Below are 72,089 nucleotides of genomic sequence, written 5' to 3' on the forward strand. Positions count from 1 at the left end.
AGTGCCAGAAAGTCCTTGCAGCTATAGCCGCTAAACAGCCGTTGGAAATAACATGGAGTGAGATGGGTTTCCCTACTGGTCCAAATGCGGGTTATTTCTCCAGTTGGATTGGTACTTGCACAAGACAGTTTGTGCCTATCTATTAAGATGATGTTAGAACTTTGAATCCAAAATTGGCGGAGTTATACTTGGCTCGTGTAAAGGAAGGCTTTATTATACCCGATGAAAGCCATGATAAGTATTTAATGCATAAGGCGGCGGATGTCCACAGCGGTGGAGGTGTGACGTTGCTAGGGATTGGTTGTATGTGGACAAGGCAACGGGGAGATGCGTAAGAGCCCACCGGAAAACAAGTGTCCCACCATCAGATCAGAACAATGGGATCTTTTCAAAAGATGAGAACTACGAGAAGTTTCAGGTTAAATATCCTCGCCTTTTAACGATTTACCTATCATTTTTTTAATTAATGAGTCCTTTATATAATCTTTTTATTATCTCATCTACTTGCGCTTTTATATAATTATTTGAAGGCCGTTAGCAGAAGAAATCGTGCTAACACTTCATGCAAGAAGGGGAAATGGTATGGTTCTCGAGGCGATTCTGAAAAGATAGAAGAGAACCTCGTAAGTAGCATGCATTATTCCCCTGTGAGACTTTATTTTTTTAATCACACTTGGACTTGCATTGATACACATTTACGTGTATAAATGTTACCATGTTAATGTGTAGGTGGCAAAGGGAGTGAAAGAGGTGGATCGGCATGTAACTTATAAAGAAGGGCACACGCCTAAAGGATCCCGGTCGCGTGACAAATATGATGAGGAAGTGTTGGCCAACATAGTAAGCATTATTTTATTAAGACGAGTTCATTACTAACTTTATTATTTTAGTCACAAATATAATTTGAAGTTTATTTAATATATTATAGGACAACGTATTGAAAGAGGTAGAAGAAGGGAAATTCACTCCCAGTGGTCGTAATGACGTTCTTGCTAGAGCGATCAGCCGACCCGAACATCCAGGTCGTTTGAGGGGCGTCCCGTTACAAGTTGGAGTAACGAAATATTATGGGACAACTGTCCCGATAAAGAAGAAAAGGAAGACTAAGTCTGATAAGGCTGACATGTTAACATTTATTCTATTATTTTCATTTAAGTTCAATTCACATGTTATTGTTGGGATAAAAATTGCTGACACATTACATTCTTGGCACGCAGCTTCAGTTAATGGCATCCGTACTACTAAAGCTGAATGCTGGAGGCAAGCTTTCCGAAGAAGAAGTGAAGATGATGGAGGATGTCATTTCTAAAGGGGGTAATAATAAGGTACAATAGATTGGTCAAGAGGCCGCTACTACCTTGGCAATACATGAGAAGGAAGTATCGGTCAACGAGATTCAGAAAGATCGGTACCTAATAATGCTTCAAGTTGTAACAACTAAAGCGATCGGTACCTAATACTTCCTTATTTTTCTTTTCTTTTTTTTTTTTGGGTAAGATCAAGGGTGTGTTCCCCCCACTCTAATGCTATAACTTCTGACATCGTGCCATTGGTTAATTTTATTAGGTAAATAATGGGTCCGAAAAGGAGATGCAACTTGAGAAGACGGTGATGGAAAACAAAGATACATCCCCTTCAAGTCGGTTCCTGTTTTCGATAAGGTATGCATGAAGTGTTTAATTAGTTAAATTTATATGAATTCTATTAAATTTTGGGATATAATAATGTATGTGTATATTCTTCAGGCCGTAAACAAGAGGCCGATTATTCTTGCGACCCTAAAACCGAAAAGCCACATGTGCGTGTTGGCCGGGGTCTCGTAGAAATGCACACCAAATCTGCAGCAGCGGAAACTGTAGTTCATGGCGAAAAAATTTTGCCGAATCATACCAAAGTAGAGATAACTACAGTCTTTCTAGGCCATGAAAACTTTCAACTGCATGTCCCAGTTCGTGACGACATTACCATTCTGGGAGATGCGGTTGGAAGTTTCATCCAATGGCCTGAAACTCACATCTACTTGGCTCGGCCGTCTCCGCCTCAAAGAATGGGAAAGCATTGGGGTTAGAAGAAATACCTTTATATATATGTTAAATTTTTAATTGTTGAATGTTTTTATATGTTAAATTTATATGTTATTTTTTTTTGTAGGGAACAAAAAAGCCGGCTTTGGCGGATAAGCCTAAGTCCACAGACATGTCAACGACCTCGTCGAGACAACAACTTGATGAGATATTTAATTAACTTCTCCATTTTTTTAAAAACATCGCTCCCTTTATTTATATTTTGTCTGTATTCATAAAAAGCATGGTAATTTTGTGTAGGGGACAAAAAAGACTGATAAGCCTAAGTCCCCAGTCTTACCTGCTACTACTACCTCATCATTGAAAGAGCAGGTTGACGAGGTATTTAATTAAGTACGCTTTTATTTTTATTACTCCAACTAGGATATGTTACCTTTGGATTTTGTATTATTTTAATTATCTACTACATGCGTAGGCTGGTGGTAGTAGCACAAAATCAAAGACTCATTCTTTCCCGGACCTGAAAGAAGTTAGGAGTTTAAACGACTCACAATATTCTGGGAAGGATTACATGCAAAAAGTAAGAACGGTGACGATGAGGAAACTGCATGAGGAGGCTGGCCGTCGCATAGCCACCGAGCAATTGATAGTTATTCCGTTCGAGGAGGATATTCTAGGGGTTGAGCGCCAAGCACTTCTATCATGGGATATGCTAGCCATTTAGGTGCCGCCTAGACCGATTGATGTCCAACACCTATTTGTTTGGATGAAGTAAGTTTCTTAATAAATAATTTCATATTCTAATATTCTGACTACTAGATAGTGTTTTAAATACCTGAATTAATACCGTAATAATGTAGGATATTGAAATTGAGAGTGATCCCCGAGAAGAATATTCCATCTGATCAATACGGATTCCTGTGCCCCTATGTTTTATCTTTATTTATTCCGGTTTCTCGTTCAAGAACGGGTAGATTATATTGCTCAAAGAATTGGCGACAATCAAGAAGCTGATTTTTGGCGCTTATAATGAAAAAGGGTAATAAACAAATTAATATTACGTTTCCCCCCTACAATTGCATTTTCATAACTAATATATGTACTTGTTAATAATGATGATGTCTCTTGATGTAGGACTCATTGGGTGCTAGCAGCCATCATGCCGACAAGGAATAAAGTTTTCTGGTTGGACTCTATACATCATCAACCAAGCGAGACTTTTAAGCGCTTGATTAGAAAGTAAGTTTATAATACTGATTTATTTATAATAACATTAAGTTTCAATTTTTATTTATAGAAAAAGCTCATTTTTGCCCCTAAAAAATGAGTTTTACGCCTCCTTTTTTATTTTAAAAAAAAAAGGGCCTTTGAGAAGAGAAGAGCAAACGAGCGGGATCAACCCACGAAAGATTCGATGTTGGCCCCGATTTTATTACGATAACAGGGGTACGTGCTCAAATACAATACATTAAGTGCAAAAATATGTGTTTAATACTAATACAATACCTAAAGTTCAAGATTCTGATGTGAGCCTTCTCTCGTCTGTTTGTTTTTATGTAATAATAGGCCCCTCGCCAGCCATATAGCATACAATGTGGATACTACGTTTGTCGGTTCATGTTGGAGATTATTAGGCGAAGATATATCATTATTCCGAGAAAGGTTAGTAATTTAATAATGTGTTTATTACTTTTTTTTTAAATTAGAGCTAATGTTGTCTTGCTTTGCTCGCTATATATATCATGATGTTGCTATGCGAGAATTGATGTTGTTACAATAATGTCTTCTCTTTGTTTTTTCCGCAATATGTAATCAACTCGTCACAACAGTTGAGCAGTACTCAAGTATAGATATAGACGAGGTAAGGGACATGTTGGGCAAATACGTCTTAGAAAATAGAAATGCGTGATACTCGAGTTTAGATCAACTTATTAGTAAATTTTTTGTTGAAGTTAGGGAATGATTAGTTCATGTAAATTCAACTCCTTGTAAGTATATATATATATATATATATATATATATATATATATATATATATATATATATATATATATATATATATATATATGATGATCTTTGTTGTGGTTGAATTGAATCTATTGAGTTCGATGAACCCACCGTGATTTATCTTTGGGTCTTGGTATATGTTCTTTCTTTGATATATGCAGGTTTTTGAATGGCATGAAACAAATTTAATTTTTCAAAATATTAGGAGTTCGTAATAAAAACGGTTACTAAAAAAAACCGTTGTGAAGACCTTTCACAACGGTTAATAAAAAGAACACCGTTGTGAATGACTTTCACAAATACCGCGCATAATATTCAACAACAGGTTTTAAACGAAGAACCATTGTTAAAAGTCTTCACAATTTTGGAGGTAAAGTTACAACAACGGGTTTTAAACTAAGAACCGTTGTTACTAACAATTTCAACAACGGGTATGTAGCATAAACCCGTTGTCAAAAGACTTCACAATTTTGGAGGAAAAGTTACAACAACGGTTATACATATGACAACCGTTGTTATATTATTCCCTCCAAATTTTTGAAACACTTTCCACAACGGAGAACACCCAACAACAACGGCTTTTAACCGTGGTGAATACTTTCGACAACGGTTTCATTAAATAACCAAACCGTTGTAAATACCTTCTACAACGGCCGCTTTAACAACGTCCGCTTTTTTTTTTTACAACGGTTTTTACCCGTTGTTATAGCATGTATCTGTAGTAGTGACAAGCCAACCACATGACCCATGACCCAACAAAAGAAGGGATGCAGACCCAAAATAAATGAAAACGGAGTCTAGCGTGGATCTTGAGAGCAAAGTGTGCATCTCATTCAAGGAAAAAGAAATCGGGTTGTTACCATCGTGCATTGCTGAAGTGGGGTGTAAGCATCTCATTCAGGGAAGGCCATGCCGTGCGATTCTGGTCGTGCATTCCCCATCTCAACTGCAGATTTCCACGCCTTCTATACGACTTTGTTTTATTCGTTTTACTTGTTTTGTAACCTACTATATAAGCATAAACCTCGGAAATTTTATCTATCTATATTCATATTATATCATTTTAGAGAGAGAAACACAACTTTCTTTTGTGATTTGTGATTTAATTCTTCATCTATTATCAAGTTCAAGCATTTCTATTTCATCTTTGTTCTTCCTTGTTCATTGTTCTTCTAGTTGGTATTGTTTCTTCTATCTTTACTTTCTTGTTGATTTGTTTATATTTTAGTTAACTCAAAGTTTAAATATTTAAGTTAGCTTGTTTCTAAAGGTTCTTCCTTTAACCTTACTAGTTGTTGTTGAATCTTGGTTCTATTAGTTTTCGATCACTTTTAATTTGATAATTGTATGTCAATTAGTAAAAATCCAAACTTTACCATGTTTAATATCAAAGGTCTAAACTTTATCACTTCCATGAGTCTAACAATCATGATTAATGAGTAGTCAATTAAATAAGATGTAATTAGACCCTAACATGAGTAATTAACCTACTAATTACTTTCATTTAAATTAGTTGTTGAGAGGATTAGTTGAGGTTTAATAAAGGGATTAGTTATAGTTTGACATTTAGCTATAAAAGAAGGAGAAAACTATGTAATTGGTATCCTCATATTGAGTGATCAATAAATTTCCTAATGCGACTATAGTGAGGACGTAGCCAAGTTGGTGAACCTCGTAAATATTGTGTCCTTGTTATTTTTTCGATTCTTATCTTTATTATTGTGTCTGTGGTACATACCAAAAATCCCTAAAAACTAGTATCAGAGCCCGGTTGGACGGGTGAGGGAAGACTGGAAGAGCGATCCACTAAAATTTCACAATAATGGAATGAGGCAAAATTTTGTTCGATAAATTCGATGGGAAAGATTTTGTTTATGGAAAATGCAAATAATGGATTATTTGTATTTAAAGAATCTATATGTTCCTTTTGGAAGGCACGAAGCCGGATTCCATGGAAAAGGAATGTTGGGGAAAATTGGATAGACAAGCGCTAGGTGTGGAGGATGAAGGTGATCTTTTGGCAGTGAGTGTCGAAGATCTGATTGAGTCTTGGGTATTAGACTCTGGTGTATCATTTCACGCTTCTCCGGTTAAAAATTCCTTTCATAAATTTATTGGTGGAAGGTGTGGTACTGCTTACTTGGCAAATGGTAAAGCGGTGCCGATTATGGGAAAATGTGATGTTGAGATACGTACCCCAACTGGGGGTAGGTGGGAGCTAACAGATGTCATGTTCATCCCGAACTTGAAAAAGAAATTGATATTTGTTTGAAAGCTCGATGAAGCAGGCTACAAGGTTGTCTTTGAGCAAAGTCGTTCCTAGAAAATAGTCAAGGAAGCTATTGTTGTAGCTCGTGGGACTAAGAGTGGAACTTTGTACACCACTGCAGGGTGTAGTGACATGAGTAGTGTAACTGCGGGAGGGATGAAGAATAAAATTGTTTCAAGAGACTTGTTGCGGGATCCGAAAACTATGCATAGTGGGCCTTACACTAAGTACCGTGGAAGTAAAGTCGGTGGCTTGAAGGCGGAAGGTGGTCCGAGAACGCACAAGGTGAAACTGACACGCTTAAATGTGTGTGAAAATTCAAGAAGTTCTAATAAGGCAAGAAAGGGTGTTTCGTTTAGGTGGGAGTGCACGCCACGGAAAACGATGAGTGAAGCCCAACAAGTATGGTTGTCTTTGGGAATAAAGTTGAATGGTAAATGGTCAAGGATGAGTAGTACCTTGGCTGAGCTCTTGCATTTAGCATGAGCAAAGACATGGTCGCATTAGGTGAAAAGTAAAGTTGGTGTTACCTCCATAATTGTCGGGAGGTGGGAGATTGTTAGAATTAAGTCCCTTCATTATAGAGTTAAATGTTTTTAATTGAGACATAATGAGAAGGAGTTTCTAACTCACTAAAACTTACTTCTACATTGATCAAGGTAATGAATATAGTAAAGTTACATGGAAGTTATAGCTTGACATTTAGCTATAAAAGAAGGAGAAAACTATGTAATTTGTTTCCTCATATTGAGTGATAAGTAAAATTTCTAATGCGACTATAGTGAGGACGTAGCCAAGTTGGTGAACCTCGTAAATATTGTGTCCTTGTTATTTTTTCGATTCTTATCTTTATTATTGTGTCTGTGGTCCATACTAAAAATCCCTACAAGTTTGAACTTCATCTTTGAGAAAAGGGTTGGGAAAATCGAGAATTTATCGTATGCTTAGTGACTCCTAGCAATACTCGAATACTTTGGGGATGGCGCGCGTTCTCGGGTCTTAGAATATCGTAAATGAGAGTCCAACTTACGAACCCGAGAAGAAGGTGGGTCAGGGTTACTAGTGTCCAAGTGTGAACCTAGAAAGGAAGCATTAGGTGACTTAGAGGCGTTTCTCTTAGCTTATTTATCGCAAGATAACTAATTGGCGGAACTAAGACGTTAATTATGAATGTTGGTAGTTTAGTCATGCCTTAGCTCTTTAATTTATTGAGTAAAACCGCATCAATTTAGCTTGTTATTGTTCTGAGCAATTGCATTAGTTAATTTAAATTACTTGCCATTTGGTTTAGTTAAACAGTTAAACAATCGTTCAAAGCTTTATCCGACTTAGCTAAACAATTATAATTAAAACGATTATTAATCACCCTTAATTACTCCTTCTGGTTCGACCCTCAGTTAGTGCGACGAATATCGTTCACTTGTGAGGTATATAAAACTACCATCAACCCATCACAAGCTTGTGATGGATACTGCTCCTCACAAATGAGAATTTTTACATTGTAATATGACAACCAAACATATTTTGAATTGCTTATTTTCTAGCATCAAAGGTAACATATTGACCCCAAATATGTTATTTCACTATGTTATTTATCAAACACTAAAATTGACATATTAATTGGTCAAAAATGATAAACGCCTTATGTAACACCTCGTGTTAATTAAACCAGCTTACTAAGTATTGGCGTCAATTGCATGGGAATAATATAATAAGAACTCCCTTGGGCCTAGCTTAAACGCTAAGGTATTGGCGTCAAACGGAGCTCGGAAGACAATTGTCGCCCGATACTTCGGCCAAGCACACAAAACAGATGAATTGTGGGTGGCCTATGATGACAAATAGTAGCAATCACAGGCGATTCCAATGGGGTGCAGTACATGCATCCGCATCCCTTCTCCAAAATAAATACAAATTTAATCAATAAAGGAGCATATGTTAATTATGTATGTTGATCTAGTGTTCAGTGATAATTTTTCTTACCTTAAAAGGTCATGGGCAGAGACGAAGCGGGCCATGCGGGCCTTAATTATGTTCGGTGATAGTTTTTCTTACCTTAATTATGTTCAGTGATAGCAATCACAGGCCTGGCCATGCGGGCCATGGCCCGGGCAGGTTTTCGGAAAATTTTCTACACAAAAAAAAAAAAAAAAACTAAAAATACAAAAAAAAACGTCCTACCTTTTCTGAATCTTTTCCATATTCATTGTTGCCGTAACAAATAGAAACATAGCTAAATTTGTACAGAAATTAATTGCAGAATAATTACCATAATTAAAAAAAAAAAAAAAACTTTCTATGTTATATATGGTAAAAAAAATTACAAGTACTACTGAAAAACAAAATAAATAAAACACAGAGCCATTAAACAAAAAGTCGAGGAGTCTCCATTGCGTTGATAGGAAGTAGATACTTCGGGATTTGGAGATCAATCACAAGTAATTTCTTATCTAATTTATCTTGTTTTCCTTATGATTAGCAAACTTGGAGTATTAATTTTGAATTAGAGTTGATTGAAACTTTCAATTAAACGGTTGAATCTTTATTTTCATCCCAAAATTCATTAACATAGATTGATTACTTACCTTATTGTAAATAATGAAAGAAGAAATAAAAAATAATTGATTTTGTATTTGTCAGATGATAGAAAATTGAAGATGGAGTTTTTCCGGCTTACTACATAGAAATGGGAGCAATAGTTTGTCTAATTGAATTTAGAAGTATGGTGGGTGGGTAATTTTTATGGACTTGGGTGAATTTAGTTTTGCCCTTTCAATTACTTTTGATTTCTTCTTTTATTAAATAAAATGTTACATCATAACTTTAATGTTATATAAGGAGTATATTTTTTAAAAGTTATAATGGATAAAAACTCCAACTAAACTCCAACAATAACTGAGTTTCTCGAGAGGAAAAATGGTGAAATTTCGACAAATGAATCATCAACCAATTCAATACATTTACGGAGACTCAGAGAGTAATATTTTATTACATAAAACCTTCGTGTAAAAGCCATTTTTTAGTTAACGTAACAAAAAATTTCGGCCCGGGGTGGAATTTGGTCCGAGCTTCGTCCCTGGTCATGGGCTCAATCATTTCATTGAACAATTTTTTTAATGTTTTTTTGTTTTCTCACCATACATTTTGCTAAATTAAATAATATTTTTTATGTATAATTTGATTTTTTTGTTGTAAGAAAATTTTACGCACTCCCGCCCATAGAATCCTTGAAACGCCGTGGTAGGAATATATATTGGGCGAAATAATAAGAGACAAATAGACCACGCTATTCATATGGGCCATGCCCACTTGCTTAAGCCTTGAAACATGGATTCGCCACTTATTTTACAACTAACATGCAAACGTCCTTCTTAGGAGGACCGTCAAAGGACAGGTTCTTTTTTTTTTTTGGTGACTAGGCGTTGAATTCCCCCGAGCACATGCAATACTCTGCAAACCACGTGCGCCATGTAAGACATCATTTAGGATGACAGGTAACCGCAGCACTTCCGTGTAGGGAGTCAAACCCGGGACCTCTCAATTCGTTGCCATTGCAACGCTTTGAAGCACTCCCGCACTCCACTACACTCAAGCCACTTTGGTTACAAAGGACAGGTTCATTCCGTCAGTTTCCAACATTTTTCTCCCGGATTTGTAACAAAATAATTTCGGGTATCAGTAACGCATTATTAGAAAGATAGACGTATGCTTATTTCGACTCATATAATAACGAGTCCATTTTTGAAATAATGGTCAAAAATAAAATATTTGTCGTTTTGGGTCGGTTTTGAAAATATTTGTCAAAATGGTGTCCACGTAGGCTCGGGATTTCTAGACCTGAAACACGCCACTACTAATGGCGTGTTTTGTGAAGGAAACACGCCATTAGTAGTGGCGTGTCTTTACAACAATTTTTTCCCTCAACCGACTGAACTTAAAAAACAAAAAAAACAAAAAAAAAAAATTACATAAGACACGCCATTAGGGGTGGCGTGTTTCCCCTCCGAAACCCGTCATTCCCAATGGCGTGTTTGTTTTAGTCCATTTTTTAATGAAGTTTCTTTCCGTACTCATTATAAACACGCCATTGGTAGTGGCGTGTTTTAGGTCCAGAAATCCCGAGCCTACGTGGACACCATTTTGACAAATATTTTCAAAACCGACCCAAAGCGACAAATATTTTATTTTTGACTATTATTTCAAAAATGGATTCTATAATAACCCAAATAAATTTCCGAGACCGTCTCCTATAACCATTGATCTCCCTTGTGACGGGTTACCATTTGTGGCGGATATTTTGTGAGTAAAAATGGTAACAAAATGGGTTAGTGGAGAAAGGGGACCACATAAATAGTGTTGCAGAGAGAGAAAAAGTGGGTACTTTGTGAGGTAAAATGGTATCCGTCACTCAAGAGTGACGGATATGTGCCGTCACAAACAAGAATTTGTGCTCCTATAATAGGAAACAAATATAAGTGTTGGAGTTTAAGGGCGAATCTAGAGGGACCCGGATGGACAAGTACCCACCATGAAATTCTGAAAATCTATAGTAAGTACTCCCTCCACTTTCCTATTTTCACCCCATTTCCCCCTTTTGGCAAATTATCTATTTTCACCTCATTTCTCTTCTTTCCTTATTTGGACTACCTTTTTCATTCTTTAACTAGTATAATTGCCCGTGAAAATTCACGAGAACATTTATGATACTTCCTCTATTGCAATGATCAATTCTATACATTTGACTAAAATATATTCGAACTATTTATATTATCTTATAATAGGCAAAGTTTTGATAAACGATAATTTATTCGAACTATTTATATTATCTTATGATCGGCAATTCAATCTCGCAATCCCATATATTTGATCTTTAATACAATGTAGATATGAACGTAACAACCTCGATCGCCATGGGCATTAAAACTTAAAAGATCAAATTTTATCACCAACACAAATTTTGATATGATATAGGACTCCAATTAAAGTACTAATACAGCAGTAACAATCGTAATACCATAATGATGTCTAATTGCAACGTTTGGACTGTGCATAACCATACTCTTGTGATTGTACACTAATAATATGATCTGGTACTAAGTGTTAGCACAAATTGATTTACAAAACCACCAAAGACTAAAGATTTGCCAGCCTAATATTACGTGATTACTAACAGGCAACGGCCATAATATTTATGCTAAATAGGTACAGCATAACAGCAATTCAATACCAATTATGTTAACCATGAACAATAGACCACAAATTGCCATTTCCTTTTCTCAGAGTCCTAAAGTAGAATCATGAAATAAATTTTATATATAATTATATAAATGCTTCTGTAATATAACTGAAACAATAAATAACCAAATGAGAACTAAAATGGTGAATTAAGCACGAAACCCCTAAGTACGAAAAGGACCATCTAGGTTGAGGACGGATGAGGCTTCATTCCCACTACCGGATTGTCCGAATAGAGATGCTATTAGATGTTGGACGCTTGAGTTGCATTTAAACGTGACACAAAACAATAATAATAAGGTTATGGACGATTGAGTTGTTCATGAGCATTCACAACGATCGAGAATAATTGCTACAAAACAAAAAACCATTTGTTAGATAGTCATGTTAAAGAATAAAGAATATCTCACCTGTTATATTTAGTAGTAGAACTTATGAAAAACTAATACTCGTATAAAGCAAACGAAAAGTACATAATTTACTCCCTCAAAAAAAATAAAAAATAAAAGTACATAATTTACAATAAGAACAATATAAAGAAATAGATAAAATTAATATGATTGTCATACCATTTTTAGTTAGTGACTCAACCTTTTCGTCGTCACTTTTGTGGCTTATCAAGCTACCTCCACCCTTTATAGTACATTAGTACTCCATAACAGTTAAGTGACCATTATGTGAGGGTAATTAAACTTTGATCCTTCATTAGCCTTGCAAGAAGAAACGTCTCTCAACGATTTCATTTACTCATGTTTAATTATGATATAGTTTTGTGCCTCTTCAGTTTTCCCTATACTATCTACTCCTACTTAGGAAGAATGTATAGTTAATAAGGGTTTAAATGGAGTGAAGTGAAAAGTTAGTGATGAAGACAAAGAGTCGGTCGGTAGTGAGGTTTAGGAGTTAAAGAGCTAACGAAGAGATTAAGTACATAAATACACTATAGTCAAAAGTTTTTTAATTGGGAAAAATGACTACTAAATAAAAGATTAATTTGTAGAGATGCCACGTGTCTTCAAGATAATGCTCAAGTTAGGCTTTTTATGTTATTATATAGATCATTCTTTTCACCCCACTTACATCTCTTTTATTACTTTTTCATTCTTTAATCGTTCTTTTCACCCCACTTACAACTCTTTTATTAATTTTTCATTCTTTAATAATTTTTCTTAATATGCGTGTAAAAAGAAATGGGGTGAACAAAAAAATGTGGAGGGAGTATTAAATATAGGCTATGAAAGCAACAAAGAAACATGGCACAGCGGTAAAAGTGGTGGATAAATTTCAAGGTTGTCCGCAGGGGCGGATTTATAGGGGGTGATGGGGGTGAACCCTCACCCCCATTAATTTGAGAAATAACTGATATATATTTGTTTGTGTGTTAAAATTACATCAAACCTTGGTGGCTCATTGGTAGAAACTATTATCCACAAACAAAACAACCTGGGATCAAGCCCTACAATTGCATTTTTTTTTCCCAAAATAGTGTATTTGGCAAGATGGTAATACTTTCTTGTTTTCTTTTTCTTTTTTTCTAAATTTTTACCTTTTCTCAATAATTTCCTTCTTGAAATTTTTTTCATTAGTTTATGTCCCATAAGTTATTGTAATACCGTCTAACCATAAACATATTGACATTCATATTATTTGTCCAAATAGTTAATTTGGCAAGGTGGTAATACTTTCTCGTTTTCTTTTTCTTTTTTTTCTAAATTTTTACCTTTTCTCAATAATTTCCTTCTTGAAAGAAATTTTTTTTCCTTAGTTTATGTCCCATAACTTATTGTAATACCGTCTAACCATAAACATATTGACATTCATATTATTTGTTAAATGTCGCGCCTGATCGAGTAATTATATTTTGGCGTTCGTGTTCAATTCTCTTTGTCTACAGTACAAAATTAAATATTTATGTGTTTGGTGGGATTTGAACCCCCACCGTCTTAGTTATAGGTTCAAAGTACAATCACTTTGTCAACACTCATTCTTGTTTATATTAGAAATTAAAAATTGTTATAAACCAGAAATGAAGGATATTCATATCATATTTTTAAATGATGATTTCCATTTAAATTTGTACCCTAATATATCTCTATAAGGCTGTTTTTTAAATTACGTTAATTATGTTTTATTTTCGAAAATCCATTCAAAATTTACTAATTTGCATCAAGGATTTTAACAATCGCCGTGAAATTCATTGCTCGGTAATCGTTTTTTTTCCGAGTTTATCGCAACTATATTTTCAAATGCCGCGACGAAAAAAAATTGTGCCCCCTTAAAGGAAAATCCTGCATCCGCCCCTGTTGGAGTTCAACCATAACCGGTTCTGATTGAGATGGTTCATCTATCGTGGTATCTGTGTTCAAATCGTGACAGCCTCCATTCTCCAATAACTCACGAAGTGGATTTTCATTTTCAGCACATGGTATGGGAGAGCATGTACACTAACCACTCTTCGAGCCAATGGGCATTCAAGTGAGGGGCCGTAATAAGAAATAAATATAATTGTTGGACCCAAACCATCTCTTTAATAAATATAAAACGAGAAAAACGGACCCGGATCTATAGTGCTATACATACCTGGATGTGAGATTGAAAACAAGCCCGAAAGCCAGTTCGCTAAGATTAACACAACCACCAACCTTACTCTCCAAAGCAATACCCTCAACAAACCTACAACAAACCTACAGACTTCCTCTTCCCTCATAACTCGAAACGATTGAACCCTTTTAACCGTAAACAACTCAACCGTAGCAATCTTCCTAACTTGTCTCCAATACTCGCCATAAGGCGCAAGCCCAATATCGGAACAACCATAATATATAACTTTTCCAGCCAACAATTCTGGCCTATTTGCAAAATTTGTGTCATGGGTACGTAAAATATCCTTGGCCACCTCGGCCGAGGATATTACTATTGTAGGTACCTCCCCTATACGTAGGTGCATTATCGGTCCGTAAATTTTGGATAGTTCTTGTAGGCGCTGGGGTGGTGTTGTTGTTTTGGATGCGAGTTGGTGTAAATTGCCTATTATGGGTAATTTTAGTGGTCCGTATTAGGATATTAGGCCCATTAGGGTTAGGTTATGAGATATGACGGCTACCGTCTAGGACTTAGAGTAGTGTGGTTTAATATATATATCATCTATGTATTATGATCAGTAACAATTCAATAATACGATTCCCTTATTATGCAATACTCTCCCCCACAATAATCTTATCAGTCCGGGAGGGAGTTGTTTTTGTTTTGAAAATAATGTTTTTGAGATTAGTTTTGTTAGTATAGGGAGTAGTATGATGAGTAGTGGAATTATCCATGGTGAAAAGAGGATTGACATTTTTTTTGTTTGGTTAAGGTTGATATAGGTGTGTAGAGGGTTGGTGAAATAAGGAATTGAGATGGGGGATTGAATTGGTTGAATATTTTGGTGTTTATATATTTGGAACTTCAATTTAATGATCAATATAATAAGTTGTATTATTGGTATTGGTATTGGGACTAGGACAAAGTAGCTTCCTCTATTTGTCAGTATTGAGGTGCTTGACTTGAGTAATTAAATTGGAGTACAGAATAAATCGTTTTAAATAAGTGTTATTGTATACCATTTGGTTGAGAGCATACTATATTATTTTTTGTATGCCATCTGATTTAGTCCGGAATCGGTTCCTGATAGGATCAATAAGGCGATTTCACCCTCATGAGTTTAAACACTACTACATTTCCATGACTTGAACCCAAGATCACTTATTAAAATAAAACAATCCCTTACTAGGGCACACTACATAACAAAAGATGAATAAGGTATAGGAATGATAAGCAAGTCATTTTTCCTCCTCATTGTAATTCCGAACAATTCATCCATGTCGAGATCTTCTGCCTTCATTCCATTTGGCAACTTCCAATCGAAATGGTAGAGCAACATAGCTAACGGGAGCTCGACGTTAGCCACGCCTAGTGTCAAACCCGGACACATTCTCCTACCAGCACCAAACGGAATTAGCTCAAAGTCGTTTCCTTTAAAATCAATTGACGAGTTTTCAAATCTCTCGGGCTTAAATACATTAGAGTCCGGCCAATAATTAGGATCTCGGCCGATGGCATAAGCGTTCATTATAACTCGGGTTTTTGAAGGTATGTCGTAACCCTGGATTTGGCAATCTTCAATGGATTCCCTAGGGACCAAAAGGGGTACAGGAGGGTGTAGTCTAAGACTTTCTTTGATGACTGACTTTAAGTACTTAAGCTCTTCTAGCTTCGTCTCGTCAATTGTTTTGTACCCATTATATACTCGCCTGACCTCCTCTTGTGCCTTCTTCATTGCTTTCGGATTCTTTAGCAACTCTGACATTGCCCATTCTATAGTCGTTGAGGATGTCTCACTTCCAGCACCAAATATTTCCTACATAAATCGAGAAAAATTTACAACATGACATAATCTAGGGGTGGTCATCAGTGCGGGTCGGTCGGGTCTGGGTCCAGGGTGGGTCAGAGGGCGGGTCGGGCCTATCTTGGGAGGCCCAGATATAAGGCGGGCCAGATCAAAGGCGTCCCGTGAGGCGGGCTTAGGTCGGGTCCGGGTTGGGACGGGTCGAGCTTGGCTTTGGGGGAGCCCGGAACCGCCTCGGATATAAGGCGGGTCGGGCTGGGTCCATGCACGAGTTAGGCGGGCCGGGTTCATACACGGCTCATAGGCGGGCCGGGTCCGGGTTAGCATGGCCGACCCGCACTAATGACCAGCCCTAACATGATCTATCACAAAGAGTTCGGTAAAATAGACACGTCATGGTACTCAATTCACCGTCCCCTCAGTCTTCCGGCTCTATGATCTACCGGCATGGGACTACTAGCCCCTCTTTTCAAGTCATTTCCATACAGTTGTTCAAAATTCCTCTCATATAATTTGAACAAACGTATAAAAATGACTTGAAAGGAAGGTGTACCAGTTAACGTGTTCATTTTAACAAAATCGAATCAATAATAGTAAATATTCGAAATAATTACCAATATGATAGCCTTGATGTTGTTCGTCGACAAGGAGAATTCTGAGGAATCAAGTACATTATCTTGGTGAAACTTCATAAGAACATCAACCAAATTTTCCTCTGTTTTTATGTTAGATTTATGCCCATTAACAATTGGATCAAGTAACCGGTTCGATTCTTGGGCCATTTCCTTAAGCATTTTCTTCATACCACCTATTGAATGTAACAATTTCATAGATGGGAAAATGTCCTCTATTGCAAACCCTGAAAATGCCTTTGACATTTTGGTAATCAAGTCTCTAAATGCTGCTTGATCTATCCCCCTTTTGCTGAACACAACTCTACAATAAGGCACGGAATATATATTATCGACCAAATTTTGAAACGAATTCAATACTCTCGTTATTACTGAAGTTTATTATTCCCGTTTTTCTAACATGTGCTCTAGGGCTAATTAAAGAAACATTTGCAAGAATATGTACAAACTAACATTTACCATAATTAATGAAATATTCAAGTAGATATTTCTTTAAATAACTTCTTAACATGTACGGTACATGTTAGAAAAACCCTTATTTTAAATTATACTTTTTGTGCACTCGTTGTATTATAATTACTTCACTTAGGGGTGTACATTGGACCGGGACCACTTAGGGGTGTACATTTCACCGGGACTGGACCGAACCAAATTCTCGACCGAAAACCAAATAAAGGTTAAAAGGTGGACCGGGTACCAAATCATATTAATATTGGTCCGGTCCTGTATGGACCATAAAAATGCATGGACCATACCGAATCGAACTAAATGGACCAAATATGATTTTTATCGACATGTAGTATATAAAATAGGAACTCAAGAAGTCCCCAAATTTCAAAATAAGCAACATTATCTTCTTACAAGAGTTAAGTACATAATTACACATAATACGTGTAAACAAAGTAGAAAAAAAAATCAATAATGTTACGATTTTGAAGATTATTTTGTTAAATACGTTCGGTCTACTATCCGATCAGCGGTCCATTTGGTTTGGTCCAGGACTGGACCGAAGACCAAAGTAGAGTAAATAGGTGGAATGATGAACCCTAAACCGGACCAAATAAAATACAGTCAGTTTGGTTTGGACCAAAAAATCCGAGCCAGTCTGATGAATAGGCCGGACCACTGGGTGAACACCCTAACTTCACTATTCCCACTATTTAGTACCGTTAAATTCATCTATTTCTTTATTCACAAAATCCCATTTTAAATTAGCATTTATAAAGAAAAATAATAAATTATACGGAGTACAAAAATATGTGGCCCACATGAGATAATTGAAATGTCAAAAAGAAAAATGGAATACTCTTACACTAAAACTTGGTCTTTCAATAAGTTATTGAGAGATCAATCTTTTGTACCTTTTTATTTGTATTTCGTGACTCTTTTATTGTTGATCGTGACATAGTAATTTCGACAAATTTACATAATTAATGTACCCATTTTATCTTTAATCCTGATTTATACCTATTTTATTACCTTTAGTACCACTTTTTCTTAAAACTGTAAAATAGTCTCTCAATTAACTTATTGAGAGGCCGTCTCTTAGGAGACCTCCTCATAATCTTAAGGCGGAGCAATTCTCAATTTTTATTTCTAAAATAGGGTTGAAAACCATAAAAAAAATTAAAATGAGTTGAATTTCAAAGTAATTATCCAAAATTGATCTACATCAGCACCGAAGCTAGCTTCGGATTCAAGTCGTTCTCCCCCTAAGCAACTACATCCCGTGCAACAAGTTAATATTAGTGATGTTAAGGCTTGAATGTTTTGACCCAAATCGCTGTGCCGGTGGGCGACTTGGGTTTGTTAACAACTATGGGTAGTGTGGGAGTAAAGTATATTATAAGGACTTAAAGTATACCATAATATAGCGATAAGGATCTAAAGTACACAAGTTAATCACTAAGGACCCGAAAAGTAAACACCGTCAATTGTTTAACAGAGTTTGGATAAAACTACAAAAATAACCCCTACTGTGAGTCCCCATCATTTTGCCGCTGAAATACGATTATCCCCTCCTAACTTTTAAGTTTTACCCGCCCAATTATCCCCACCATTTTGCTCCCCTGCAAACTAGGCCATTCTCCCATATTTTTACCTGTGTTGCTTGTAGAATCTCGCAGGCATAAGGGATGTACTAACCGGCCAGTTATTTTTTGTTCCTTAATTACTCCCTCCATTTAACTTTTATCATCTTACTTTTCCAATATATGTGAGAAGTATTATATTGAAGTGGGGTGATAAAAGTTAAATGGAAGGGGCATTAAATATTTTTACCAAACCTTTAATCGATTATAGCCGATAATGATTACAAGTTTCGCTAATTTATATGGTCTTCGTATCTTTTCAGTAGACTTTTGCTCGCAATCGGAAAAACCAACATTAACTTAGTACAAAAATTGGGACATGTATGTCAATTTATATGCAAATTCATGAGTTTTTTGTGTTGTCTTGAATTACATACATTACATTTAGTTTGTCTATGTAAAAAAATCATTTGTACAAATGTTAGGGGCTTACTATTTGAAAATTTTGGTGGACATTATAATTTTGTGAAGGTTGAAATAATCTTCGTGAAATGATAAAAATATGGGGCAACGAGACGAGGGAACTTCGTGATGCAAAATGACTTTCGATACCAATATACTAATGAGGCTTTTAATTGTTGATGAAGAAACATGTTGGGACATTACTTTTTTTTTTTTTTTTGGGTTGAGTGTTGGTACATTATTCAAATATTACATTTTGATTTTGTATCTGACTAGTTATTTTTATTTTTAATTTAATATGGTTTGCAATAAAGATATTAATGTAAGTTTACGTACTCTCAGGTCCTTAACGTTTACATTTTGATATTTCGGATCCTTAACGAATAACGATTAACTTTTGATACTTCGGATCCTTAACGATTAACTTTTGTACTTCGGGTCCTTAAAGCTACATTTTAGTATACTTTAGGTCCTTAGAGTACACTTTACTCGGTAGTGTGGTTCAGTGTTTAATTAAGGGCTTAAACACTTTTATCACATGTTAAATGCAGCAGTTATATATTTGGAAAGAATAAATATATATACTAGTTTTAAACTCTTGCATAAAAACGCACGGGTTATTTTTAAAATTATTATGGTGATTTTTTTTCCGATTTTCAAAAATTTTAGCAACACAAGTATTTGTTACGGGGTATGATTTGGAATAATTATTAAGGTATTTTTTCAATTTTTAAAAATTTTCATATCAGTAATTTTTTTTCGAAAATTTTTAGACTTATATTTGTTATGTTGTAGTATAATTATTATGGTGAGTTTTATTAAAGATCAAATTTTCATGTACTCACTCATCAATTCTAATTAGTGGTGGAGTCATGGCATTATTTTTCATTAAAAAAGTTTTTAAATCCTTAAATTAAGGAGTCAATGAGAAGGCTTAATAAGTTTTTGCTTTTGTATAATCAATTAGTCTCACTATAGACGGATATATCCGTCTATAGTGAAAGACACGTGAAATATGCTTAAAGTGGTGATATTTTTTGGCTCTATAATGCAACTTGTTGTTTGTTTTATGCTTTAAGTGAGTAGATATTTGGTCCGTCTACAACTATAGACGGATATCTCTTATCTATAATGAGAATTTGTGTTGTATAATAGAGATTTGAGTGCAAATATTAAACATAAATGTTCTGTTGGGTAGTGGAGAAGAGGCAGGAGTTAGTCTTGGTATGATTTAGGTTCGATTTTTTGATTTTTTAAGTAATTTTTTTTAATAAAAATACTACTGAAGTCGCTGGCTCCACCGGGGACTTTGGCTAAAATCGTTGACTTTTAAAAGCAACTATATTTTCATGTCGTTCCGGATGTAGTCGTTTAGGGGGAGAGCGACTTGAACTCGAGGTTAGCTTTAGGCTGACGTGGACCTATTTTGGTTAATTACTTTGAAACTCAACCCATTTTGATAATTTCTTTGCTTTTCAACAATTCAACTCCATTTTAGAAAAAGACTCCAATTCTCAAGTATATCACTCATATATATGGAAAAATAATATATTTGTTTTATATATACAAGTAATATGATACTTGGCTTTATGTTTAAAACTGAAATATCATCTTAAATAAGAATTTGTGATCAAGTAAACGGACCAAAGATAAAACGTTGAAAATTTGATGAAAATGAGAGTATTAACAATGGCTTCAATGGCGGATACAAAAATGTTTCATCGCGGAATCTCTTCTAATATTTTCAAAGTATTAAGTTGTAAGAATCATTAATTGATCGGATTTTCAACCATAAACTTAAACCTTTAATTGAACACAAATTTTCATTTATAATGAGTATATCCGTCACAAACTTGTAAGAGGTTAATGAAAATACTTTCTTCCACATGGTTTTGGAACAAGTTGACCCTCAGGCCTCAACTCCTCAAGTCCCAAATGGCCAAATTCAATCGGGACCATTTTGATTTTTTTGGGTCTACCTAAATGATTATGATTGGGTCTGAGTCTAGATATTTTGGCTCAACTTTTGAGAGGTTCTATTATTTTGAACCGACACTTTTTTAAGTGAATTAAACTTAACTTATAAGAGTATGTTTGGGTGTTCTTCGGAATTAACTCTAATCGTATTTTTTTCAATTATATATTTATTTACGAACATTTTTTTCTGTAAAAAGTGTAATTTTCAAAATACTTTTTCATAAAAAAAAAAAAATATGTTAGTTTTATCTTTTAAAATTTCTTACTTTTTCTACATTTATGGTTAATTTTTACAAAATTATCAGGGGGTAAATTTTAATCGGGTGATAATTATTAGGGAAGTTAATTATTTGGGTAATGAATTTGTTTGACATATAAGAGTAATGATTACTGAGAAGAAGTTTTATTCCTATAATCATTACACAGGGTGGAGGGTGGATAATGTATTACCTTTCAGTACGAGGGTAATAGATTCGAAAGATGAATAATTACTCTAATGTCAAACATAAAAAATACACCTTACATATCACTCCCCTATTCATTTCCCCCTCCCTTTACCCTTAATCCAAGCAAGCCCTAAATAGTAAATTTTACCCATGAATTAGAAGGAAGAGATTAGCTTATAATGGATTATCAAAAGAAAGAATCCAGCATGAAAAAATATGTTATGATTTTATTTTAAACTCGATTTACTATCTAAATTCACACCTCAGTCTTACACAAGATCTAGCTACTTAATACATACCTGGATGTGAGATTGAAAAGGAGCCCAAACAGCAACTCACTAAGATTAACACAACCATCACCAACCTTACTCTCCAAAGCAATACCCTCAACAAACCTACACACTTCCTCTTCCCTCATAACTCGAAACGATTGCACCCTTTTAACCGTAAGCAACTCAACCGTAGCAATCTTCCTAACTTGTCTCCAATACTCGCCATACGGCGCAAGTGCAATATCGGTACAACCATAATACATAACTTTTGCTGCCAACAATTTCGGCCTATTTGCAAAATTTGTGTCATGGGTACGTAAAATGTCCTTGGCCACCTCGGCCGAGGATATTACTATTGTGGGTACCTCCCCTAGACGAAGGTGCATTATCGGTCCGTAAATTTTGGCTAGTTCTTGTAGGCGCTGGGGTGGTGGTGTTGTTTTGGATGCGAGTTGGTGTAAGTTGCCTATTATGGGTAATTTTGATGGTCCAGGAGGGAGTTTTTGTTTTGAAAATGGTCTGAGAAATGTTTTTGAGATTAGTTTTGTTAGTATGGGGAGTAGTATGATGAAAAGTGGAATAATCCATGGTGAAAATGGGATTGACATTTTTTTTTTGTTGAATAGAACACCTATATATGACTATGGAGGTATTTCTAGCCACTAGGTGTGTACAAAATGGGAGAGGAGATGATATAGATTTGATATTTTGATTGAGTGAATTAAGATATGATAAATCACAAAATCTCATAGGCGATATCCGTCACAAGCTTATGACGGATACTGTTTTCTTTCACAAAATAGCCATGAGAGGTGAGTGGAGAAGCACATGAGGGGTGCCCCACCTTGTCCCCTCTCCCTTTTTGTGAGAGGTCACAAGTTTGTGACGGGATTAGCCCGTCACAAGCAAGACTAGCTGATGATAAATTTGATATTTTGATTGAATATATATTTTGAGGATCAATAATTCAATATACTTTCTCGAGCCAATTCTTAATAACATTTCCTATTTTTTTTTCGTCAATTCACAATAATACCTTTCTTATTTTTCTTTTTACATGTGGGGTAGTGTATTTTGTGTACTTCAAATTCAATTGCATGTAGGGTCGTATATTTTGTGTAACCTAAATTGACTTTCTTATTTCATGTGTAAAAAAGAAAAGGTCGAACAATAAAGATGTATTATTGCCTTGGGAATTTAACTTCATCCATTCTTCAATTAGTAGTTCTCATTTCAAAGCGACTATTCTGGCTGAAGGTTTTAGATGGCATTATATTATCATTTTATGGTAAAATATGATCATTTAAAGACAAAATGTTGTAACCAGTGTTTGTTGTTCATGACTTTAGGTAACTTTTTGATAAAAAGTTGTCATATTTTACTGTAAATAAGTCACATATAGACCCATCCGAAACATTCAGATGAAAATGAGTGTGTGAAAGGAGATCTTTTGTTTTTCTATAGAGGTGGTTAACTTGAGTCTAAATTATCACAAAATCTCATTATAGATGGCACATATCCGTCTATAGCTAAAGACGGGCCAAATACAATACCATATTACTAATAGGAGTATAGGACAAACAACAAGTGGGCTGGTGGGGTTAAAAATGTCGCTACTTTCAAGCTATTTGACCCATCTTTAGTTATAAACGAATATATTATTCATCTATAGCAAGACTAGCTGCTAAATTATACCACATGATAGTCAAATCGTTCAACGACAAAGGTGACCACTTTATGAAAATGAACCATTTATATTTAAAAGTTGGAAAGTTACTACTTTTACATAATTTTTATAAAATGAACATTATTTTTATCATAAGATGGTCAATTTTTCTCCGTTGCACCATACAACAGTCACATACAAATATATGATGATTGATGTGCTTAAGCAGTTGAATTACGTAAAACGACAATTTTATGTAAGAATTACGAGTACCATATTGTAAAACACGAGTTAATAAAACAACATATATCATATCATATATTATACTCCCTCCCATTCACAATAAACCTCCCATTTCATTTTGGCACAAATATTAAGGAAACACACTACCCCACCATATAATTAAATTTGAACCACACAAATACACTACCCCACCATACAATTAAATTTGGACCACACAAACACTTACCAAAAAAGGAAATAGGGAGGTTATTGTGAATAGACGGAAAAGGAAATAGGGAGGTTTATTTTGAATGGGAGGGAGTATTAAAACATAAGCCCATTACTTACATGTCAAAACTGAAATGAATTAACCATGTGTCATTTTAATCAGTAAGTCTCCCTTGTGACGGGTTATCCGTCACAAGTTTGTGACGGGTTAAGTATCACCTATATGACTGATAAAACAAAAGAGTGCCTAATGAATCACAAATAGCTTGTCTTTATCTACCCAAGTGAGTTTTATTTGACCCGTCACAAACTTCTGACTGATACTGTCCGTCACTTACAAAGTTAACGTAAGATGAGAAAAACGGATCAAATGTGTGTTACTTTTTCTCCGAATCTATAGTGCTATACATGAATTGTTTTTTTTAAGAATAAGGTTCAAAGGTAAAGAAATTAACTAAATGGGTTGATTTCGAAAGATATTACTTAAAATAGGTCTACGTAGAATAGGTATGCATGAAGCTATGTCACAAAATAAGTCGCTACGCTTAGCGAGTGAGCGACTTGGGGTCAAAAAAAAAAAAAAAAAAACTTTGGATCAAGTTGCTCACGCACTGATGTAGCTGGGGAGGATCAAACAAACGATCGCATTTATTAAGCATACTCTAAGCACTAGGCCTAGTTAACTCTTGTTAATTAAGCACGTAATTAATATATCATAGCCAATTAAAACTGTGCAACAAGTATCAAATAAAGTTTTGATATATACAATTTAGAAGATATGCATTAATTGCATTGGGTTGTGTATAATTTAGTCTTGAATTCCCAACTTAATTTTAAATATGAAAGATATTAAATGTTTAAATACAGCTTAATGGTTATATATATCAAAAATCAAATAAATAAGGTGCTGATGTGAACCTATTTTTTGTGGTTAGAGTACAGGACATACTAATGAAGTGGCGCGGGCTAGCTTTGGTGCTGACGTGAACCTATTTTAGGTAATAAGTTTGAAACTATTCCCATTTAGTAAATTTGTTTTGTGTTCAGCCTCATTTTTTTTAAGAAAAAATTCGCTATACATACCTGGATGTGAGATTGAAAAGAAGCCCAAAAACCAACTCACTAAGATTAACACAACCACCAACCTTAGTCTCCAAAGCAATACCTTTTACAAACCTACACACTTCCTCTTCCCTTATAACTCGAAACGATTGCACCCTTTTAACCGTAAACAACTCAACCGTAGCAATCTTCCTAACTTGTCTCCAATACTCACCATACGGCGCAAGCCCAATATCGGTACAATCATAATACATAACTTTTGCTGCCAACAATTCAGGCCTATTTGCAAAATTTGTGTCATAGGTACGTAGAATATCCTTGGCCACCTCGGCCGAGGATATTACTATTGTAGGTACCTCCCCTATACGTAAGTGCATTATCGGTCCGTAAATTTTGGATAGTTCTTGTAGGCGCTGGGGTGGTGGTGTTGTTTTGGATGCGAGTTGGTGTAAGTTGCCTATTATGGGTAATTTTGGTGGTCCGGGAGGGAGTTGTTTTTGTTTTGAAAATAATGTTTTTGAGATTAGTTTTGTTAGTATGGGGAGTAGTATGATGATTAGTGGAATAATCCATGGTGAAAAGAGGGTTGACATTTTTTTTTGTTTGGTTGGTTAAGGTAGGTGGGTAGAGGATTGGTGAAATATAAGTGAATTGTGAGATGTGATCATGTGATGGATTTGATTGAATTTTTTGGGGTTTATGTTTTGGGAACTTCAAAGATCTATATAATACGTAAGATGTACGAAGTATTATTGGTCTTGGGACTAGGAGTATATAGCTTCTTCTATTTGTCAATATTGAGGTGGTTGATGTGTCATGTGAGTAGTTAAAATTACGACACAAATTCTTACCGGTGAGGTAGTGACGGTCACAAACTTGTGACGATTCTACTTGACTTAAAAAAAATGTTAAAAATGAAATAGGATCGTGTTGTTATGAGGAGTCACAAACTTCTGATTGTTACAAGTAAGATTTGTTGAAATTACAGTAGGACAAACAATGTTATTAATAAGGTATAGTAAAAGTTTCTCTTTGAAAGTTATTATAAAGATTAAAAATAAGAGCACTTGCATAATTAAGCTCGATTCAAGTTTAAGTGACTACATGTCTATAATTTACACTCTACACTGTATCAATCTTCTAAATTGAGTTGCTCAATTTAGAGTCAAGTCAAACATACAAATGATAATGATCTATTAGTATTATTGAATTGTTTAATGACAAACATAGTTTAGGGTAAGATTATTTAGTGAGGACATCTAATAGATGACTCTCATGTGGAAGACTTTTACGAGTATATTTTTTTCCTTTTTATTTAAAATTTTGATAAGAAAAATGTAGAAAATGTAGTATAATATTAGAATCTGAGTTGAGTATGAGAGATAATGTATAAAGTCTTAACAATAAAATAATAATAATAATAATAATAATAATAATAATAATAAAAAGTTATTAAAAAACTGATGTGGTAAAGTCTTAGGACTTAAGTGACTTTGACCTATAATATTACTCTTATTTTTATGTAAGACGGTTTGTAAAACTAATAATTATGCATTGGTCCAAAACCAGATAGGACCGACTCCGATCGAACCGAAAACCGAAAAAACATTTAGGTGGACCGAGGGTCGGACGTAAACATTTCAGTCTTGGACCAGACCGAACCCGTATTTTTCGATTCGGTCCGATGTTGGACCGATATGGATAATTATTCATTTGTAAGTATGTGATAATTAAAATTTAATTTCATTAAATCAAATTAATTAGTTGATTGAAGCATCTTTAACTTAAATAACCACCAATATTAAGTTTATAATAAGGTTTTGAAGATAAAATACTCGATACTTATTTTGGTACAAATAATTTATTACTTTATAAAGTTGCAAAATTAGTCACAAAATATTTGTATTTCGGACCATTTTGTCCGGACTGAAACTAACCAGTCGTAGACTGAATCGGACCAAAACTGTAACTCCCCGACCATAATCAGGGTCGGGAGCGGTCACTCACGGAAGCTCGTCAGGCTGTGTACATGGCCCACAGATCAACACGAGTCATTTCCAACTCATTTTGTCCTCACTCATACGCATTCCGAAAACCTAGGAGTTCACCCATCCTAAGACTACTCCCAGCCAAACATGCTTAACCATTGAGTTCTTTTGCATGGATAACCAGAAAAAAAAATGTGCATTTTGTTGATATGAGTAGTACTTTCAATCTGTTTAAGTATTTGTCGGATTTTAAGCCTATCAATTGGCCTCTTCAAGGGTACCCCAGCCGAATAACCTATTCGATTCAGTGTAGTATTACAAAAACCGAAACTTCAAAAAGTATGTATTGAGGGTCAGGCCTAAATGAATCCGGACCAGGTTTGGTCCATACCAAAATGATTGATCCTTTTTTTCGGTCTGAACCTAAACTCGCTCAACCCTAAACATAGATAATACAAAGATATCGTATAGCCTAATAAGGACAGGGTCGTGCTAAATAGCACAAATGGCCTAATAAAGGACTAAGCCCAACGCATGACGGTAACCCAAGCCTTCATCAAGCATTTTTTTTTTTTTTTTTTTTTGGTACATAAGAGGGCAAAGCCCATAACTAAGGAACTAGACGAGGGGTTGTAACACCCATAATATCCTCGCGTAAAATAGAACGGAGAGCCGCGGGGGGTTCATCGAGATGGATCACTGCTGTAGACGACGAGACTCCTTGGTTCGCTAACCAGTCACTAGCTTTGTTTGCCTCTCGATACACATGCAAAAGCTTGACCTTCCAACCTGGGTCCTGAATTAATTCTCTACATCGAATCACAAGATGGCGAAGGCTGTTGCTAAGAAGTTGTTCTTCCAACACCAAATTCACACAAGTGACATTATCCATGTGGACTAAAAGCTTGTCTATATGAAGCTCCTTCGCACGTTGGAGACCAGTTAATAAAGCGAGCATTTCCGCTCTCATCGAAGTGCAAATTCCACCAGAGAAGAAGAAAGCAGAGATGAAGTTACCTATATCGTCTCTAAAAATACCACCACAACCTGCAGAACCCGGATTCCCCTTAGACGCACCATCCGTATTCAACAGGCACCAGCCGAAGGGGGGTGGATGCCAGCGAATAAAAACCTCATTGCGAATGGAACCGGGTGAAGGTATAAATAGGGAGTGTTTGTCGAAGGAAAGCTTAGAGGATTCGAACTGTTGATGGAGGAGAGCAATTGGGTTAAGAGGGTTCTCATTATGGCGGCCGAAAGCGACATTATTTCGCCACCTCCAAATCCACCAACAAGTAATAGCGAATTTCATCGACCAATCTTGTATATCCACGAGCACTTTATTAGAAGCATTGCACGAAATCCAATCCGAAAACGATGACAAATAAAACGCGGACGATGAGTTCGAGATACCCAATGAGGACCATATATCGCGAGAAATAGGACAATATCTGAGAACATGGTCCATGGTTTCCTCATTAGCTTGGCACTGTGGACAACTTGGATCGTCTGAAAGATTACGCCTGACTCTATTCACATTACACATAGCTCGGCCATGTGCAGCTAACCATATAAAGAATTTAATTCGTTGTTGTACCGGTAGCTTCCATATCACATGCTATTGCACTTGATCAAGCATTCAAGCCTCCTTTTCCATGGTTGATTGATAGATTTGGGCCTTATGCATTTAAACTTGGCTTAAGAGTCATTTCTAGAGTAACGTTTTGGGAGTCATCTCATGATTTAAGACTATAAATTTTAGATTTCGAGTCTATTATCCTGATAAAATTGTGGTTAATATGGTATATGTGGTTCGTAATCTATTACAAACATCCGTTGTTTACCTAAAGCGCACGTGGTAACAAGGTGACAACTCCGAATCGTTAAATTTTTTTTGAGAATAAAAAATTTATACTTAGAAAACGATAAATGAAGTCGTACACTTTTGGATTTGAAATTTTTATATCCTTAAAATAGATATATGTTTTTACACACATCAAAAACATGACAGATGACACAAAGATAAACGAAATTCCTAACTTTATATTATCATCCAATTTAATTTGGATTTGAATCGAAAAAGACCACTAGCGTGATAAAGTTCTCTAGTGCTTTACCAAAACAAGCAATGCAAGTTGCGTAATTGAGCTTTAGCCAAAAAGAATATGGTGTTGTGTAAAGAAACAATGCTGATCCGAGATCAATAAGATTAGATTATTGTCAACTTTGCATCATTCTTACTTTTGTCAAACTCTATTTTTTGGTTAATAATAATAAAACATGATAATTTCTGCTTAATCTGACGTCTCAATTCCCTATGTCACGTGGATAATCATGTGAATTTGATTAAATAATATGTTGATTCAATTTTTATGATCCAAAATTTGCGCCAACTTGGACTGACCCCCTAATCACCTATAGTGGCCTCTATATTGTTCCCTTTTTCTTTGAGGTTTTGATTATCTTATTGCTCTCCTAATCTACTATAGATTTGTATGTTTTTCTATTTTGTGTGAGGATTTAAAGGTGGAAGGAGTTTCGATAAATCGATCACTAATGTTTGAACTTTGGTCATTAGTATTAGAAACGGTGATTATTCACCAGAATCTTAAAGAGAAAAGTTATTTAGCAATAAGGGTTAGACGTCGGTAACTCAAGCATCAAGGAATTGGTAAAGAAGACCAATTTTGGGAACCCCAAGTGTCATTATTGTGCAACGTAAGAACAAATGTAACTAAGTAGTTCTGTTGGATTAGAAATTTTTCTGCTACTCTGTATTTAAAATATTGCTTTAATCCTTAAATTTAAGACATAACCACAAGCTTAAGGGTATACTTAATATCTTCTCCTATTATTAGCATATATAGTCGTTTATTTTCAACATATGTCCTATCTTTCATGAACTTCTTCTCTATTTCATCTTTTATCTGTAACACGTGGCCCAAACTTATATGATAATCGTTTTTTTTCACACAATGTCTATATTATATAGATATAACATACGAAATACTATTTTTGTTGAGTAATTATACATCAACCTAAAATGTCTTCTCTTTTTATAAATTAAATTATACAGAGTAGATGACTATGAAAATAAAAATAGATATATAAATTTGAATATTCCCCTTAAGCAGCACACTTATTTGGAAGAAAATCCTCTCCAGTAGGCAGCTCTCTCCAGTAATGTCCAGTACTTTTCGAGGATTCGGATTTTTTTTTTTCTGAACGATCTAACGGTTGACTATTTTAAAGAGGTAAAAAGGTAATGATGATTTTATATTGTTGTATTAGAGGAAATAGAAGGTAATTGAGAGAAAAATAAAGAAGAAGATCCATCCCCACTTATTAGAGCTAACTTCATGTTTTTTTGGTGACAAAGAATATCCCCGATTGATGGTAAAGACAATCTCTTTCGGGTTGCCAAATGCAATTTAACAAATAAATTTCTTTTATCCTTCAAAAAAAAATTCCTTCTAGGTTGGTTTTTCAATTCGAAATGATCAGGAACCAATTCATATTTAACCACTTATTTAAGAAATAAATGTGCTGTTTGGCCTAATTATGTGAAATAGCTTTTACTTTCTAGAATGAGTTTTTTCATAAACTACTTTTTGAAAAAGTTGTGTTGTTTGGCCTATAACTTTTGTAAAAGTAGTTTCTTAACAAATTGATGTGTTTGGCCTACTACTGCTTTTTAGTTTTTTTTAGTTTCCATAATCCTAAGAGTTTTTGGGAGAAGTAGAAGCAGAAGCATCAATTTGGTGCTTCTGTTTCTAGTAGTTTTTTATTAATTTCTGACTTTTCAAAAGTAGTTTTTTATCTCCCTAAATTATAGTGTTTGGCCCAGCTTCTACTTTTACAATTAGAAAAGCACTTAGAAAGCTTGGCCAAACACCCCCAAAATCTTATACTCCCTCCTATTCCAGATAATCGTCCCATTGTCCATTTCTGTCTAATCGGGTAACTGTCTCATTGTCTATTTTTGGTAAGTGTTGTATGGTCCAAATTCAATTCCATTTCCGTCTATTCACATAACTGTCCCATTGTCCGTTTTATGTGGTCTAAACTCACTTTCTTAATTCTTGTGCCATTTTTACAATGAGACGGTTATGTAGAATAAGAGGGAGTATTACTTTTACACTAAGAGGCTATCATACTTAGTTACAATTATTTATATGTACTAGCCGTTGTTTGTTAGACACAATAAAATTAAATTAATTGTATTTCCAGGCAAGTCTGGTACCTAATTGTTTCAAGTCATTCCTATGGGCTATGACTCAGCAAGTGTGGATTATGAATGTAGTAACTGTCACCATTATTCAAGATAGAATCACAAGTGATACTATACTTGATTGATTGAGAGTTCTTTATTAAGCTAATCACATGTAGCCTTACCAAAGTCCTCCCCTATAATTGAAGTATAAACCTAGTAACTTATTACGCAAATTCTCGTTTAAAACGACACTCATCGTCCTAAAACTCCTAACTTAAGCCAGGTTAGAAAGCTTCTATAATTTATGTATATAAGATAAATATTTTTGTTTTTCCCTATGTAATCTTAAGGAGCAAACTAAACTCTCTAATTAGTCTCTCCTTACTCCCAAAATCTACATGAAAATATTAAATTCACACGATACAATATCGTGTTTTAGTTATATGAAATAAGGCTATCTTACGTTATTATAAGATCATCCTTAATTGGTTAATATCTCATTTATTATTATTGCAGAGTATTAATAAATGAGGTATATATTTAACATAAAGAAAAAACATATAACGATCTTGAACCATAATTACTGATTTTGTTCTATATTGTTCCTTTATTTAAAGGTTAAATTGAGTGCCAAATAAAACCATAAAAATTTCTTAAAACCATATTACTTCACACCATCACACAATAATGTGGACATCACTTTTTCCACAAAACACATCTCAATTCCCACACCGCCAAAAATCCTCTACCTTCTCTCTACCTTTCCTAACCCCTAGGTTTCTGGTAAACTACCGCCGCCTCATCCCCTCCTTTCACCGCTGCTCCACCTCCGATTCCGCCGGAGATTTGGCCCTTGTGGCTGATCTCCGGCGGTTTCCCTTACCTTGATCATGGGTAGAGTTGGTTCTGTCCTTTAATCTCACATGTTTCCTTCAATCTCCGACTTGTCTTAGTATCCGAGGTGCGTTTTTGTCCAAATCTGCCTTCCATCATATCTTATGCCTCTGTCTTTGTTTTGATTAATTTGCTTTTGATCTTACTCAAGCTCTTACCTTCCCCAATTTGGTTCGATTTTTTTTTCCTTTTAATACCATGGAGTTTTTCTTTAATCTGAGACTTCTATCTCTTTTCTATGTTTGTGCTGAGCATCATGTTTAAGTAGTTTTTACAAAATGACGAGGAGGAAGTTCAAGAAATAGTGCTCTTAATTGGGGGTTTTTTTTTAGTCATCGAAAAAGAAAAGACTTTTAGGAGTCGGTTCTGGATTTATGGGTTTGGCCGTTTGGATAAGCAAACAACTGTCCCTTTGTTGTTCTTTTTTCTTTACACTGCATTTTCTTGCTTCCAAGCCGGTCTCTGGTTCTATGTGCGAGGCTCTTTTCGCGGCCTTTGGTCGGAGATTGATAGGTTCCTGTGTTTGGTGGTTCCCTTTTCTTTTGGGTTCCTTCTCCCATGGTCAATTTCTTTCGAAGGTGGTTGCTGGTCGGTTGTTGAGGCGGGTGGGGTTGGTTGTAGTTTAGTTTCTTTCTCATTTCTTCGTTGTTAATCACCCTGCTTTTCTCTTGTTTCTTCGTCTTTAAGGTTTCTAATAATGGATTATCAATTTTTCCTTCTCAATCTTTGCGATTTAGTTGTTTTTACTAATCATGCTTTTGAGGATGATGCTCTTGCCAAGTGGATTTTAGAGATGGGAAATCCGTCAATCTCAAACATTAGCTTGTTAAAGGATAGGGGTAATACTCTTGTTAAGGAAGCTAATTTCCCTTTAGCTGTCCTTCATTACAATTTAGGCCTTCAGTTTTTGTGTTTCCTTGGTCTACCACCCTTATCCGATCAACCCTTGGCATCCTCTCTTGCATTTTCTCTTATCCTAAACTTAGCCTTTTGTGAATTACGGCTTTCTAATTTCTCTAAGGCTCGTCTTCTCTGCAATTTTGTTTTACATTTTGAACCCTGCAATGTTAAAGCGTTGTATCGTAGAGGCTTAGCTTTCAAGCAGATGAATTTACTCACCGAGGCTCTACATGATTTTGAGTCTGCTACAAAAATTGACCCAAGCAACAAAGATATCACTCGTGAGCTCTTTTCAGTTGTTGACGATTTAGCGTTAAATATTAACGGAAAGCGTGTTGCTTATCCCTTTGACCCTCTGGCTTCAACCAAAAAAGGTAAGAAACCAGCTCAGAGTGTTGCTGGTGTTGCTGATAAAGGTATATCTCCTTCTGAAGCACAAATAGTTTCTAGCTCTGCCGAAGCGTCTTTGACCACTGATGTTCCTTGTGTTCAAGACGAGATTGGTACTAGCTCAGACGTGATGGACTTTCTTACACTACTACAAATTTAGGCAACTACAACGCCCCTTTAACAACGATTATTCACGAAAATCACAATAGACGTTGTAGAATGTATGGCGCGAATTTTACTAAAATAAATTACAACGGGTATGGTTATAAAAACCGTTGTTATTAGTTTTAACAACGGGTCACACATGCAAAACCGTTGTTAATAATTTGGCGCAAAATTGGCGCAAAGTTAGTGAAAAGTAATCACAACGGTTACTTTTGAAACCCGTTGTTAAAACATATTTGACAACGGGTATTTTTTACAACCGTTGTTAAAACATATTTCACAACGGTTGTTGTTTAATAACCGTTGTCAATACCTTCCATATCGTATAAACCACACAAACGAAGTCTGCTGCGACCACAAAACACAACCCTTAATACACAAACACAAACACAGCAGACAAACAAACACAAAACACACACTCTCTTTCTCTCTTTCTCACTTTCTCATCGTCGCTTCTTCTCGCCAATCACTTTGTTGATTTCATCGTCTATTACGTTCGTATTTATCAGGTAAATCTCGCCACAATCATTTTTTTTCATCGTCATTATTTTCTTTTTCTATTTATTTCTTTTGCATATATGTGTTTTTATCGACCATTATGTTATTTGTTTAAGTATTGTTCGCATAATTAGTTACTAAAACAATGAAGAAGCAAGATGAAGAAGTAAGATAAACATAATTAATATATATATATATATATTTATAAATACATAAATTAAAAAAAAAAAATTACATATGTAAAAATGCAATTCTTATATTTTCATGGAGGATCTTATTGTGCTCTATCGTATCCATCCTCTCCTCCTTGGCTATTTGGAGGTTCCGTTCCGTTCAGCAGCTTGCTATATCGTCATATAGCCGCAATCGCTCTTTGCTCCGTCAAGCCATCTTCTTTGGCGTGCTTCAGTGCGGTTCGAGCTTCCACAAGGTAGCTCCTGAAACTTTCCTCAATATGGAGGAACCGGCGGATGAAGTTGTTGTTGTTCTCGATCATGGTAAGAGTCTTTAGGATGAAATCATTCATTTTGTTAGAGTTTTTTGAGTTTGATTTGAAAGATTAAGTAGAGTTTGTTTTAACAGTTAGAGTTTGGAGATGAATATATGAGATAATAATGGAAATGTTAGTTGAGATATGCAATGTATTTATACTAAGCAATGTGTGTGGGTTGAGTTAATTGCTTTTTAATTAATAAATATGTTAGGAAGTTGTGCCATAATCATCATCATATATCTCTCAATAATGCTCCTTCAAATCCGTTTACTAACCCTTCTAATTCCATATTATCCGTTCATATGTACAAAGATGTCGGTAATAATGCATGCATCGAATTCTAACAGCCGTAATTATGCATGCATCTAGTAATATTTAATTTAATTTTTTTTTAATTTTTTAAGAACAAACAACAACGGTTATTTTATAACACCCCGTTGTCTTTAGTTATAACAACGGTTTTGTATATTAAAACCCGTTGTTATAACTTTCCCCCCAAAATTGTGTCACACTTTCCACAACGGGTTTTTATACATAAAACCGTTGTTAATAGTTTTAACAACGGTTTCCTTAAGTAAGCCAACCGTTGTTAAAACCTTCTACAACGGACGCATTAACAACGTCCGCTTTTTTATATAACAACGGTTTTTGACCGTTGTTATAGCCTGTATCTGTAGTAGTGTTATTGAATCATCTATGTCAGTTCAGAGTGATGAGCATTCTGACCTTGCTTCATCTACAATCACTAACTCAGAACCTACCCAAGTCCTCTTTGAGTCCATGGAGGCTGCTACTCCGTCCTCTGCCTGTACCCCGAAACAAGCCAAATTTGGTTTCACCAACAAAAAGCAAGCCCATAAGAAATTACATCTTTCTGCTGAAGCCTACAATAACTTGTTACTTGGAAAGAATTTCGAGTTTTTTCACCCCAGATCTGGGGCAGTTTTGAGGGTTCGCCCCCTCACTCCAAAAACTATCCAAATGTAGGAACTCTCCATGGCGATAAGTCATGGGATGCAGGCTTCCTATGTCCGATCCTTTGCGGATATATGTCCGCCAACGGATGCACCTTTGCAAACTGATTGTGGTTCAACGGATGCAGCATCGGTTCAAGATGAATGCCTCGTCCAAACGAATAAAAAGAAACGCCTTTCTTGTGACACTTCTTGTGCTAGTAAGGTCTCCATAATCCAATTTAAATTTGAAGCAGCTAGAACGCATTCAAATGAGCAAGTCCGCACAAAAAGGCTCCGTTCCTCTCCTCGTGGACAACTAGCCCGTGCCAATGATGGTTTGAAAAAGAGAGTTTTGGTTTTACATCACGTGTTTATCTTCTTGTTGCGGGTACATCACTACTAGTGTTGCGATAAGAAGACAAAGAGGCGAGATGACTACCCGATTCGATTCGATGATTACTACCCACCATTCAAGAAAAGTCGTCTTGGTGTTTCACTTTGTTCTACCTTAGAGTTTAGTTCGGTTAATTGGATGTCGAGTCGTCTAGCAGTTTTCGGTACCCGCCCATTTGACAATGGGTAATATGTAACTGATTGTTATGTACACTTTTCTTTTATTTATATCAGTTTACTATTGTCGAAAAAAAAATCACACAATAATGTGTAAAAAAATAGTCAAACATGGGTAACTCCAATTCAAAGCAACCCCAAAGAAAAAGAACATACCCCAACACTAGTAAATGTTTTAACACAAATTCTCATGGTAGACATGATATATCCGTCACTCTGGAGTGACGGATACCATTTTATCTCACAAAGTACCCACTTTTTCTCTTTCTGTAACACTATTTATGTGGTCCCCTTTCTCCACTAACCCCATTTTGTTACCATTTTAACTCACAAAATATTCGCCATAAATAATGACCCGTCACAAGGGAGACCAATTGATATTTTAAAGTGCTACATCTATTTTTTTTTAATCCATTCACATTGACAATGAATCTCCCCACCTCTACCTATATAAACCAATGTCACATTCACTTAATCTACTCCTATTTTTCCCCCAATAATCTCTCATTATTATCACTTTATTTGCTTCATTACTTCAACTCCTTCCTTACCAAAGATTCATTCCAAACTCTTACAAAAAAATTAAAAAATCGCGTCAGCATCAAAATCGCTGGCTTCCACTACACCAAACATCAAAAAATTTTGGAAAATCATAATCAATTTTGGCCATGGAGATGAAAAGAAGTTTTTGTTGTTCCACATCGACCGTAGATATAATTCGTCTTGGTCGTTCGAATAATAATATTAACCGTCCATCAGGATGGAAATCGTTATGGAGGAAAATAATGAGAAAACGAAAAAATATAAGAATTTTCGATTGTTATACGTCCCAAGGTGGTAAAATGCACCTTACTAGCTACGACCCCGACTCATACGCACAAAATTTTGATCACGGGTCGAGGTGGGACGACGATGAGGTCGATAGTTTGTCACGTTCTTTTTCTATGCGATTTGCTGCTCCTACTAAGTTAGTTCAATTTAATAACGATGGTTATGTAAATGATGATAATAATGTTCTTAATAGGAGTTTTTCTGATATGGGTGAAAATCATGATGTATTGATTTGTGTTTTTCGATGAAAATAGTTTCATTATTTCATGATTTTGATCTTGTTTGTACAAAAATTTGGTGATTATTTTTCTAATATAAAGAGTTTAAGTTAATGGAATTTGAGTTTTGTATGGTGTATACGGTTAGGAAACACATGAATTGTAGATTAAGACGGTCTTATGTAATGAGACGGTTCTTTTCTAGAAAAAAATCATTTGTTTATTACGGAGTACTATTTATTATTAACGAGTGATTTTTATACAAATGAATTGTTTTACCTTATGAGTCCGTCTTAATAATTACTGTACGGAATAATATATCATATGGTATTTTATTTCTTGTTTTATTTCCAAACATATGCTACGTATGTGTTGGATCAGTTGACAAAATGACAAGTCATAAACTATCTTATTTTATCTTTATTAATACAAGAACATTTAGAGCATTCTCATGAAGCTACACCATTATTATATGCAAGTTTTATTTATTTGTTTTTTCCCAAAAAATAAGCAATGGTGGGCCATGTTGACGTTGAAGGAATTAATTGCTTTGTTTACATAAAGTAAATGTTTTGTACACATAATTTTCAATTTTACATTAATTTTAAATTTTCAATTTAACAATGACAAAAAAATAACAATTTTAAAAATTATTAGAGGATTAGAATTAATTAACAAATAGTTGAATAAACAAATCATATAAAAATAATATCTACTTTTAATATTATGTAGAAATAATATATCAAACAAATTTATTTTTTCATGACTAAAGTGGTAAAGGGCATTTGTAACTTTTCTCAGATGTTACATTTACAATTCATATATTTGTTGATCATTTTCTTTAATTTGTACATACCAAACATATAAAATATTTATCTAAAATGGTACTTCGTATATATTATTGCGAAATGTAAAAAGACATTAAAAGATTTGTAGATACCTCGTTTCTGCACCTCCCGCAAACCACCCGGTGATGATTGGGCCGCATGTATGATTCGCGGAGCGATTTGTGACAGTTCGTAAGATTATCGTCAAGTGTTTGCTCAAATATTAATGTCAACCTCTTAGTTGTCATCTACGTCCTGATACGGTCGTTTTGGCGATAATTAGAGTACATTCGAGTCCGGTCAAAAACCGTCTCCATTTTCTGATAACTGTTAAATCCCGAGTCGGAATGTTCTGGAATGTTCCGGATATTTCTATTCCATATTTTATAAATTTTATCTTTTGGCAAATAATATCCCGTAATATTCATAAGATAATCGAATTATTTCCGTCCTACCATAACTCAAACACGGAAATCTTTCTTCAAAGAGAGAAACCTCCGGGAATAGACGCAAGGCGCCGCGCCTCTTCCAAGAGACGCAGATCGCTGCGCCTCTTCCCAGGCCCTTCTTTGCATGATTTACGTATCTTTTTCATATCTTTCCGAGATTCACTTCCAAAGAGTCTCCGAAACCCTATTCCTTCACGTGATTAGTATAAATAGGAGCCTTCGTTCCTCATATTTCTCACGCGAGTGTCCGCCCTTCTCTTCTCCCTTTGCATTCTAGACTTCGTTCTTACTAATTGGCGCCTACGTGCTTGGACTTCCGACCACGTAAGCTCGGATCCTTCCGGGTACCAGCCTCTCCGTTGCATGACCGGCCAATTTGACCAACTACACTCAATCAACCTTAATTAATCAATCGTTTTCCTCTTACGAGGGCACTCTCTTTGCATTCGCGTCGAGCATCACTAGTCGATATCTTAGTTCGTCTCGTTTCGTCAACATGTAAGTCTGAGGGTGTATAATCCTTATTTATTTATTGTATTTACTTTATCGTATCACCATTGTAAGGTTTATGTCGAAAACACCATTAAAACCGATTTCTAAAACCGTGCTTTAAAACTCTATTTTTGCGGATCTCCAGTAGACAGACGTCGAGAAAAGACGCAGCAACTGCTGCGCCTCTTCGAAGGAGCGCAGTTCCTGCTGCGTCTCTTCGTGAGGCTGCCGCAGTTCCTGCTTCTTTTCTTCTTCCTCGTCCTCTGTAATTCGCCTTCTTTTTATTTGTTATTTGTTCGTCCGTTAATTCTTTGATATAATCGCCATTGATAATTCACATGTATATTTTAATCATCATTCATTAATATGTTTTGTTTATCATAAATCCGACTTAAATCCCTTATAATTCATATTTGCGGGTTTTCGTCATTAAATTCAAAACCCGGATTTCAGAGATTCAATTTGTTCATATTGGGTTTCTGGGATTCGTCATTGATATAGTTTTCGTTTGTTTATTCACATGTTTGTCGTATATTCGTTGTATATCCGTCATATTTAGCCTAATTGGTTTATTTCAACAGAGGATTCATTAATTAATCATTATTCCTTGTAATTAATTCATCTTAATTCCGTCTCATCCATGTTTATCGCTTTCACGACCACCCTTCATATGTAAATAATACATTAAATCACTTTCATCCGAGTAAATAATTTAATCAATCCTTAAAATTACCGATTAACATTAACGATCTGTAGTTCCGGCTTCACAGCCAGAACTCACCCTTGGAACAGACGCAGCAACTGCTGCGCCTCTTCCAGAGGGCGCAGTCTCTGCTGCGCCTGTTCCAGGATGAGTTCTGTCCCTGAACTCCGTTTCTGCCTTGACCTAGTTTGTTTAGTTTATGTATTAATTAACTATTATCCGTAATATCACTAACTTCTGTTCGTTTACTTCATTAATTTTATTCTTTTATTCTTTTATTCCTTTTTCTCAAATCATCCGTTTTAAAGGTATTTTCGACATAAATCGCCTATCCCAATGTAATTAATGTAATTTCCATTATTGTAATTTATAGTTATTGTATTTCTTTCATTGCTTGTATGCTTTCACATGTAAATCAACATTAAATCCAACTTCGACCCAATTGTTTGCAAATTACGTGTCAACCGACTTAGTATTAATCTTCACATGCTAGGATTAAAACTTGGATGTTGCATTGCATGCATATAGCCGACGATATATCAAGTACGAATAACTTCCCTAATCATTAGTAGAGGCCGCTATTGAGGCGGGCGGGATTAGGTGTTCGATCAAAAGAGCTTCCTAATACGTACCCTCACCCCTTACTCCAGATCTCCGTGAGCACCCGTGTTCATTGGCATCTACGAGAGTCATTCTAGACATAGAATGCTAAGGGTAACGATTGCTTAGTGTTCATGTCACTACTTTGTGTCTTGACATGACATGAGGTATTCGAACGGTTCCAATTTCCCATAAAAATTGGTGGCGACTCCATACAAAATGCAAACGCTTGTCCCGTTTCTCACCAAGCGCCCCGTGGGCGCCCACTCATCCCACGTTTGGCGACTCACTGGGATAATACACTTACGTGTAGCAAGGGTGAAACTTGAACAAGGTTAGGGAATAAGTTTGTACAAGACAATTGTCGGTTTTCATAACTCGGTCTTCCTAGATCGTTTATTCGGCCTTCCTAGGCCCAACCCAACCCATTCGACCAATCGTCCTGTCTAAACGGTCCTAATTCTTATTTGGGCCTAAGGATGGATAGCGATTGACGTCATCCATACCATGATGCTTACTCTTGTTTGTATCAAGGGCCTTCACTACTTGAGGAAATGGACTAGGAATCGGCCTTACTCTTGTTTGGCACGAGCCTCTCCACAGACTTCGGGTTTGATGGTTCGGTATGGCAACCCACCCTTTAAACCAAAACCCTTTTAAATGCACTCAAAGATCCCGTTATAATGCTTGTATAAATGTGTAAACCTTACGTGATCACCACTTCTAAACAAAACCATGACGAATTTTCAAAAAATCAAAATCCTTATTTTCAAACAAGAATTTCGAAATAGGCCTTTAATTAGCGCAAAATCCGGTCAAAACTCTGTCCGTTTGTCGCGTCAAAATTCGGGCCACAAGCCCATTTCAAAACCTCACTTCGAGTCCACTCCTACAACTACACTACAGTTGACTAGGACACACATTTTCAAAGACCTTGTCTTTCTTCAAAACTCACTCAACACAAGTGGCACACACCCACTTCACGAGTCAAGACTTTTCCTCTTTTAGCAAGTGTGATAGAATGGTCGATCGTGTTTTGATTCGTCGCCGATCTCTTATCCAGTTTCCAAGATGCCTGGGTCAAGTGATGAAACAAACCTCCAGCAAATTCAAGAGAGTAATGATCGAATCCTAGCCGCGCTAGCCCAAATGCAAATCACTCAAGAACAAACCTATGACCGCCTTGAACTTATCGAAGGCCGTATCTTTGATGTAGAGGGAAGGTTGCCTCCCCTTAAAGGTGAAGTACTACAATTTTCCGATGACGAGTCTAAAGATGAGAATCCCATCATAGGGACAAACCGCAAATGAGAAAAGACTCCAATACCTAGAGGAGCAATTGATGTACCTTAAGGGGGATGACATTTATAGGGAAAACAATCGCAAGTATGAAGCCGTCAATTCCAAATTACCAACTAACTTTAGCATGACGGATATCCCTAAGTTTAAAGGACATGAGAACCCTTTGAACCACATCCGTGCCTTCAAAGATTACATGTCTATCAAAGGCATCAAACCCGAGATGTTCTTAAGGATCTTTCCTTCATCTCTTGACACCATCCCAAAGCAATGGTTCTACACTTTAGATCACAAAAAGGTCGCTACTTGGGAGGACGCCGCAATCGAGTTCTCGAAACAATATGCGGATAATGCCGAGATCCAAGTCAACATGCGTACTCTAGAGGTTCTTACCCAAAATGACAAAGAGGGATTCACCGACTTCCTAAGTAGGTGGAGGAAGACTAGTACTCAACTAGTTGAACGCCCGGATGAGGCTACTCTCGTGGAAAAGTTCGTGGATAATCTCAAACCCATATATGCCAGTCACTTGAGATATCAAAACATCAAGACTTTCAAGGACTTAACCGTACTAGGGACACGAATTGAAGATGACATCCGTAAATGACTCTTGTCCAAAACGGTAGGTCGAGGATATAAAGGGTCCACAAGTCGTTTATACGGCTCTACTAGCAAGACCGATGAGGTTAACCTTCTCGAGACATCCAAGAAAACTACCCTACCAAGGAAGTTCACAAACCTTGGGGATACGTACTCCAACGCTCTAAAAAGGCTAATGAAACAAGGTAAACTCCAACCCATTGGACCCACTCCCGAACCCGAAAAGAAATCCAAGTTCGGGATGAAAATTCCTCCGTGAATACCATAGGGGCAAAGGGCACGACACAGAAAAATGCTACAAGTTGAAACACGTGCTTCAAGATATGATTGAAGATGGTCGACTTCCAATTCCACCAGGAGGTAAGCCCAACAACACTCAGAATCCTCTTGGAGTTCTAGTGATTACAAGTGACGAATCTACCTTAGATTGCTCACACCTCATTTTTCCCACCGAAAATGAAATTCATGCAATTGAGAAAGAAAGGCTCTACTCTACTATCTCCCCTACCATTTCCGACTTCATCGCATGGGCAAGGAGTGTAGATAGACAAGTGTGGGAACTAGAAAACATGGTAACGACCTTACGCAATCCTAATGCAATACCTAAAGAACGCATACCATTGATCTTCTCTCAAAATGCCACTATGCAAGAAGTAGTCGCCGTGGTTGATAAACTAGTCGATCAAATCATACAACTAGAAAGTGATATCATGAGAATGAAGGAACTAGCTGCAATCAATGGGGTTTGGGCCGATGATGATGAAGACGAATACCTCATTGAAAACTCCTTAGTCAAGGAAATAGTCCAAAATGGTGAAGACCAAGATGTGGATCACCTAACTCGTTCGGGTCGTCCATATCAAAGCACTACTCAAAACGGTCCAACCAACGTCATCACACCAAATGACAACGAAGATGACCCCACTGATCATTTGCTCAAGCAATTACAGAAGACCAAGGCTGATCTTTCAGTCTGGCAACTAGTGGCAAGCTCATTTCCGCATCGCCAAGCTTTGGCAAAATTGAATGTAGCACATAACTCCACTCCTGAAGATGTAGTCAACTTGGTCTTCCAAGAATCACCGAGGCTAAGTAATCCTATTACTTTCTCTGATGAAGACTTGCCACCTTTTGGCGCTAGTCACAACCTTGCTCTATACATCACTGTCATTTGTCTAAAGAAGAACGTGCCAATGACGTTGGTAGATGATGGCTCCGCGGTCAACGTCATACCCCTCAAAACGGCATACAAACTAGGCATGAAAGAGTCGGATTGGACTCCTACCAACCAAGGTGTACGTGCATATGATGGCACACGACGAAAAGTGGTTGGACTCGCTAGCCTAACCATAGCCACGGGACCAATCGAACGGAAGGTTAACTTCCAAATAGTGGACATCGAAGCTTCATTCAACATACTTCTGGGAAGGCCTTGGATTCACGCTTCCAAAGCGGTAACATCCACCCTTCATCAAAAGATCAAGATCCCACTAAATGGCAAAGTTGTGACGATCACTTCGTCACCCATCAAGGCAATAATCGGGAAGCAATCAAACAATCAAGTCCTTGCGGATCCCATATACGAACTTGGGGGCTTCCAAAGTGTGAATGTCATAGAAAGTGAGTTGGCACCCTTATACTATAATCCCTACTCCAACTTGGTGGTCAACCACATACTCAAATCTCAGGGATACTTCCCTGGAATGCCTTTGAACCCAATTCGGAAGAACACCTTCGCACCATACAAGGAAGGTAACTCGACAAGGATACCACTTGGACTAGGGTACAAACCCACAAAAGAAGAAGTCCTCGAAATGCTCGCTCAAGTCCAAAATCGCAAGTACGTGGGAGTCCAAATGAGACCATATCTCCCCACTCTAAATGGGTACTTCGTTCAAGAAGGGAGTTCAGAACTCTTCCACGGGTTTCCCGAACCTTAGCATTATCTTGAGAGGAAGTTAGCCGGAATCGAGATCTTTCACGATTGCTACTTCATTCCTCCCGAAACGGTTCCTACCGTCAAAACCCGTCAAGCACCTTGCTTCGACGAACAAGCTGTGAGCCTATTGTTTGGAGAAGACCGATCCATTAGGGCCGCGCAGGATGAGATCATTACCATGATACTTCAGGACGATCGCTTCAACCCCACCGCGTTGATCACAGAAATCGACACAAAGCAGCAGAAAGGATGGAGAAAATCTATCAAATGGACCAACAACCAAGGAAGGCTCTTCAAGCTCACCACTGGAGAAGGAGAGATGTTCAAAGGAGAACCAGAAGACGACGAGTTCGAGTCGGAGTCGGAGTCGGAGTCGAGTCGAGTCGAGTCTAGAGGAGTCATTAGAGAATCTACTCCCGTTGTCATCCCCACTCCCTTCGTTTCTCCTAGCTTAGCCTCGAGTAGTCACGGTAGTTCGGAAATGTCCCAACTCATCGTCCTTTGCCGCCACTGACCATGGATCAGTTGGCTTCTTTGTTTCAACTTTACTCAAATCTTAATATGAATAAATCAGGTTCTGCTTACTCTCTGTGTTCTTTCGAGTGCAATTCTGTTTACGATGATACTGAGGATGACCAAGACCCAGACTTGACCGAAATACCTCCCTACGTAGCCAAAGAAATATTACAGGAAGGGGAAGGGGGACCAGTAATAGAAGATACCGAACCTATCAACGTAGGAACCGAATTAGAACCCAAAGAACTTAGGATAGGGACTACCTTGAGCTCTACCGAAAGGGCCGATTTCATAGACCTCCTAAATGAATTCAAAGACGTTTTCGCTTGGTCCTACAAAGACATGCCAGGGATCGACAGGGATATCGCCGAACATAGGATTCCGATTAAGCCAGGTTTCAAACCTGTAAAACAGAAGCTTCGACGAATGAGATCAGAATGGGCTCTAAAGATTAAGGAAGAAGTTGACAAGCAATTCAAAGCCGGGTTCATCAAAGTCTCCGAGTATTCTGACTGGGTAGCTAACATAGTACCTGTACCCAAAAAGGATGGGAGAATCCGTGTTTGTGTTGACTTTAGGGACTTGAACAAAGCGAGTCCAAAAGATGACTTCCCTCTACCTCACATTGACATATTGGTAGACAATACTGCAGACCACGCATTACTATCCTTCATGGATGGATATGCGGGTTATAACCAAATCAAGATGGCCGTGGAAGATATGCATAAGACCGCGTTTGTCACCCAATGGGGAACCTATTGTTATACACTAATGCCGTTCGGATTGATCAACGCCGGAGCTACATACCAACGCACCGCAACTACACTCCTACATGACATGATGCACAAAGAAGTTGAGGTATATGTAGATGACATGATCGTCAAATCCAAGGAAAGAGAGGGACATATTGCAAACCTTCGCAAGTTCTTCGCGAGGCTACGAAAGTACAACATGAGACTCAATCCTCAGAAATGCACATTCGGGGTAACATCCGGAAAACTCCTGGGATATGTCGTTAGCCAACGCGGTATAGAAATAGATCCCTCAAAAATCAAAGCTCTGATCGAAATGCCACAACCTCAAACAGAAAAAGAAGTTAGAGGATTCCTGGGAAAGGTACAATATATAAGTCGATTCATATCGAAACTTACCATGATTTGCGAGCCTATCTTCAAGAAACTCAAGAAAACAGACCACACCATGTGGGATGATGATTGTCAAAAGGCGTTTGACCGAATCAAGGAGATATTGGCTAAACCACCAGTGCTCATGCCGCCACAACGAGATCAACCTCTTGGTTTATATCTCACAAGAATCGAAATCGCGCCATGGGTGCTATCTTTGGCTCAAATCAGGAAGTGAAGAAAGAGCTATTTACTATCTAAGTAAGAAGTTCATGGAATATGAGTGCAAATACTCGCAACTCGGAAAGACATGCCTCGCTCTTGTGTGGGCAACGAAGAAGCTACGTCACTACATGCTTAGCTACTCCGTCAAAATATATTCCAAAATGGATCCAGTCAAATACCTCTTCGAGAAACCCGTCCTCAACGGACGTCTTGCAAGGTGGACTCTGATGCTCTCAGAATTCGACCTCAAATATGTGCCACTAAAAGTCATAAAAGGTCGCGCCGTCGCCGAATTCTTCGCAGAAAATCCTATCAACGACGCACAAACCATAGATACTTGGTCATTTCCCGACGAGGATATACTTCAAACAGATGTAGACTCCTGGGATCTATACTTTGATGGGGCATCAAATTTAAGAGGATTCGGAATAGGAGTGTTGCTCATTTCTCCTGAAGGTGAGCATACACCGATTCTTTGTCAAAACTCGACTTCGAGGTGACAAACAACGCTATGAGTATGAAGCTTGTCTCATTGGACTACAAGCGGCAGTAAGCTTAGGTATCAAAAACCTCCGAGTACATGGGGATTCATCACTGATCATCAACCAAGTTACAGGATCCTGGAAAATCCGAAGCGAAAGCCTCGCACCCTATCAGGCTAGGATAGACCAAGTGGCTCAATTCTTTGACCACGTAACCTACTTACACCTACCTCGAGAGGAAAATCAATTTGCAAACTCTCTTGCGAAACTTGCATCTTTGATAAATATGCCAGACCACATGATGGAAATGCCTTTGTGTATCGAACGACGGTCAGAACCGGCTTATGTCCACCAAATCACCGATAAAGAAGAAATCGCACAGGAACCCTGGTTCCAAACAATCCTGAATTTCAAGCTTAATGGTACCTATCCACCGGATATGGACAAGAGGGGACAACGTGCTATACGCCTATTAGCTTCCCAATACGTCCTGATGCAAGGAGAGTTATACAAAAGAACACCTCTTGGTGTAGTCCTACGTTGCCTTGATCATTCACAGGCACGAAAGGTGATGGAAGAAGTCCACGACGGAGAATGCGGTCCCCACATGAGTGAGCCTATGATGGCAAAGAAAATCACACGTTTAGGGTATTATTGGACCACCATGGAATCTGATTGCATCAAATACGTGAGACATTGCCACAATTGCCAAATCTTCGGGAATGTACAACATGTCCCTCCTTCGTTGCTATACACGATGACATCTCCTTGGCCATTCTCTGCATGGGGAATTGACATAATCGGGAAAATAACCCCAGCCGGAACAGGAGGTCACTGTTTCATTCTAGTAGCAATCGACTATTTCACCAAGTGGGTAGAAGCGGCTTCCTACACTGGTCTTACGGCTAAAAATGTGGCAAAGTTCATACAAAACAACATCATCTGTCGATATGGTTGCCCACATGAGATCATCAGCGATAATGGGTCACACTTCCAAGCTGAAACCGAGCAATTGCTAGCCAAATATAAGATTAAACATCACCACTCTTCGCCCTATAGACCACAGACTAACGGCGCGGTAGAAGCGGCAAACAAGAACGTTGTCACAATTCTCAAGAAAATGACTGACAACTATAGAGATTGGCCAAGCAAGATACCCTTTGCTTTGTGGGGGTACCGTACATCTGTTAGAACGCCCACTGGGGCTACTCCTTTCTATTTAACCTACGGCATGGAAGCCGTACAACCAATCGAGCTGGAAATACCATCCTTACGTATTCTACTCGAAAGTCAAATCCCTGAAGCCGATTGGAAGAGGGATAGATATGAAGAACTCATCCTCCTGGATGAACGTAGGCTACGCGCCTTACATAATGTCCAAACATATCAAGCACGTATCAAACGAGCTTTCAACAAAAGAGTTAGGCCAAGAAACATCAAAGAAGGAGACTTAGTACTCAAATCGGTTAGAGCTCTTTTACCTGTCGACCCAAGAGGAAAATTCAAACCTAATTGGGCCGGACCATATCTAGTCAAATCCATACTCCCAGGGGGTGCGGTTAGAATCACAGACCTAGATGGGAATGAGTTTTCAAACCCCACAAACCTTGACCAACTGAAACGATACTATGCCTAGAATAGGACAAAAACGCGCCTCGCGTAAACCCATGTGTCGCTCTTGTGGCACTAAATAAACGGCCCCTGGCCAAGCTGAAATAAGCTAAGTGTCACTATGCTCTTGCATTCTGACAAATTTGTCATCCTCATATCATCAAATAAACTAAATTCGCACCTTGAGAACAAGCAAAAGCTCATGCTTATTTTCTATGTTCATTACAAGCTCTTGCTTAGAACAATTATTCTTTTACATTTACTCGAACTACGCGCAAGGGTTTGATTTCGCTTTTTTAAGTGAATACGTAGGCAATCCTTCACGGGATTCAACCCGTTATACCTAAAATGTAAATAGAAGGACATTTGCATTGCATTTGAAATTCGACAAGAATAATAAGTGGAAAATCTCAACGGTTTCATAACCATTTAACCTTTTTTATTTCATTCACTTTCTAATAATAGTAGTACGTTACATAATAAAAATAGAATAGGCTAGGATTCTAAAAATCCCTCCTTTTTATTACATCAATAATAATAATAATTAAATAATAAATAAGGACTCGGGCTATTCCTCCATCTTCCCCTTGCCCTTGTCATTCTTGTCATATTTCTTGTCACGACCTCGAGCCGGACGCTCTTGCACCACTTCAGACCTAATCACCAACGGTCTTTCTCGAGGCCTGACTCTTCCATTCTTGCCAACCACCATTTCCGCAACAGGAGTAGTCTTTGATTTCTTCGAAGGATGAATGACCTGAAATCCAGCTTCTTCTTCTCCTTCACGATGCTTCTCCTTCTCTTTCTCTCCCTCGTGTACCTTGTAGTCAACTGCTCGCGTTTCCTCGCTTTTCGCGTTCTTCCGAAGTTGCAGCCTTTCTCCACCTCAGATAGGAATCCGACACCCACAAAGCATTGGCGGAGAAGCTCAAGAACCACATGTTCCTTTGGGCCCATTTGATAGCCCACTCTCTTCGGCTCTCTGTAGTAAGCGCCATAGCAGATCTGGGACGGTGTCAAGCCTCGGGATCGTCTGCTTCAGCCCAACTTGCCTCATCAATCTTTCCGGAAAGATGCATACCATGAACTCCAGTCCTGGAATGCGCACGGACCTAGTGGGATCCAAAGAAGACACTCCAGTGACGGACTTGAGGTGCCACCACGGTACAACCCACCTAATCAACGGGCCATCATCATTCTTCAGCTTGTTCTTCCAATAGTCACAGACCCGGGTGAAGTCCACCACGTACAGTCGCGTCCTCATCGCAATCATACGGGAATGATAGGAAAGTGCATGAACTGGGGGCTCGAGCAGTCGGAGCCGTTCCATAAGCCAAACCTACCAAAAGCAGGTATTAGACACCGAAAAAAAAAAAAAAAAAAAAAAAAAAAAAAAAAAAAAAAAAAAAAAAAAAAACGAAAAAAAAAACGAAAAAAAAAAAAAAAAAAAAAAAAAAAAAAAAAAAACATAAAAAAAAAGGTGTCTTTACCTGTAGGATGACGGGACTCCCCGAAAATGGCAGATCACGGTTGGATTTCCTATTATCCAAGCCCAAAATAATCTCTCCTAAGCATAAGCAAGCTGGGCTCCTACGCAGCTCCATTTGCTCAATAAGACCCAAAAGACGGGGATCACCTCTCAAGTCTTCATCAACATGCCCTTGGAAGACATACATATGCAACAAACAAAAGCCAAATGCTCTCCTCCTAGCAACATAAGAGACAGTGGGGTCAGCCCTGTTGATGAATCGATCAATAAAATCCAACATTCTCACGCCTTTCGGGGTAACTAGACGATCCACCTCAAGTCGGGTCAGTCCAAGCAAGTCTCTGAATTTGCTCTTATACCCTTGTGAAGTGGAAGGAATGGCAGGTAAATGCTTGGGGTCCCACCCACCAATAGCAACAATTTCTTCCTAAAAGGACAAATATCACCACCTGGGAACGCGAAAACATGATAATTTGGGTCCCAATAGTCAAGGCAAGCATCCAAGAACGGTTTTACAACCTTAATGAGTTTCAAACTCAATAGAGACCCAAGGTTATGAGCACCCATGTCGTGCTTCTCAATATTCGAGAATTCATTAGTCCATTCCTTCAAGCGGATCTCCAAAGTATTCATGATGACAATTTTCTCTTGAAAATTTATTTTGGGAGTTTTTATGTGGATTAACGGAGAAGAGACGGAAAAATTATATGATTTAAGGCTTCGTCGACGCTTCTATTTATACTAATTGCTGTTTCCAAAAATCCGCCAGAAAAGACCGGCTTGGGAACAGGCGCAGGCCCTCTTTGCGCCTATTCAAAGGGACGCACTCATGCTCGCGCCTCTTCCCCAGGCTCACTTTCTGCGATTTCCGCGTTTGGATCTTTCCTAATTCTATAACGAATAATTTCCTATTCCTACGGGATTTTATTTTGGTAAATACGAGTTTACCATGTTTCAAGTTTCCTAAATTCGCGGGCACGCATTTCGAGGCAACGTCGACACCTTCGCCATTTTCATCGCACTTAATTCTTCTTTTTATTATTATTTTAATTCATTTATTTATTCTTAGGAAATAAATTTCTTTTTTTTTTTCATTTTTAGGAAGTAAATTTCATTTTTAGGAAATAATTTTCTTTTGTTTTCATTTTTTAACAAATTTTAACATTTTCATTTCTACACTTGTAGATTTCTCTTTTTTCTTTTTTTTAGGGGGTAACCCTCCCTACCGTCCGATCATTTCCGGCAAATTTTTTGCATTTTTGTGTCCTTTTGAGTCTCATTTGTGCGCTAATTAAGACCACATGTGTATAAAATGTATGTTTTGGTGAGATTTCCATGTAAATTTCGGCAGCATGACGGCGTAAACCGTTATCTACCAAACCTGTTCAAGAACTAACCTGCAGGTACAAGCAACACAACCCGGCAAAAGAAAGGCACTCGTGGCCATCATATATACAAATGTACAAGCAAACCGGGGGCTTGCGCCCAACCAAGTCCAAAGTCCAAAACAAAGGGGGGCTTGCGCCCAAACAAGTCCAAAAACGTTCAAAATCAGATGTCCAAATGTACAAAACTACACAAAACTACTGCTGGACACCCTCCAACTCAGCAACCCTCGCCGTAAGAGCAGCAATCTCGGCGTCCCGAAACTCGAGCTCCCTCGACAAGCGAGCTGTCTCCTCCCGAGATCAAGGCCCAGGTCAACTCTCGCTCCAGCTCACGACCAGCCTATAAACAGCAACAAATTGGCTCATGTCAATCAACTCAAACAAAACTGAAAAACCAAAAATCAAAAGAAATCAAATGAGGTTCATACCTGACGACATCGACCGCCGACGAGTGCCTCGATGGCGGTAGCTCGTAGCCGGTTGGCCACCCTCCATAGTGCCACGAACCGAGATGGCGCGACCTGCATTTCGAAAGAAATTCTCAGTAAAGTGAACAAGTTCAATCAAATGTGTTCTTACACGAAAGGTATATAAGCTGGAGGCTCACCCTCCGAATCGATGCTTGCCGATCGTCTAGGCCAAAGCATCCGTCACAGCTACGTCAAAGTCACGCAACTCGGAGATCGTCGTCCTCCCAGTCGCGTCGGTGTACTCAAGGGTCTCGGGGTACACTGGGGGCTCGATGCCCGCCGCCTCGACCTCCTGCAAAGGACAAATAGCTCTCGTTAATCGACGATCTTTCGTCGTAATTCTCAAAATCAAATCAAAGAAAAGTAAAAGATACTCACCACTACTGGCCAGTACACCAACCTCCCATAAAGAAACGCCGAGTAGTCCTCGCCAGGCAGAAGAAGGTCGTCGCCACTGGCATCGCCCAGTCCGCCTCCCTCTCGGCCTCGGTGGGCTCCCCGAACATCGTCCTCGGAGGATCAATGGGAACCGTCAACACGCCCGAGAGCACCGACGAGCCAAACGCTCGCCCGGATACCACACAGACCCATCGACGTCCACAACAAAGAAATGACTCGGGCTCCTAGGTCGAAGGACCTCGGCGACAAAAGGAGGCGCTCCAGCGTACTCCGCCCAAGGTCTGGGCACCCACTGCGACAAGATAAAGCAAAGATCATTCCTATGATCAAGTGAAAGCAAAGGATACGAAATATAAATACAAGTGGGATACTCACGCTGCTCAGCTGAAGGGCGTTCACATCCCGCCGGTAGACATTGTGAGAAGAGCGCTTGCTCTTCGTCCGACACATCACCCAATCCCTCACCACGGGATAGGCCTTCTCCAGCGGCTCTGTCCTCTTGGGCGCGAGACTCGGGAAGTAAGAGTACACCCATGCCTGTAAAACAGAATAATCAATGACGATCTTTCGTGATTCGATAAAGAAAGGAACTTAGTTTGGTCTAAAGGAAGGTTCATACCTCTAACAGTAGTCCAGGTCCGACAGCGCCAGGAGAAGTCCCCTTCTCCATCAACTCCGGACGAACCATGGCCCTCATAAAGCGGATGAGGACCGCAAAACCAGCAGATGACCCGGTCCCAGCGCCCTAGGGAACTCGGTCGAAAGAAAGGGAAGAAGCTTCGTCGATAGCCTCTCGCCCTTGTCTCCGAGGTAAATCGAAGACAAGAACCCCCAAAGCCACAAAGCGAGCCCTCCGCTCACCAGACAGGAGGAGGAGCGCTCCCTCCCATCGATCGTCACCGGCGCCGGGGTCTTCCCCGCAAAGTAGTCTCGAACGTAGGTACTGGGTACCAAACCCGCATCGCAACAGACCTTCGGCGACAAGTTCCAACCGATCAATCTCCTCGCCTCGGCCGAATCCGCCCTCATAGCGCCTCCGGCCACACCATCTCCTCGGTCCCACACGGCAGACCAGAAATCATGCCGTAGTCCTCCAGAGTAACTCCCACCTCACCGAAAGGCAGGTGAAACGTGGAAGTCGTATCCCAGAATCGATCCAAGAAAGCACGGACCAGGCTAAGGTTGGCCCGCAACTTCCTCTTCACGATATCCCTCCAGACCTGAACCAGAGGACCAAACGCTGCACGCTCGATCATGTCCCTCTCCTCCGCCGACAGCCGCTCGTAGTGCTCCATCGCTGTCGTGTAACCCGAGAACGACCTGATGTTCCCGGCCTCCTATTATGATTTGAAACAGAGCTATCTTTAGTTTTGAATGGAATTTGCAAGAAGTTTGGACAAAAAGAATGAAAGAGGATAGGTAATGAGTAGTGAATTCTTATTTACCAAGCTCTTCACCGTCCTGTAGGACAGGTGACCCTCTGCAGCCCACACGAGGTGCCTACTCTCCCGTGTCTCGGCCACGCAGAGCTCCCCTCGGCCGACGACTCCTCGCCGACGTTGGCCCGTCTCGCGGCCTCCTCCTCGACGGCCTCCTCCTCGTGAGCCTCGTCTCCAGTGGCCATCACCGCAGCGGTGAAGGCCTGCTCTAAAGCCTCCTCAACAGTACTGGCGTCTATCTCCATGGGAGTCCTCCCAGAAGTAGAAGCCTCATCACCTGCAACATTAAAGTAAATTTAGGCCGCGTCACATGACGACAAGCCTTTGTTAAGGAGCTTTCGAGCCCTCAGGGCCCTGAAAACTGTCCTTTCCATGCCATCTTTGGCCATATTCCCACCAACCCAATCACTCATGTGATAAATTGGGTCAAGTCAAGTCCAAGTCAAAGCCTAGTTCCAGGTTCAAGTCGAAAATTCGGCAGCATTTCGTTATAACGGCGATTATGCCCTAGAAAGGTGTCCTGAAAAAGTTGTCACAAACCAAAATTCCGAGATGGTAGAAAGTTTACCCATCATCCAAGGATCCCAAATATCAAATTTCATCGCCAATGGGCAATCCTAAGGCTATTTTCGAAGCAATTTACGGTTCAGCTGTAAAACCGTCTCAAAATGCGTTCAAGGGCTCAAAACTCGATGAAAATTCAAAGCAAATACATGGTTATGTTCCTAACATTGCCTACTATCCATTTCTAACATCAATTTGGCAAAGCAAATCCATTTGGGGGAAAAGCCCCAAATTTTCGATCAAAAGGGTCGAAAACCCTAGTTTTCGCGGCTCAAAATTCAACAAATGTAGATGATTAATGCAAGATTAAGACACATACCTCGATTAGTCATGTTTAATGCAAGCTTTTCGATCAAACCTCGACGGAAATGGTGAAGATTTGAGAGAGAAATTGAAAGAATTGAGTTTCGAAATAATGAAATATAATCCTTCTGAGTTCGCGTTTTTACGCAGAAATAGCCAGATTGGGGAAAAGACGCAGCAGGCGCTGCGCCTCTTCCAAGAGACGCAGCTCTTGCTGCGCCTCTTCCTTGTGTTCCCTCCATACGAATTTTCAAAAATTCGTTATGAGTTCGTTATTTGTGGGCCCATCTTTGGTGCGCCTCTTCTTCAACGCTATTATATTCTTTTGCAGTATTTTGCAGTATTGGTCAAGACCAGTATATCCGGCGCAGCAGTATTTTGCGGTATTGCTCATATCCTTTTATCCAGCGCAGTAGTATTTTGCAGTACTGCTCATTCGAGATTTCTTCCACGACGATCAAGATGTTCCTAGTCGTCAAAATATTCCCCAGCAAGAGTTTGTTTGAGACCGACGCAAGCAGATTCAACCTCAAGTTTTGCCAGAGTTCGCTTGAGACTAACGCAAGCGGATTCCCCAGCAGTTTCTACCGACGTCCTGCTGCTTTCAATATTTCTTGTTTCCCCGCGAAGTTCGATCAAGTCTCAGGTATGGTCTCTTCTTATGGCTGGCGAGCTTCCTCACGTAGTCTAATGGACTTTAAACGACCCTCCCCGATAGTCGACAGACTCTAAAATGTTCCCGACGATAGGTCCTTGGCTCAGACCCCTTGAGCCGCCTCGCGTCGCCATAGTCGTCAGGTTGTAATCTTCGATTGACCTGATGGCTATACTTTGACTTTCGCCTTGTCCAAGCCTCAGTCAAAGTAGGGGCTCTGTAGATACCTCGTTTCTGCACCTCCCGCAAACCACCCGGTGATGATTGGGTCGCATGTTTGATTCGCGGAGCGATTTGTGACAGTTCGTAAGATTATCGTCAAGTGTTTGCTCAAATATTAATGTCAACCTCTTAGTTGTCATCTACGTCCTGATACGGTCGTTTTGGCAGAATTAGAGTACATTCGAGTCCGGTCAAAAACCGTCTCCATTTTCTCGATAATCTGTTAAATCCCGAGTCGGAATGTTCTGGAATGTTCCGGATATTTCTATTCCATATTTTATAAATTTTATCTTTTGGCAAATAATATCCCGTAATATTCATAAGATAATCGAATTATTTCCGTCCTACCATAACTCAAACACGGAAATCTTTCTTCAAATAGAGGAAACCTCCGGGAATAGACGCAAAGAAGGCGCCGCACCTCTTCCAAGAGACGCAGTGATCGCCTGCGCCTCTTCCCAAGCCCTTCTTTGCATGATTTACGTATCTTTTTCATATCTTTCCGAGATTCACTTCCAAAGAGTCTCCGAAACCCTATTCCTTCACGTGATTAGTATAAATAGGAGCCTTCGTTCCTCATATTTCTCACGCGAGTGTCCGCCCTTCTCTTCTCCCTTTGCATTCTAGACTTCGTTCTTACTAATTGGCGCCTACGTGCTTGGACTTCCGACCACGTAAGCTCGGATCCTTCCGGGTACCAGCCTCTCCGTTGCATGACCGACCAATTTGACCAACTACACTCAATCAACCTTAATTAATCAATCGTTTTCCTCTTACGAGGGCACTCTCTTTGCATTCGCGTCGAGCATCACTAGTCGATATCTTAGTTCGTCTCGTTTCACAACATGTAAGTCCGAGGGTGTATAATCCTTATTTATTTATTGTATTTACTTTATCGTATCACCATTGTAAGGTTTATGTCGAAAACACCATTAAAACCGATTTCTAAAACCGTGCTTTAAAACTCTGTTTTTGCGGATCTCCAGTAGACAGACGTCGAGAAAAGACGCAAAGAATCGCCGCGCCTCTTCGAAGGAGCGCAGCTTCTCGCCGCACCTCTTCGTGAGGCTGCCGCAGTTCCTGCTTCTTTTCTTCTTCCTCGTCCTCTGTAATTCGCCTTCTTTTTATTTGTTATTTGTTCGTCCGTTAATTCTTTGATATAATCGCCATTGATAATTCACATGTATATTTTAATCATCATTCATTAATATGTTTTGTTTATCATAAATCCGACTTAAATCCCTTATAATTCATATTTGCGGGTTTTCGTAATTAAATTCAAAACCCGGATTTCAGAGATTCAATTTGTTCATATTGGGTTTCTGGGATTCGTCATTGATATAGTTTTCGTTTGTTTATTCACATGTTTGTCGTATATTCGTTGTATATCCGTCATATTTAGCCTAATTGGTTTATTTCAACAGAGGATTCATTAATTAATCATTATTCCTTGTAATTAATTCATCTTAATTCCGTCTCATCCATGTTTATCGCTTTCACGACCACCCTTCATATGTAAATAATACATTAAATCACTTTCATCCGAGTAAATAATTTAATCAATCCTTAAAATTACCGATTAACATTAACGATCTGCAGTTCCGGCTTCACAGCCAGAACTCACCCTTGGAACAGACGCAGCAACTGCTGCGCCTCTTCCAGAGGGCGCAGTCTCTGCTGCGCCTGTTCCAGGATGAGTTCTGTCCCTGAACTCCGTTTCTGCCTTGACCTAGTTTGTTTAGTTTATGTATTAATTAACTATTATCCGTAATATCACTAACTTCTGTTCGTTTACTTCATTAATTTTATTCTTTTATTCTTTTATTCCTTTTTCTCAAATCATCCGTTTTAAAGGTATTTTCGACATAAATCGCCTATCTCAATGTAATTAATGTAATTTTGTAGACACCTCGTTTCTGCACCCCTCGCAAACCACCCGGTGATGATTGGGCCGCATGTTTGGTACGCGGAACGATTTGTGACAGTTCGTAAGTTTATCGTCAAGTGATTGCTCAAACATTAATGTCTACCTCTTAGTTGTCATCTACATGCCGATACGGTCGTTTTGGCAGTAATTAGAGTACATTTGGAGTCCGGGTCAAAAACCGTCTTCATTTCTTAAAACCGTCAAATCCCGAGTCAAAGCAACGTGCTTGTCTACCTAAGGTTAGGATGTCATAAAATGTTGAGATTATATCTCATTTTGAGTCCCATGTCATTTCATTAGGCTAAACTAAAAGTTTACATTACAAAATGTGCATTTCATTTAGTTAAAATGACAACCCGACCTTTAGGCCCGCTTTTCGAGGTGATAACGACTTTTTTGGGTCGGGCCTATTTCACAGAAAGTTCTAGATCTTTCTTTTAGCTTTCCAACGCCACCGAAATCACCTTAATCCGAGTCTTGTAGAGAAAGTTATGCCTAAAATACGACAGGCTGTCAAACGCGTTTTCTACGCGCAGAGAAACCTACCCGGGAAAGAACGCAGACAAGTCTTTGCGCTCTCTTCCAAGGGACGCAGCACCTGCTGCGCCTTTTCCCAGGGCTTTCTTTTTGTCCAAGTTTCCGTGTTTAACCTAAGTCGGTTATTTCCGGATCTTTCCTTCCGTATCCTAGTCTTACCATAATTCCGTCGCGTGATTAGTATAAATAGGAGCTTTCGTTCCTCATATTTCTCGCGCGAGTGTCCGCCCTTCTCTTCTCCCTTTGCATTCTAGACTTCGTTCTTACTAATTGGCGCCTACGTGCTTGGACTTCCGACCACGTAAGCTCGGATCTTTCCGGGTACCAGCCTCTCCGTTGCATGACCGACCAATTTGACCAACTACACTCAATCAACCTTAATTAATCAATCGTTTTCCTCTTACGAGGGCACTCTTTCCTTGCATTCGCGTCGAGCATTCACTAGTCGATTATCTTAGTTCATCTCGTTCCGTCAACATGTAAGTCTGAGGGTGTATAATCCTCTTTTATTTATTGTACAATCATTATTGTAAGATTTATGTCGAAAACACCATTAAAATCGATTTCTAAAACCGTGCTTTAAAACCTGTTTTTGCGGATTTCCGAGTGAGATGACGACGTCGAGAAAAGACGCAAGAATCGCTGCGCCTCTTCGAAGGAGCGCAGCTCTGCCGCGCCTCTTCGTGAGGCCGCCAGCTTCTCGCTTCTTTTCTTCTTCCTCGTCCTCTGTAATTCGTGTGTTTTCTTATTTGTTTTAATATGTTTGTTCTTTAATTCGTTCACAATAAGTTTAATATTCACATGTATATTGTATCTTATTTATCATCATTCATTAACATGTTTTAATCATCATTAAATCCAACTTAAATCCCAAGTAATCTCATATTTGCGGGTTTTCGTCATTAATATTCAAATCCGGGTTTTAGAAGTTCAATTCTTTCATATTGGGTTTCTGGGGTTCGTCATTGATATATTTGCATCCATATTCATTGTTAATTCGTCATCATATCTAATGTTAGTTAATTAATTTTAATAGAGGACTCATTCATTAACATCGTTCCTTCATGTATTTAATCCGTTTAATTCCGTTTCATCCATGTTTTACTGTTTTCATGACTAATTCATATGCTAAATAATATATTAAATCACTTCTATCCGAGTCAAATAATCTAATCAATCCTTAAAATTCATCAATTAACATTAACGATTTGCGCTTCGCCATTAGCCCGAGAACTCACCCTTGAATGACGCAAAGAATCGTTGCGCCTCTTCCAGAGGGCGCATCTCGCTGCGCTGTTCCAGATGATGATTCTCGTCCCGAACTCCGTTTCTGCCTTGACGTAGTTTAATTAGTTTACGTATTAACTGACTATTATCCGTATTATCGCCCTAATTCCTGTTCGTTATTTATTTCTTTTATTCTTTTGTTTCTTTTTCTCAAATTATCCGTTTTAAAGGTATTTTCGACATAAATCGCCTATCTCAATGTAATTAATGTAATTTCCATTATTGTAATTTATCATTATTGTACTTCCTTTTATCACTTGTATGTTTTCACATGTAAATCAACGTTAAATCCTACTTCGACCCAATTGTATGCTAATTACGTGTCAACCGACTTAGTTAAATCTTCACATGTTAGGATTAAAACTTGGATGTTGCATTGCATGCATATAGCCGACGATATATCAAGTACGAATAACTTCCCTAATCATTAGTAGAGGCCGCTATCGAGGCGGGCGGGATTAGGTGTTCGATCAAAAGAGCTTCCTAATACGTACCCTCACCCCTTACTCCAGATCTCCGTGAGCACCCGTGTTCATTGGCATCCACGAGAGTCATTCTAGACATAGAATGCTAAGGGTAACGATTGCTTAGTGTTCATGTCACTACTTTGTGTCTTGACATGACACGAGGTATTCGAACGGTTCCAATTTCCCATAAAAATTGGTGGCGACTCCTTACAAAATGCAAACGCTTGTCCCTCGTTTCTCACCACGCCCCCGTGGGCGGCCCGTCCCACGGTTTGGCGACTCACTGGGGAATATACACTTACGTGTAGCTAAGGGTGAAACTTGAACAAGGTTAGGGAATAGTTTGTACGAGACAATTGTCTGTTTTCATAACTCGGTCTTCCTAGACCGTTTTATTCGGCCTTCCTAGGCCCAACCCAACCCATTCGACCAATCGTCCCGTCTAAACGGTCCTAATTCTTATTTGGGCCTAAGGATGGATAGCGATTGACGTCATCCATACCATGATGCTTACTCTTGTTTGTATCAAGGGCCTTCACTACTTGAGGAAATGGACTAGGAATCGACCTTACTCTTGTTTGGCACGAGCCTCTCCACAGACTTCGGGTTTGATGGTTCGGTATGGCAACCCACCCTTTAAACCAAAACCCTTTAAAATGCACTCAGCATCCCGTTATAATGCTTGTATAAATGTGTAAACCTTACGTGATCACCATTTCTAAACAAAACCATGACGAATTTTCAAAAAAAAAAATCAAAACCCTTTTTTCAAACGAGAATTTCGAAATAGGGCTTGATTAGCGCAAAACCCAGTCAAAACTCTGTCGAGTCAAACTTCGGGCCTCAAACCCATTTCAAAATCCGTGTAAAAAAACAAAAAAAAATCCAAAAAAAAAAAAACAAAAAAAAAAACGTTTTTTTAAAAAAATTAAAAAAAAAAAAAACCAAAATACTTTCCAACATGTAAATGTAAATATGTAAATTCAATTGGGCTAAGTTAGAGTCAAAGTTCAAACCAACTATGTCCTAGTCCGAACTCTGTCGAGTCATAAACCCGTCTTCCTTTACATTTTGGGTCTTTTCAAATTTCAAGTCAAGTCCTAAGGCGTCACGCCGTCATTTTGGACCCCCTACCCCAATTCAGTTAGGAGCTAAACATTTCCACACCTAGTCTCACACACTCGAGGCTAACGCATCGAGTCATTCCAAAATCCGTTTTTTTGAATTCTCCTAGTACACGTTCGGGACACACATACCCGAATCTCGAGTCAAGTCTGTCTTAAACACACAAATGGGAATCAACATGTGTCATCAATCCCGTCAATAAGGTCAATCACATAAATGTCACTCCGTCAAATTCAACACTCGAGTCTAAAGGTCAAGGTCAAAACACCATGAGTCCAAACACAAGATGTTGCACGAGTCAAGATGTGTCATCTTATCCCTTCCTTTATTTGTTGCCTTAGTATGCGTGACCCCACGTCGAATCGAGTTGTAATGCGCGTCATTTCTGTCGAGTAGGAATCCAGCAAGTTCTGTCAATCAACAAGGTCACGAAGCAGATCAAGCCACAATCACCATGTCTCTCCAGGACGTTTATGCCATGGTCCTACGAGTTCAAGCTACAGTGGAAAATTTGAGCATTCGCGTCCTCACCCTCGAGAATGGAATGGTGGAAAAGAACACACCACCTAGAGAAACCTCTAGTCTAGGTCGTCCAAAGCTTACCTCTTGCAATAACCATCATCCTAGAAAGCCGAAAACAGCTGAAAGGAAACCTGGGAGGCATCAAAGGGTGCTTACCAATTTAGGCATGTCTTATGCCGATGCTTTGAAGAGACTTTCTGCCCAAGGCAAGCTACATCCAATAGGTCCGACTCCGGATCCACCTTTGGAGAAACAGGTGAACCTCTCGGAAGGGCAACAAATCACGCTTATATCACCAAGGTAGAGGTCATGATATCGAAGAGTGTTTTCTCTTGAAACACACCATCCAAGATATGATCGAAGAGGGCAAGCTTCCTAAGCCACCTTCTGTCGGCCAATCCAAGAAGACCGACCCTCTTGGGTCCAATATCACCAAACATGACGAAGAATCATTCCTAGACTGTTCTCACCTCCTCGATCCTCGTGACAACGGAGAGATCAACGTGCTTGAAGACGACAATATCCAAAACGGAATGCTCATGCTTTCCATTGCCTTCAACAACAAATTCTCCAAAATAGAAGGAGCTATTGATAGTCTAAACTCTCGGCTTTCCAACATAGAGAACCAGTTTGCTGAAATGGGTAAGAAGCTTGATGCCCAACCTTTCAAGATAAAGAATGTCCAGACAAACCCTCAACCTCATGGTCTCGAGGAGAAAGCAATAAGTGAGCGACCTGTTCCTGGTTCTTCTCATCCAAGAATCGGAATCTACAAAGGCAACCTCATGGAGCCTTCATCAAAGAAACCTAACAACCCTCCAAGGGCATTTACAAAGGCTTCCGAAATAAGGGCACACCTCCTAGGAAATTTACCAACTTTAGTATTACATACGCCGATGCCTTTCAGAGACTCATAGAGCGACGAATGTTGGAAGCCTATAGGACCTACTCCCGAACCCGAAAGGAAATCCAAATTCTGGGACGAGAACTCGTACTGTGAATACCATAGAGGCAAAGGGCATGATACAGAGAAATGTTACAAATTAAAACATGTCATTCAGGATATGATCGAAAGCGGAAGGTTGTCCCTCTCAACCTTTAACCCACAAGGTAGCTTAGGCGATCCTCATGGATATACCACTTATCAAGAAACTCTTCTTGACTGTTATCCTTCCAATGTTCCCAATGATGAGGATGAGGTGCTCAAATGGGTGGATGCTCAAAGTCAGATGCCAAAGCCAGTTGCTGGAAGAGAAAATGTTCAAGCATGGGCCGATGACTACGAGTCTGGATCTAAGATCACGTCAAAATCCGAGTCCGAGTCTTAGGCTTTCTATCCCATAATTTTATCATAGTATCTTTCTCCATTTCCATTCCTAGTGACAACCTGGGGGCTGTCCCATGAGTCACATGTCTTCTCATATCTATGTTAAATACATTCATCATTCATTTCAATAAAAGCACACTTTTCAATCCACATATTCTATCCTATCTCATCCTTTATCCTTTTTTCTGTGACAACAAGAATCGATTTGAGACATTATTTAAAATGAACAACAACAACACATGACAGTCAATGTGAGTGCACTTATATGATGTTCCGTTCAAAGTTGTAGAGGACCTGAAACTCCGTGTTCTTTCTTACCTATTCCATGTCTGGCAATAGAAACCACAATATAACCCTAGTTTAGGACGAGCATATCTCAAGAGATTCTAGGACGAATCCAGACCGTCTCCCTGGTTAACGATCCATGACGGAAGGCAAGCCCATTCCCCACAATAAACAACCCGTGTTACTAAAAGATCAACCCTGTTTCACACTAAAGGTGCTAGTCTGACCCAAATCCATGGTAGCAAGAAGATCCAAGACAATACGAGGCATGACTAAAGACAAGGCTCAATCAAGAGAAACTGAGGTCAATATCCAAGACCGCAATTATGCCCATAATCCCACACAAAAGAGTCAAAAGAAGAAGGCTCAATCAAGCAAGTCAAGTCAATATCCAAAGACAACGTTATCCTTCAAAACCTGATAAAAAAAAAAATCTGAGCAAAATCCAAGATATACCCTAGACCAAGAATCCAAATCTGAATCAAGAACAAGCCTGAAATCAAATACGCAATACTACTGAAGTCTATATAGAATCAAGACATCAATGAAGAAGGTCAGCTAGCACCCTCTCTTAGCCTTTCATACATTTCATACACCCTAAGTCCTTCTCGAGACCGTTATGGGGAGATAGTTAGGAATTTTGAGAATCCTCACAAGCTTGTCAAATATACCCATCCTTTAGGGCCAAGACATGGAAACTTGAACCCACGTCATTTTAACCTACCTTTACGTGCTCAGGCTACATCAAGCCAAGAGACTCCATTTCCAAGCCATATTACAAGCCATAACCCGATTAAGCCTTAACTCCACAAAATCAAAGCTCCAGAGATTTGTTCATCAAAGCCTCTTATTACCGAGCTCCACATTCCAAATATCCAATCCAGTTTCACCTAGACCCAAACACGGAGTCTTCAAATACTTTGCTACCAGAACGGGACATACCCATATTCATCCTTAGGGTCCACTTTCGAGTGTGCTCACACGACAAGGAAATTTTTACAAAATTAGTTACACCTCTTTGGTCTATGATCAGAGGGAGTTATCTCAAATCGATTCTTTGAGTCACCAAAGGAATATTACCCTTGTGACCCCTGCACTTTAAGGCCCTAACAACATAGCTTAGGCACACACCTGAACTACAATCTGGTTTGATTTCACCTCTTCAGGTGGATACGTAGGCAGTCCTTTCTTACACAAGAAGGATACAACCACAACACCCAAACAAAATTAACCAAACCTCAGAACTACGATCTGGTTTGATTTCACTTCACGTGAATACGTAGGAAGTCCTCAAGGACACAACCATCCCAACTTTCAACCTCTATTTCAACCTTCCAACCTCAATTAACATCTCTTCCACGACCAACACCTCTATACTGGGGGCTCCTTATTGTCGCCCAGCCTTTTTTTTTACCAAAGTCCAGAATCATCCTCTCATCCTGGGGGCTTCTCTTCCAAGATGCCACCCTTCCTTTATTCCTCTGAGTCTAGCTAGTACTCAGTCCAGGCGATGATAAGGTCTTAGATCGATTCTCCAAGTCATCGTGCCTCAAGAGGGGTCTCTTTTACAGCAAACGGTGGCAGAAAACATCCAAGTAGACAGCTGATCCATGGCTCATGCCTTGCCCTTATATGACGTCATCATTCTCTCAATTATTCTACCTTTGAAACTGATACGCATTGTCATCCACACTTGGCTAGGGGTTGCGTATACTTAAGCGAAGTCTGTCAAAGTCATCCCTGTGTCGCGTCAAACCTAAGTTAATGTCGCGTCAGTCAAGCCTAAGTCTACATTTCGCGTCGCGTCCATATGAGGTCTGCGTCATGTCAAGTCCTATGTCTTAAGCCCATTGAATATGCATAACACATTACAAACGACAAATTTCCTTTACACAAGTTTTAAACGACTTTTATAAAGAAACAACTTTTGCAAAACCTATGTGTTTCCTCATTCGAGGTCCATGTGATAACCGCTTACGTGCATATACTAGATTGCATTCTTGTGTGGCTACTATCCATGCAGGTAAGTATCAGAAGCAGTGCTCGCTCCGACTAGGGGCCTCACTCAAGATTTCTTCCATGACGATCAAGATGTTCCTAGTCGTCAAAATATTTGTCCCAGTAAGTGATATTTTGCAAAGATTGCTCACTCAAGATTTCTTCCATGGCGATCAAGATGTTCCTAATCGTCAGTATATTCCCCAACAAGAGTTCGCTTGAGACCGACGCAAGCAGATTCAACCTCAAGTTTTTGCCAGAGTTCGCTTGAGACCGACGCAAGCAGATTCCCCAGCAGTTTCTACCGACGTCCTGCTATCCTCAATATTATTGTTTCCTCATAGAGTTCGGCAAAGGTGTCGTTCTCCGAAAGTTCCCAAACCAAAGCCTCATTCCTTAGGTTCGTAAACCCAAAGTTAGGATTTTTACCCCTAGATTCTTAGATCCCAAAATGGCTTCCTTTAGGTTCATAAACCTTTAAGCTCCCACACCAACATCCTTAGGTTCATAAACCCATAAATCCTTTTGGAGTTCTCATACCTCAGAAAGCTTAAGCGCACGCGTTTAAAACAAGAATTAGTAACCCATCAGTTCCTTAACTTAACCTTAGGATCCCAATTCCATTAGGTTCACAAGCCTTTAGGTTCCTATACCAGCCGTCCTTTTAGGTTCATATACCCAGGTTCACACACCTAGCTTCTTTTAGGTTCCCAAACTCCCTAAGCTAGAGTTCACATACTTACACCCCTTAGGATCCTTTTCCTTTTAGGATCATATTCCTTTAGGATCACCATTTCCTTTTAGGATCATATTCCTTTAGGATCACCTTTTCTTAGAGTTCCTACACCCAAACCTTGGTTACCCCTTAAGTTGAACTTATATTTGGCCTCCTTCCCGTAGATGCTTTCCTTTAGGGCCCCACACCCTAGCACCAATCCTTATATATCTTCTAGGTCTTACCCTTAGCTCCTACGCTTAACCTTAGCTCCTATGCACCTCCGGAAGCATCTCGAGAAAGAAGTCTCAGGTATGGTCTCTTCTTATGGTCAAGAGCCTCCTTACGTAGTCTAATGGACTTTAAACGACCCTCCCCGATAGTCGACGGACTCTAAAATGTTCCCGACGACAGTCCTTGGTTCGAGACCCCTTGAGCGCCTCGCGTCGCCATAGTCGTCAGGTTGTAATCTTCGATTGAACTGATGGCTATACTTTGACTTTCGCCTTGTCCAAGCCTCGGTCAAAGTGGGGGCTCAGAGACACCTCGTTTCTGCACCCCTCGCAAACCACCCGGTGATGATTGGGCCGCATGTTTGGTACGCGGAACGATTTGTGACAGTTCGTAAGTTTATCGTCAAGTGATTGCTCAAACATTAATGTCTACCTCTTAGTTGTCATCTACATGCCGATACGGTCGTTTTGGCAGTAATTAGAGTACATTTGGAGTCCGGGTCAAAAACCGTCTTCATTTCTTAAAACCGTCAAATCCCGAGTCAAAGCAACGTGCTTGTCTACCTAAGGTTAGGATGTCATAAAATGTTGAGATTATATCTCATTTTGAGTCCCATGTCATTTCATTAGGCTAAACTAAAAGTTTACATTACAAAATGTGCATTTCATTTAGTTAAAATGACAACCCGACCTTTAGGCCCGCTTTTCGAGGTGATAACGACTTTTTTGGGTCGGGCCTATTTCACAGAAAGTTCTAGATCTTTCTTTTAGCTTTCCAACGCCACCGAAATCACCTTAATCCGAGTCTTGTAGAGAAAGTTATGCCTAAAATACGACAGGCTGTCAAACGCGTTTTCTACGCGCAGAAAACCTACCGGGAAAGAACGCGCAAGTCTTTGCGCCTCTTCCAAGGGACGCAGCACCTGCTGCGCCTTTTCCCAGGGCTTTCTTTTTGTCCAAGTTTCCGTGTTTAACCTAAGTCGGTTATTTCCGGATCTTTCCTTCCGTATCCTAGTCTTACCATAATTCCGTCGCGTGATTAGTATAAATAGGAGCTTTCGTTCCTCATATTTCTCGCGCGAGTGTCCGCCCTTCTCTTCTCCCTTTGCATTCTAGACTTCGTTCTTACTAATTGGCGCCTACGTGCTTGGACTTCCGACCACGTAAGCTCGGATCTTCCGGTACCACCTCTCCGTTGCATGACCGACCAATTTGACCAACTACACTCAATCAACCTTAATTAATCAATCGTTTTCCTCTTACGAGGGCACTCTTTCCTTGCATTCGCGTCGAGCATTCACTAGTCGATTATCTTAGTTCATCTCGTTCCGTCAACATGTAAGTCTGAGGGTGTATAATCCTCTTTTATTTATTGTACAATCATTATTGTAAGATTTATGTCGAAAACACCATTAAAATCGATTTCTAAAACCGTGCTTTAAAACCTATTTTTGCGGATTTCCAGTAGACAGACGTCGAGAAAAGACGCAGCAACTGCTGCGCCTCTTCGAAGGAGCGCAGTTCCTGCTGCGCCTCTTCGTGAGGCTGCCGCAGTTCCTGCTTCTTTTCTTCTTCCTCGTCCTCTGTAATTCGTGTGTTTTCTTATTTGTTTTAATATGTTTGTTCTTTAATTCGTTCACAATAAGTTTAATATTCACATGTATCTTATTTATCATCATTCATTAACATGTTTTAATCATCATTAAATCCAACTTAAATCCCAAGTAATCTCATATTTGCGGGTTTTCGTCATTAATATTCAAATCCGGGTTTTAGAAGTTCAATTCTTTCATATTGGGTTTCTGGGGTTCGTCATTGATATATTTGCATCCATATTCATTGTTAATTCGTCATCATATCTAATGTTAGTTAATTAATTTTAATAGAGGACTCATTCATTAACATCGTTCCTTCATGTATTTAATCCGTTTAATTCCGTTTCATCCATGTTTTACTGTTTTCATGACTAATTCATATGCTAAATAATATATTAAATCACTTCTATCCGAGTCAAATAATCTAATCAATCCTTAAAATTCATCAATTAACATTAACGATTTGCAGTTCCGGCTTCACAGCCAGAACTCACCCTTGAATGACAGGCAACGCAAAGAATCGCTGCGCCTCTTCCGAGGGCGCGATCTGCTGCGCTGTTCGAGATGATTTACGTCCCCGAACTCCGTTTACGCGCTTGACGTAGTTTAATTAGTTTACGTATTAACCGACTATTATCCGTATTATCGCCTAATTCCCGTTCGTTATTTATTTCTTTTATTCTTTTGTTTCTTTTTCTCAAATTATCCGTTTTAAAGGTATTTTCGACATAAATCGCCTATCTCAATGTAATTAATGTAATTTCCATTATTGTAATTTATCATTATTGTACTTCCTTTTATCACTTGTATGTTTTCACATGTAAATCAACGTTAAATCCTACTTCGACCCAATTGTATGCTAATTACGTGTCAACCGACTTAGTTAAATCTTCACATGTTAGGATTAAAACTTGGATGTTGCATTGCATGCATATAGCCGACGATATATCAAGTACGAATAACTTCCCTAATCATTAGTAGAGGCCGCTATCGAGGCGGGCGGGATTAGGTGTTCGATCAAAAGAGCTTCCTAATACGTACCCTCACCCCTTACTCTAGATCTCCGTGAGCACCCGTGTTCATTGGCATCCACGAGAGTCATTCTAGACATAGAATGCTAAGGGTAACGATTGCTTAGTGTTCATGTCACTACTTTGTGTCTTGACATGACAGGAGGTATTCGAACGGTTCCAATTTCCCATAAAAATTGGTGGCGACTCCTTACAAAATGCAAACGCTTGTCCCTCGTTTCTCACCAAGCGCCCCCGTGGGCGGCCCGCTGTCCACAAATTTCCATTATTGTAATTTATAGTTATTGTATTTCTTTCATTGCTTGTATGCTTTCACATGTAAATCAACATTAAATCCAACTTCGACCCAATTGTTTGCAAATTACGTGTCAACCGACTTAGTATTAATCTTCACATGCTAGGATTAAAACTTGGATGTTGCATTGCATGCATATAGCCGACGATATATCAAGTACGAATAACTTCCCTAATTATTAGTAGAGGCCGCTATCGAGGCGGGCGGGATTAGGTGTTCGATCAAAAGAGCTTCCTAATACGTACCCTCACCCCTTACTCCAGATCTCCGTGAGCACCCGTGTTCATTGGCATCTACGAGAGTCATTCTAGACATAGAATGCTAAGGGTAACGATTGCTTAGTGTTCATGTCACTACTTTGTGTCTTGACATGACATGAGGTATTCGAACGGTTCCAATTTCCCATAAAAATTGGTGGCGACTCCATACAAAATGCAAACGCTTGTCCCGTTTCTCACCAAGCGCCCCCGTGGGCGGCCCGCTGTCCACAAGATTAATAATCCACAATATTAAAGAAAAACTGCAACTGACTACTTTAATTTGTTTAGCTTTGATTATTTGTTTATCTAAGATTGTTGTATCATTGCAATTCATCACATAGTATTAATTACTCTCTTTATTTTATTTATTTGTTTATCTTTGATTAAAATATTCAACGCCAAATAAAAAGTTAAAAAAATAATTTGTACAAATTAAAGGAAGTACGAAATAATACTTTCAATTATATTTGTGTAGAATATTGTTTTCCATATTTACGAATTTAGTCAATTTTGTCCTTTTATCAGTATCTAAATCATAATTATTAATTTTTTTTCCGGAAAATTCATGTAGTATCCCTAAACTTTGTCATTTTACACGTAATACCCAACCTTTTAAGTTTGTGCACATAATAGTCTCGAGGTTTGACTCTCAGGTACAACATGTTATTTTTATCGTTCTTAAATTTTCAATTAAGTATAAATTATAGACCATAAATTCGAATTGACCAATTTTTGTTTTAGATTGATTATCTTTCCGATATCTATAATTTTATAAAACGAAAAATGGTCATTTGAGAATTTAAGATCGAAATTACGGTTGATTTGAGGTTATGAGACAAAAAGAACTAGAAAATACAGTCGACAATTTTTTTCTCAAGTCATAGATTATGACAAGACAATCATTTTGTTCGATTCCAGTGTAGGTGTTATAGTCAATTGAATTTTCTTATATCGACAAAAAAAGGCATGTTATCCAGGAAAATCAAACGTGGAGAGTATCATGTACACTATCTTATCACAAAAACTCTAGAGAAACGGTTTCTCAATAGCGTTGTTGATAGACCTCTCACATGATGGGGATAAGGGACCCACTTAATTTCTTTTTTCCTTATTATGTCTTCCACTAAATTAGCGGGAGACGGACTCTCATGAGACATACTACTTAAAATATTAGGTTTCATGTGCAAAGTGACAAAGTTCAAAATAACACGTGAGTTTTTCGCTGTCAAAAGATTTAGCTTTCAGTTTTAGTTGTTGAACTTTAGTAGCAGTACTTTAGTTTTCGGATTTTGGAACATGCAAACTCTTTCATTAATTATACTTTAACAATAGTGTTCTGGATTGGCAACTTTGATATACTAACCCCGTGCAACCGAGATGGTGACGGTCTTTCATGTTAGGGTGGTCCTGGTAAGGCACCTTGGTATTTGGGGGTGTCACATTGCCCTTCTTGTGGCCCGACCGGTTGCCATTCTCATTCTCTGCCTTTCTCTTCTCAGTATTCCTTTCCTTAGCCTAGTTGGCTAAGTCCACTAACCTCTCAGCGTGCCCAGCTCATGCATATAATTCTTTCATATCTATGAGTACCCCGCCTGGTAGTCTATCCATGATCTTTGGTGCTAACCGTTTTTCAAAGCGAAGAGCTAAGCCTCGTTGACTGATCTGCATATCCTCCGCGTATCGTGACAACTCAAGGAACCGGTGATAGTACTCCGTGACGGTCATATCATCTGTGATGGTGAAATAATCGAATTCAGCCCTCAGCTTGTGACAGATGTGTTCCGGCACAAAATGATCCCTCATAGTGCTTTTGAAGCACGCCCACAGTATAACATCATATCCATGGTCCTTGTAGTATGCTCTATAATCCTCTTTCACGTTCTGCCACCAGACCCCCGCCTCACTCCTTAGGTAGAATGCAACCTGTTCTACCGCCATCTCTGTCGAACACTTCACGACCTACAGAAGACTCTATATCCCGCAGTGCCAATTATTGAGTAGGTTAGGCTCATTGATGCCCTCATAAGTAGAGGGGTGGAAGCGAGAAATGATGGTGCTTAGCTGGGATGCGTCCACGGGTTTTTCACCTCTCCTACCCACATTCTTGAGTGCCTCCATGAGCTTATCTTGCTGCTCAATCATACCGGCAATCTCATCCACAGACATCTCGGTGGCTTGGATTTATGCAACTTACCTCTATGGTGGCATTTTGAGCTGATATAACCAAGGAAACGTAAGCACATAGCATACGGCTCAAAATAAATAAAATCCTCTGCCAAAGAAGTACTCGGTCTAGTGTAGTAAAGCCAAAAATGGCCGATGCCGAGTATGGTAAAATACGCGGTCGAGTATGGACTACTCGGTCGAGTAATGAGACTACTCGGCCAAGTATTCCACTCCAGTAGCCAACCTCGAAAACACATAAAACATACTCGGTTGAGTATACGCTTTACTTGGTCAAGTATGCCTCACTTTGTCGAGTACGCCCAATACTCGGTCGATCGTAACCAGTAGCTACTGCCTCATACACAAAACGAACACTATGTCGAGTGCTTGGTTATTCAACCGAGTATGTCCTACTCGGTCGAGTACCCGTCCTGCACGACCGAGCCATGCCAAAAACGAGCTATATCTAGTTACGGGAAACATACTTAAACATGCAATACGATACTCCAATACTTTACTACCTTTCAAAAGCCACATAATAAATCATACATCATGTTCAATTACTACCATATTCCAGATACGCAATTCACTTTCACATTCCATCCAACAACTTTACAAAAATCAAAGCTATGAGTGCAACACACATTACTTCAAACATACAACGATTCCCAAGACACCCCATGTTGACCAACTCGAAATTGTAAGGGCCTCAATGCGACATCGGGACGTCTCCCAAGACTTTGCGGTAGCTCCATAAAACTCCTACTAAGGTTTATTTTATTTAGAGTCCCTATGTTCGTTAGGTTCATTTGTTTTTAAGTTCCAAAATCGTCGCTCTGACACCACTTTGTAACACCCCACATACTAAGGTGCATTACCAAGGACTACCCTAACATGAGAAGATGTTACCATCTTGGTTGCCCGAGACTAGTATATCAAAAGAAACTATTCCACAACATTTATTAAAGTATAAAGTTTAAGCGATCACATTCTCTCAAAACAAAACCAAAAGAAAGTGTATATGAATATCAAAACAACTGAAATCAAAACAGTTAAACTCGTAACAGCGGAAGCTAGACTCGAAGTGATGACATCCCATCTCGTCCCCATAGCTAAAGACAACCATCACCTGTCACAATCTGCTCACCATCTCCAAATGGATCACCACAGTTTTAAAAAACAACGATGGGGTCAATTTACTGTATAATTAAGATAAGCAAATTACAATAAAAGCAATGACAACAATTCTAGAATCACTCTCTGTTTTGGCAGAGATTTTGGTAACTGAGAACGCCCTGCCAGGGGATTTAAAGTAGGGTGATCTAACTCAAATAACTTGCCTGACTAGTTTTGTTAACTAAATAAACAAACGATAAATAAAGACACAAAGATTTTATACGTGGAAAAACCCTGGGAATAAGAGAAAAAACCACGGGCACCAAGCCAGGAGTGATTGTTATTATGATCTTAGATAGCCTGACAGAGTAT

General features: G+C 38.6%; 1 protein-coding gene across 2 annotated transcripts; it reads right to left on the reverse strand.

Annotated features, from left to right (window-relative positions):
• Positions 1–15,099: 15,099 nt before the first annotated feature.
• Positions 15,100–25,622, reverse strand: LOC141597321 (desmethyl-deoxy-podophyllotoxin synthase-like). Of its 2 annotated transcripts, none has more exons than XM_074417737.1 (3): positions 24,941–25,622; positions 16,537–16,858; positions 15,100–15,934 (listed from the first exon to the last, which is right to left on the reverse strand). In XM_074417737.1, the coding sequence occupies exons 1-3, from the start codon at positions 25,510–25,512 to the stop codon at positions 15,314–15,316; spliced, it is 1,515 nt and encodes a 504-aa protein (XP_074273838.1). In that variant the 5' UTR covers positions 25,513–25,622; the 3' UTR covers positions 15,100–15,313. The 2 variants fall into 2 exon arrangements, with proteins under 2 accessions (XP_074273838.1, XP_074273836.1); XM_074417735.1 differs by lacking the exon at positions 24,941–25,622 and adding an exon at positions 21,769–22,659.
• Positions 25,623–72,089: the final 46,467 nt, after the last annotated feature.

Source organism: Silene latifolia, chromosome 8, assembly GCF_048544455.1.
Source record: "Silene latifolia isolate original U9 population chromosome 8, ASM4854445v1, whole genome shotgun sequence".
Lineage (NCBI taxonomy): Eukaryota > Viridiplantae > Streptophyta > Magnoliopsida > Caryophyllales > Caryophyllaceae > Silene > Silene latifolia.

Coding starts and splice junctions, on each gene's coding strand:
- LOC141597321 (XM_074417735.1), bottom strand. CDS start 22,349: ATGTCAATCCCATTTTCACCATGGATTATTCCACTTTTCATCATACTA. Junction 16,859..21,768: donor CTTTTCAATCTCACATCCAG/GTATGTATTAAG, acceptor GCCTTATTGTAG/AGTTGTGTTCAGCAAAAGGG. Junction 15,935..16,536: donor ACATCAAGGCTATCATATTG/GTAATTATTTCG, acceptor CGATTTATGTAG/GAAATATTTGGTGCTGGAAG.